Here is a 55,097-nt window from a genome sequence, read left to right as displayed (position 1 = left end):
TGTATCAAGTGTATGGTATTTGAACATGAATGAACCCGTAAGTGATTATAAATTAACAATTTAAGAAACATAACAATAAATGACAAAAATATAAGAATTACTTTTTGCACAATATAAGTGCTAATAGCCGCACATGTGGGTTTGATGCTTTCGTTTAAAGCATCTCTTTGAAGCGTTCGCTTGAAGCCTTTGTTGGGTCCATGCATACCCTATAATTTGCCATAACCATTTGCTGTACACTCGGGTTGCTCAGGGTTTCCGTTCCCAAATTCGAGGAGGTGTACCAAAATTTGTAGTCTATTTCGTTTTGAACTTTTTTTTGAGTTTTTGTGAAATTTTCAAATTTTAGAGTTTTGATTTCATTTGTGTTGGACTGATGGCCCATGCTTCTAATCAAAAGAAGTAGCGCCAACACTGCTTTCAATTTTCCGATAAAGTCTTATTATCTTTGCAATTCTAGATGTTTTCTCTGAATTCAAGTTTTATCCAATAGGAAACTGTCTAATTGGCTACAGCGAGAATTAAGGCAAGTAGTCATCCTTAAGCTTGGAGAAAAACCTTGTTTCTAAAACCTTTACGAAACTTAATGTTTTTTCATTATTATTAATTTTACTATTATTAATTCTAATATTCTTTATTATTACTACTTCTATTATTAGCATTGGTATTTTAATTATCAACCTTTTTAATATAAGTTCCCACACAAAAATGACTGACTGCCGCACAAAACAAATGACATATATGAATCATCCAAATTTTGATTTAGTAAACTTTTTCTTTGTTTGGAGATCTAATGTGTTTCCAAAAAACTATCAAAGATAATTAATGTGGAAAACAAACTTCGATTTGAAATGTTTGATGGGGTAAAGCTACAATACTTTGAAGTTCATTCATTAATTGCGAACGGCTGAAACAAATTTGCTTTCTTTTGATGCTGTCTGCTCTGAAAGAATTGCAATAAAAAATTTTGCAGTAATTTTTGATTTCAGGCAATATAATAAAAAAAAAACAACCTTTGCGTCAGTTGAATTAACTTTTTCGAATTCAAGCAATTTAATTAAAAACGATCGCTTTTGCACAAAACTATTGAGTTTGCTGATAGTGATTGCAGGAAAACTACTTTTTAATTTCGATTGCGTGGAAAACTCTGTTAGCTGGATTTAGTAGCGGAGAGGTGTAAACTTCAAGGATCCTTCTTCTTTTCACAAAATATGGCTTTGGTGGATTGTTTTTGATTTTTTCCTTGTGGAGTTTGATCACATTTCAGACTTTTATTCCTCATAGCAGTTAAATTTGTATTTTAATATTGTGGCGCCAACAATGCCTTCAATTTTCCGCTAAAGACCTGTTATTTTTGCAAATCTAGAAGTTTCTTTATAAATTCAAGTATTCCCCACAAGGAAACCCTCTAATTGGTTTAAGCGAGAGTCAATGCAAGTAATCATCTTGAAGCATGGAGAAAAACCTTGTTTCTAAGACCTTTATGAAATTTGTAGTTTTTTACATTATTTTTAAAATTACTATTATTAATTTTATTATTTTTTTTATAAATATTACTATTTTTATATTTGGTATTTTGATTATTTATAGTATAAATATTAGTTCCCTCAGAAAAATGACAGACTGTGGAACAAAAAATGACATATATTAATCATCCAAATTTTGATTTGGTAATTTTTTGTCATATGGAGACCTAATTTTTCTCCAAAAACCTATCAAAGATGTGTAATATGGAAATATGGAAAACAAACTTCGATTTGAAATGTTGAGTTTTAAGAGTTGCATCTGCTGGTGTCTGTTTTCTTCCAAATCATCGTATGATTCCTTGTTAGATATATCGATATGCTCTTTCGGATGACATTGTTTTCTCCAGGGATTCGTCTGACATATTTCAATCAGTCGTTATTCAATGTCTATTGGGGCTCTTTCCAGCTATCGTACCGGTTTCTCTGGTCCCCAACAAAATTTAAGAGTCGCGGCTGTTTTTTTGTAGTCTGGGTTGACAGATCAAATGTTGCGGCTGGTCAAGCAACTCAGCCTAACCTAAATAAAAACACCGATTCTCAAGCTGTACGCTTGTCTGGTTCGTCACTGGCTTTCAATTGAATAACAATCTCGTTGAATGTTTTTATCGCTCGGTTTTATCAATTGACTGTAACGATCGTTTTGATTGAAGTTAGGGATATTCTGAGTGATAATATATATTCAACATCGCGCTGAAATTTTTAAGGCTTCAGGCAAATGCTAGTATTATTGCTCACTTCTTCTCAAAAAAACTCAATTAGCTTAGAGCTCAGAAGATCTTAAGATCTAACAAAACTTAGCATATAAGACTAAAGTTGAGGAAAAACCAAACTTCAGTGTAATCTGGTAGTTGAAGTAATTAATCATTTAAATATCATTCATAACATCATTGCTACTTGTTTATGGTTTGCTGATCAAATAAAAAGATTTAGTCCAATATTTACATAGTAAAGGTGAAACTACTGCTTTTTTTGCTTTTTTTGACATAAGAAAGCCTGATACGTACTTAAATCTAAATGTCTCAAGTGTATGGTATTTGACCATGAATGAACCCGTAAGTGATTATAAATTAACAATTTAAGAAACATAACAATAAATGACAAAAATATAAGAATTAGTTTTTGCACAATATAAGTGCTAATAGCCGCACATGTGGGTTTGATGCTTTCGTTTAAAGCATCTCTTTGAAGCGTTCGCTTGAAGCCTTGGTTGGGTCCATGCATTCCCTATAGTTTGCCAAAACTGTTTGCTGTACACTCGGGTTGCTCAGGGTTTCCGTTCCAAAATTCGGGGAGGTGTTCCAAAATTGTAGTCTATCTGATTTTTTTATTTTTTTTTTGAGTTTTGGTCAAATTTTCAAATTTGAGAGTTTTGATTTCATTTGTGTTGGTCTGATGGCTCATGCTTCTAATCAAAAGAAGTAGCGCCAACACTGCTTTCAATTTTCCGATAAAGTCTTATTATCTTTGCAATTCTAGATGTTTTCTCTGAATTCAAGTTTTATCCAATAGGAAACTGTCTAATTGGCTACAGCGAGAATTAAGGCAAGTAGTCATCCTTAAGCTTGGAGAAAAACCTTGTTTCTAAAACCTTTACGAAACTTAATGTTTTTTCATTATTATTAATTTTACTATTATTAATTCTAATATTCTTTATTATTACTACTTCTATTATTAGCATTGGTATTTTAATTATCAACCTTTTTAATATAAGTTCCCACACAAAAATGACTGACTGCCGCACAAAACAAATGACATATATGAATCATCCAAATTTTGATTTAGTAAACTTTTTCTTTGTTTGGAGATCTAATGTGTTTCCAAAAAACTATCAAAGATAATTAATGTGGAAAACAAGATTCGATTTGAAAAGTTTGATGGGGTAACGCTACAATACTTTGAAGTTCATTCATTAATTGCGAACGGCTGAAACAAATTTGCTTTTTTTGATGCTGTCTGCTCTGAAAGAATTGCAATAAAAAATTTTGCAGTGATTTTTGATCTCAGGCAATATAATAAAAAAACCACCTTTGCGTCAGTTGAATTAACTTTTTCGAATTCAAGCAATTTAATTAAAAACGATCGCCTTTGCACAAAACTATTGAGTCTGCTGATAGTGATTGCAGGAAAACCACTTTTTAATTTCGATTGCGTGGAAAACTCTAATAGCAAGATTTAGTTGCGGAGAGGTGTAAACTTCAAGGATCCTTCTTCTTTTCACAAAAAATGGCTTTGACGTGTTGTTATGGATTTTTTCCTTGTGGATTTTGATCACATTTCAGGTTATTATTCCTTATAGCAGTTAAATTTGTCTTTAAGATTGTGGCGCCAACAATGCTTTCAATTTTCCGATAAAGACCTATTATTTTTGCAAATTTAGTTGTTTTTTTTATAAAATCAAGTATTCCCCACAAGACAAGGAAACTCTCTAACTGGTTTCAGCGAGAATCAATGCAAGTAATCATCTTTAAGCATGGAGAAAAACCTTGTTTCAAAAACCTGCATGAAATTTGTAATTTCATACATTATTATTAATATTACTTTTATTAGTTTTATTATTTTTTTATTATTACTACTACTATTATTATCAATCGTATTTTAATTATTTATAACAATAATATAAGTTCCCTCAGAAAAATGATTGACTGTTGCACAAAAAAATGACATATATGAATCATCCAAATTTTGATTTAGTAAACTTTTCTTCGTTTGGAGACCCAATTTTTATCCAAAAACCTATCAAAGATGTATAATGTGGAAAACAAACTTCGATTTGAAATGTATAATCGCCATAATCAGTAGTTGAAACGTTTTTAGCTAGTATTTACGCAAGTGCATAAATAGAGAATACGTTAAAAATCATTTTGATAAGTTTTCTGTTTTTGAAATTTCAATGATAGACATTTGTTTCTGTAAGCAAGTTGAATTTGTGGACATGGTAATTCTAATAATTTAGGCAGCACATGTTTTCTGCTCATATGCTCTGGCACCTACTAATGTGCAGAGCTTCATTGTAAGATGTTTTTCTACATCCCGACACTGATCCAATATCGGATAAAAACAGACTGTCAGTGCTTCAAAGCAAACCACAACACGTTGACCAGCCGGTGAATCAATTTTTTGATGCCCCACATTTTGCGCGGTCAAATGTGATCTACATGAAGTGTATCTACAAGAATTATGTTCTTAGAGCACATGAATTTTCCGAGTGCTATCAAGACTTGTTTTCCTGGATGGTAACAATGTTCGAAGTTTGAGTAGTGTCAAAATCCTCGACTTTCCACAATTTTTTATCATCTGCGAACATGAGCGGTTTAGAGAAGACAGGAGAATCAGGCAAATGTTTTACGAATTCGCAGAACAGGAGTGGACCTCCAGTAATCATTGTGACAACCACTCGTGACGTTCAATTCTTTAGAACTAACGTTTTCGACACGCAAAAACTGTTTCTCATTTCTCAAATTGCCTAAAAATGCCTCGAGCATGCCTCTACCAACCAATATACCAACAATTTTTTGGATAAATTTGGAGTGATTTACTTAATCAAAGTCCTTCGATAAGTCAGCATAAGAAACCTTTATTTTCTAATGAAGGTCTTTTTCAAGCGCTTAGAATGTGTTTTTTGAGAAATAAAAACATGTTGGTATGAACATATCTGTTCTGAAAAGAACCGTGCTAACATTGCTAAAATGATTTTACAGAATTTTGTAGAAAATTTTTCAAACGATTTGCTGACGATATCTATTAGCGACAGTAGTCGATGATTTTCAACAATTTGTCGATTGTCTTTGCAACAAACGTTCGATCGTACAGCATTCTTCCATCTGTCCAGTATTCTAGGCCGTCGCGTTAGTTTTTGAAAAGAATTTGTTATAAGACAAACAGAAAATATAAGAAGTGTTTCGATAGTAAATTAGAGGTAGACCATTTAGTCCATGAGATTTCGTAATGTCCAGCATGGAAATAGTCTCATGTTTTTATTTTTGCGGAACCCCGAAAATTGTTCCATTGGGAATTTTCAATATTGATGTCGTTAATACTAGAGTATTTTTTGCATTGAAAACTGAGTGAAAATTTCATTGAGTTTTTTAATTTTTTGATAGGTCCAAACTTCTTCTCTGTTGGCTTGTTAACGTGGGACGTAAATTTGGAGCTTTTGTTAGGTTTTTGAGATGCTCTAAGATTGTATTAAAATTTTTTTGCAAGCAGGGACTCTTAGCACTCAATTCAGCTCTTTTTGGAGGATTCAAATACCTAATATGTGATCGCATACCTTCAGTATTCCATAAGATCTTCTGGTTTGATTAAAAACAGTTTTTTCTGATTTGTCAGTTTTCTCATAAGTTTTGAGGTATGAGATTTTATCCACGGTGGTAGAGATTGTCGATAAAAAGTCCGCCTTTGTTCATTCATGTGGACAATTTAAGCAACATATCCGTGGAATTCATCGTATTTTTTATTAATGTTTGTTCATATTACAGCAGATTGGTTGGAAGGGTTTTAAGCAGTGCATAGCATTAATGCTATCGCATTCTGTAATTCCTAATTTCCCGGAACCTACGATTGGTTCTTTCGGTGTTGTATGAGGGCATTATAACGTCAAGTGAATCATCGAGCTGTAATTTGCTATATACTTGAACGATTTTCTTGTCTTTCTGTTTTCTGTGTAATATTAAGTCTTTTCTTATAAATGAAGATGATATTCCTGTACTTTTCAAGTCAATACAAAAGCTGAAGATCCTTCTTGGACATTAAAAACCATACCGACATCTCACGTTTAGCGATAGAATTTCTTTTAATTATTCCTCCGTATTTTGTGGGCTACACCTGTTCAAGGGATTAGTTTAAGTTTTCATTAAGTTTTTTATGACGTCGTACGAGAAGATAATTTTTTGGAGACTTGGTTACTTTTTTCAAATAATCTGTAAACAAATTTGACTTACCTGAACGAGATGAATCCAAGTTGCAACCAGACTTTGTGACAATTTGTTTTGCGAATTGAAAGTGTTTTGATGTTTTTCCATTTCTCCAAGGAACGATGGCGAGACTTTGCACCAGTCACAAACATATGGGTCCCGATTTTATCTCATTATATTTGAACCCAGTTAGAAAAATTTAAAAACGAAGGCCCCAGGAGAGGCGGGGATTTTCCACTGATGATGATGAAGAAGCCTTCCACGTTCAAATTACCATATTTTTCAGAAAATGCTCTTTGTTTTGCGCAACCAACAAAACTGCTCACTGTAGTTTATGTTGTTATAATAGGGAAGAGTCTGCATTAGTCCACACGCGGAGTCCATCATCAGGAGTTGAACCATTTTTAGCTGGTACTTACGCAAGTGCAAGACTAGAGAATACGGTACCCTGTATTGATTGTATATTTGTATTATTGAATCTTACTAAAATTCTTATAGGTTCTCGCGTAATATTTTTGTTTGAAAGAATAGCATTGATGTAAAATCATTTTATAAGTTTTCTGTTATTGAAATTTCAATGGTAGACATTTGTTTTTGCAATCAATTTGAATTTGTTGACATGCTATTTCTAAATTTTTAGGCAGCACATGTTTTCTTCTCCTATGCTCTGGCGCCTACTAATGTGTAGAGCTTCATTGTAAGATGTTTTTCTACATCCCGACACTGATCCAATATCGGATAAACACAGACTGTCAGTGCTTCAAAGCAATCCACAACACGTTGGCCAAACTTTTTGATGCCCCACATTTTGCGTGGTCAAATGTCATCTACATGAAGTGTATCTACAAGAATTAAGTTCTTAGAGCACATGAATTTTCTGATTGCTACTAAGACTTGTTCTCTTGGATGGTTACCGTGTTCAAAGTTTGTGTTTTGTCAATATCCACTTCTTTCCACATTTTATTTATTTTACGCTTTCATTGCTGTGGTATGCTTATGATTTTTGTTAGGCATCATTGATGATTCCAGAAGTCCAGACATCTGGGCATTAGTTTTTTGATCAAAATTTCGTTTTTCTCGACAGCCCTTTCAACAATTTCTTATTGCAGGTGCTTCTAAAAATGGTTGAACAGTCCTTCACAATTATGTTTATTTCTTAAATTGCTAAATTACCATTCTCTTATGTCCTCTCAACGATGAATTCTAATTTACGGTGGAAATTGTTGGCGATGCACTAAATTGACATCAGAAAACCTGGCTTTCAATGGAAGTTCATTAATGCATTTTAGATGTTTCTCTCTGCAATGTATCATATGTTCAAATTTATTGGACTTCAGTTAGAGGTTAGTGCCACTGAACCACTTTTGAAATTTTGGAATTATAAAATCAAAAGTAGTGTCATCAACAAAAAGATATATTCTGCAGAGAAGAAGGAATGTCAATGAAATTTTAATTTTTGTTAAAACTACGAGTGTTTTTGAACATTGCGTTCATCGTCAGGTATAACAATCGAAAAAATTATTTGAAGAATTATTTAATTAAAGAGAAACCAATTGTCATGGAAATTTAATTTTCATATTGAACAAAAACGCTTTCAAATTTCACGTTCATCGTCAAATTAAAACTGTTTCACAAATTGTTGAAGTATAAAATGAATATATTTTTACAATTGTCTAAGACCATAATTTAACAAATTCTAGGAGCTATCTTAAAAAATTAAATTGCAAGATTTTTATTCAACAAAATTTATCTTTTTCACAACTCATATATACAGTTGTTATCAATTTCTTTCAAAAACAATTCTATTCTGAATTAATCAATTTTGGCCAAGTCTTTATATTTCTAGGTTCTAGGGTAATTCCGCATTTGCCCCTGCCATGATTATCACTCTTGTGGAGGTTTTTAAAATTTCGCTTTGTGATGTACAAAATATTTTTGCCCTAATTATGTATACCAAGTCTAAATTATGTTTTGATTTAATGTTTTAGCGTGATTTCCCTCTCCCTGTGTTCATCGCGTGTGTTTAGTCCCGGCTTTAACTTGCTGATGTAGATAGCTTCGATAGTCGTGAGTTTATCTACTGTGGGACAGACATCCAGATTTTTCAATTCATTATCATTCTCTCTGTTGTACTTTTTGCCACATTCCTTCAGTTCTGGTTCACTTATGATTTTTGATAGAAATCATTGATGATTCCAGACGTCCAGATTTCTGGGTGCAAACTTTTTGATCAAATTGTTGCTTTCCTCTATAGTTTTTTCAAAAATTTACCAAGGCAGGTGTTTTTAATAGTGGTTGAACTGTCCCTGGCATTTATATTCATGTCTCAAAATGCTAAAATACCATTTTCTTAAGTCCTATCATTTTTGAGTTCTAGTTTACAAAGAAAATTGTTGGTGACGCACTAAATTAACATCAGAAAAAATGGCATTCAATGAAAATTCAGTACTGCATTTTAGATGTTTCTCTCTGTATACTACCATATATTCACTTTTACTGGACTTCAGTTAGAGCGTAGAGCCAACTAACCACTTTTGAAATTGTGGATTTATGAAATCAAAAACAGTGTCATCAAGATAAGGATATACTATGCAGAAAAGGATGAAATATCACAGAAAATTTAAACTGAGTTAAAATTACGAAAGTTTCCGAGCATTGCGTTCATCGTCAAGTATAACAATTGAATGAAATTTTTTGAGAAAGTACTTAATTAAAAAGAAACCAATTGTCAAAGGAGAGTTAATTCTCATATTTAACACAAACGCTTTCAAAATTCACGTTGATCGTCAAATTAAAACTGTTTCACAAATTGTTGAAGTAAAAAATGAATATATATTTACATTTGTCTAAGACCACAATTTAACAAATTCTAGGAGCAATTTTAAAAAATGAAATTGAAAGATTTTTATTTTCACAAAAATTAGTCTTTTCACAACTCAAATATACAGTCGTTATCAATTTCTTTCAGAAACAATCCTATTCTGAAATCATCAATTTTGGCAAAGTTCTTATATTTCTAGGGTAATTCCGAATTTGCCCCAGCCATAGGTATTACTCTTGTGGAGGTTTTGAAAACTTCGCTTCGTGATGTACAAATTGTTTTTGCCCTAATTATGTATCTCAAGTCTAAATTATGTTTTGATTTATTATTTTAGCGTGATTTCCCTCTCCCTGTGTTCATCGCGTGTGTTTAGTCCCGGCTTTAACTTGCTGATGTAGATAGCTTTGATAGTCGTGAGTTTATCTACTGTGGGACAGACATCCAGATTTTTCAATTCTTTATCATTCTCTCTGTTGTACTTTTTGCCACATTCCTTCAGTTCTGGTTCACTTATGATTTTTGATAGAAATCATTGATGATTCCAGACGTCCAGATTTCTGGGTACAAATTTTTGATCAAAATTTTGCTTTCTTCTATAGTTTTTTCAAAAATTTACCAATGCAGGTGTTTCGAAAAGTGGTTGAACTGTCCCTCACATTTATATTCATATCTCAAAATGCTAAAATACCATTTTCGTATGTCCTCTCAATTGTGAGTTCTAGTTTACAAAGAAAATTGTTGGTGACGCACTAAATTAACATCAGAAAAACTGGCAATCAATGGATATTCATTAATGCATTTTAGATGTTTTTCTCTGTATACTACCATATATTCACTTTTACTGGACTTCAGTTAGAGCGTAGAGCCACCTAACCACTTTTGAAATTGTGGAATTAAGAAATCAAAAACAGTGTCATCAAGATAATGATATACTATGCAGAAAAGAAGGAAATATCACAAAAAATTTAATTTGAGTTAAAAATACGAACGTTTCCGAGCATTGCGTTCATCGTCAAGTATAACAATTAAATAAAATTATTTGAGAAAATATTTAATTAAAGAGAAACCAATTGTCAAAGGAGAGTTAATTCTCCTATTTAACACAATCGCTTTCAAACTTCACGTTCATCGTCAAATTAACACTGTTTCACAAAATGTTGAAGTATAAAATGAATATATATTTACATTTGTCTAAGACCCCAATTTAACAAACTCTAGGAGCTATTTTAAAAAATTAAATTGCAAGATTTTTATTTAACAAAATTTATCTTGTTCACAACTCATATATACAGTTGTTATCAACTTCTTTCAATAACCATCCTATTCTGAAATCATCAATTTTGGCCAAGTTCTTATATTTCTAGGGTAATTCCGAAATTGCCCCAGCCATAGGTATCACTCTTGTGGAGGTTTTGAAAATTTCGCTTTGTGATGTACAAATTATTTTTGCCCTAATTATGTATCCCAAGTCTAAATTATGTTTTGACTTAATGTTTTAGAGCGTGATTTTCCTCCCCCTGTGTTCGTCGCGTGTGTTTAGTCGCGGCTTTAACTTGCTGATGTAGATAGCTTCGATAGTCGTGAGTTTCTCTATTTTGGGACAGACATCCAGATTTTTCAATTCACTATCATTCTCTCTGTTGTACTTTTTGCCACATTCCTTCAGCTGTGGTTCACTTATGATTTTTGATGGAAATCGTTGATGATTCCAGACGTCCAGATTTCTGGGGACGAACATTTTTATCAAATTGTTGCTTTCCTTTAGAGTTTTTTCAAAAATTTACCAATGCAAGTGTTTCTAAAAGTGGTTGAACTGTCCCTCACATTTATATTCATTTCTCAAATGTTAAATACCTTTTTCGTATGTCCTCTCAATTGTGAGTTCTAGTTTACAAAGAAAATTGTTGATGACGCACTAAACTAACATCAGACAAATTGGCATTCAATGGAAATTTAGTATTGCACTTTAGATGTTTCTCTCTGTATACTACCATATATTCACTTTTACAGGACTTCAGTTAGAACACAGAGCCACCTAACCACTTTTGAAATTGTGGATTTATGAAATCAAAAACAGTGTCATCAAGATAAGGATATACTATGCAGAAAAGAAGAAAATATCACAGAAAATTTAAATTGAGTTAAATTACGAACGTTTCCGAGCATTGCGTTCATCGTCAAGTATAACAATTGAATGAAATTATTTGAGAAAGTATTTAATTATAGAGAAACCAATTGCCAAAGGAGAGTTAATTCTCATATTTAACACAAACGCTTTCAATCTTCACGTTCATCGTCAAATTAAAACTGTTTCACAAATTGTTGAATTATAAAATGAATATGTATTTATATTTGTCTAAGACCACAATTTAGCAAATTCTAGGAGTTATCTGAAATAATTAAATCGCAAGATTTTTATTTACACAAATTTTAGCCTATTCACAACTTCTATTTACAGTTGCTATCAATTTCTTTCAAAAACAATCCTATTCAGGATTTATCCATTTCGGCCAAGTTCTTGTATTTCTAGGGTAATTCCGAATTTAACCCAACCATAAAAATTACTCTTGTGGAGGTTTTGAAAATTTCGCTTTGTGACGCACAAAATATTTTTGCCCTTATTATGTCTCTGAAGTCAAATTTGTGTTTTGATTTTCTATTTTGGCGTGATTTCTCGCCCACCATGTTCATCGCGTGTGTTTATTCCCGGCTTTATTTTGCCGATGTGGATAGCTTCGATAGTCGTAAGTTTCTCTACTGTGGGCCAGACATCCATTTTCAATTCATTATCAATCTCTCTGTCGTACTTTTTTGCCACATTTCTTCGGTTGTGGTTTACTTATGATTTTTGATAGACATCATTGATGATTCCAGAAGTCCAGCCTTCTGGGTACAAATTTTTTTTGATCAAGATTTCGCTTTCCTCTATAGTTTTTTCAAAAAAACTACCAATGCCGGTGATTTTAAAAGTGGTTGAACTGTCCCTCACATTTATATTCATGTCTCAAAATGCTAAATTACCATTTTCGTATCTCCTCTCAATTGTGAGTTCTAGTTTACAAAGAAAATTTTTGGTGGCGCACTTAATTAACATCGGAATAACTGGCATGAAATGGAAATTCAATATTTCATTTTAGATGTTTCTCTCTGTATACTACCATATATTCACTTTTACTGGACTTCAGTTAGAGCTTAGAGCCACCTAACCACTTTTGAAATTGTGGAGTTAAGAAATCAAAAACAGTGTCATCAAGATAATGATATACTATGCAGAAAAGAAGGAAATATCACAAAAAATTTAATTTGAGTTAAAAATACGAACGTTTCCGAGCATTGCGTTCATCGTCAAGTATAACAATTAAATGAAATTATTTGATAAATTATTTAATTAAAGAGAAACCAATTGTCAAAGGAGAGTTAATTCTCCTATTTAACACAATCGCTTTCAAACTTCACGTTCATCGTCTAATAAACACTGTTTCACAAAATGTTGAAGTATAAAATGAATATATATTTACATTTGTCTAAGACCCCAATTTAACAAACTCTAGGAGCTATTTTAAAAAATTAAATTGCAAGATTTTTATTTAACAAAATTTATCTTTTTCACAACTCATATATACAGTTGTTATCAACTTCTTTCAATAACCATCCTATTCTGAAATCATCATTTTTGGCCAAGTTCTTATATATCTAGGGTAATTCCGAAATTGCCCCAGCCATAGGTATCACTCTTGTGGAGGTTTTGAAAATTTCGCTTTGTGATGTACAAATAATTTTTGCCCTAATTATGTATCCCAAGTCTAAATTATGTTTTGACTTAATGTTTTAGAGCGTGATTTTCCTCCCCCTGTGTTCGTCGCGTGTGTTTAGTCCCGGCTTTAACTTTCTGATGTAGATAGCTTCGATAGTCGTGAGTTTCTCTACTTTGGGACAGACATCCAGATTTTTCAATTCACTATCATTCTCTCTGTTGTACTTTTTGGCACATTCCTTCAGTTGTGGTTCACTTATGATTTTTGATGGAAATTGTTGATGATTCCAGACGTCCAGATTTCTGGGGACAAACTTTTTTATCAAATTGTTGCTTTCCTTTAGAGTTTTTTCAAAAATTTACCAATGCAAGTGTTTCTAAAAGTGGTTGAACTGTCCCTCACATTTATATTCATGTCTCAAATGTTAAATACCTTTTTCGTATGTCCTCTCAATTGGGAGTTCTAGTTTACAAAGAAAATTGTTGATGACGCACTAAATTAACATCAGACAAATTGGCATTCAATGGAAATTTAGTATTGCATTTTAGATGTTTCTCTCTGCATACTACCATATATTCACTTTTACAGGACTTCAGTTAGAGCACAGAGCCACATAACCACTTTTGAAATTGTGGATTTATGAAATCAAAAACAGTGTCATCAAGATAAGGATATACTATGCAGAAAAGAAGGAAATATCACAGAAAATTTAAATTGAGTTAAAATTACGAACGTTTCCGAGCATTGCATTCATCGTCAAGTATAACAATTGAATGAAATTATTTGAGAAAGTATTTAATTATAGAGAAACCAATTGCCAAAGGAGAGTTAATTCTCATATTTAACACAAACGCTTTCAATCTTCACGTTCATCGTCAAATTAAAACTGTTTCACAAATTGTTGAATTATAAAATGAATATGTATTTACATTCGTCTAAGACCACAATTTAGTAAATTCTAGGAGTTATCTTAAATAATTAAATCGCAAGATTTTCATTTACACAAATTTTAGCCTATTCACAACTTCTATTTACAGTTGCTATCAATTTCTTTCAAAAACAATCCTATTCAGGATTTATCCAATTCGGCCAAGTTCTTGTATTTCTAGGGTAATTCCGAATTTAACCCAACCATAAAAATTACTCTTGTGGAGGTTTTGAAAATTTCGCTTTGTGACGCACAAAATATTTTTGCCCTTATTATGTCTCTGAAGTCAAATTTGTGTTTTGATTTTCTATTTTGGCGTGATTTCTCGCCCACCATGTTCATCGCGTGTGTTTAGTCCCGGCTTTATTTTGCCGATGTGGATAGCTTCGATAGTCGTAAGTTTCTCTACTGTGGGCCAGACATCCATTTTCAATTCATTATCAATCTCTCTGTCGTACTTTTTTGCCACATTTCTTCGGTTGTGGTTTACTTATGATTTTTGATAGACACCATTGATGATTCCAGAAGTCCAGACTTCTGGGTACAATTTTTTTGTTGATCAAGTTTTCGCTTTCCTCTATAATTTTTTCGAAAAAACTACCAATGCCGGTGATTTTAAAAGTGGTTGAACTGTCCCTCACGTTTATATTCATGTCTCAAAATGCTAAATTACCATTTTCGTATCTCCTCTCAATTGTGAGTTCTAGTTTACAAAGAAAATTTTTGGTGGCGCACTTAATTAACATCGGAATAACTGGCATGAAATGGAAATTCAATATTTCATTTTAGATGTTTCTCTCTGTCTATTACCATATATTCACTTTTATTAGACTTCATTTGGAGCTTAGTGCCACTTAACTACTTTTGAAAAGTTGGAATTATAATATCAAAAACAGTGTTATCGCCATAAGGGTATATTGTGCAGAGAAGAAGGAAATGTCAATCAAAATTTAAAATGATGTAAAAAAACGAACGTTTTCGAACATTGCGTTAATCGTCAGGTATAACAATCGAATGAAGATATTTAAAAATATATTAAATTAATGAGAAAACAATTGTCAAAGGAAAATAAATTCTTATATTTAAAACAATCGTTTTCAAAATTTTCGTTCACAAAATCTTAATGTATAAAATGAATAATCATCTACATTTGTATAAGACAACAATTTTACCATATTCCGAACAAAAACAGTCAAACTCCGGATTTTTCGACTTTGGTCAAATTTTTGTACTTCTAGGGTAATTCCCAATTTTTCCCAACTCTACGCATCCCTCTTTTGTAGGTCTTGAAAATTTCGTTTGGTCATGCACATAGTGTTTTTTTGCTCTAATTCTTTCTCCCAAGTCAAAATTATGATAGGATCTAATATTTTAGCGAGAGTTCCAGCCCCATATTTTCATCGCGTGTGTTTATTCCCCTCTTCAACTTGCTGATCTAGGTACATTCAATAGTCTTGAGTTTGTCTACTGTGTGACAATCATCAAGAATTTTCCATTCAATATCATTAGTGAAGCCATTACATTCAAAAAGATGATGACCAACTTGTTAATCATTATTTCGATGATCTGATTTCCTAGTGGTTACACTCTCATCCATTACATATTATCTCATTTACCACGTCGGAATTCAGGTCTCTTTTGAAAGATGATTCTAGGGTGAGGCGACATGACCTTAATTTTTGCGTTATGAAAACCACTTGGAAGTCGCATCGTTTTTTCAATTTGCTTGTACATTTCTCAGTAAGGTTGCTTCTGTATTATAGAAAAATTGTTGGTCTATCGTGAGATCTAGTCTTGCTTTTTTGATGCTCTCTTCATGTTGTTTTCAATGGATCTTTAATACAAATTAATATCTTTTCTAAAGTCTGGTTCTCTATTTTTTAAGACCATTCATCTGGATACTGATTCTTGGTCCCGCATGTTGTGTTCTTTTCAAACGCTTGATTGACGGCCAACCTATTAGATGTTGCAGTAAAAACCTTGTGAACCGTCCCTTGAATCGCCCTTTTTTCAAGCGGAAGCGTTGCATAGCTGAGAAAATTCACTTTTATTCCAGTGTCAGTTGGTTATTGATTCCAATGACGAGTGATAGTACTTTTGCTGCTCTCAATTACGTAGATAACAATAAAAGCCAAACGCTCTTTCATGTTCACTTTTTCTAAGTTAAATTTCAGGCTTTTGTGTAATGAACTTGCAATGTTTAGGTATTTGTCCGGGTCACCACGAACCGTGCAGATAATGTCATGCGCATACCTTTGAACAGTTTCATCCCCTAAAACCGCGCCTCTGTCTGTTGATTGCTGCAATACGTACAGATCCAAGTAAGATCCTGCATGTTGGCGTATTCCTCATTTGTTATTGTTGTTGTTGTTGTTGTTGGGGATTTACAGCTGTGCTGAAGGGTCTAAAGTCCCCGTCATCAAATTAAAATAATATCCAATAGTTTCTACAGTTTTGACAATCGCAGAACAACAACAACATTTGTTATCTTCTGGCATTTTGCTTGAAACCAGTTTTTGCATGACACACATTCTACTCCTTTTCCTCGAAAAGTCACTCTCGTCTTGTAGTGTTTGCAATTCCCGTTTTGGTCAGATCAAGAGCTAATTTCACCAAGCTTTGGTTTTTGCAGTAATGCCTCAAACGATTTCATCCTCACTTTTGCTAGTATTACAGCCAGTGATGCACCCATAGCTAGACCGTCTGATTTTAGACAAAGTTATAACTGTTCTGTGTAACCTTTTCCTGTTTCTGAATAAGATAGTCTTTTAAAAAGCTTAATCATTTGATCGCTTAGGTCACGTGACCGACGAAAATATTCTCATGATTTTCCGAATTATTTGACCCTGCAGGTCTTTTAAATCAAAAAAGGCGTATCATGCTGCTAAGTTGGGTCACGTGACGTATCTGCAAACTTGGTGGTTCATTTTCCTAGTTGAATGGATAAATTTTTGGGTTTGCCTCAGTTTTCATTTGGTACTTGTTAACTCACTCCCAGTCTAGAAAATAGATCAGATGAGATCCTATTTTTGGATAGTTTTGTTTTGTGTGAATACAATTTCGACTCACTCCCAGTCTAGGAGACAGACTAGATCGTATTTTTTGCATTTTTTTCTGCGTGCGGATACAATTTTTTCCCCCGTTTCTCGTATTAACAATAGTGGAGTGAACCTTTCTCGTATTTGGACATCGCAACGTCAGAGTTCCTGCAGCTTGGACTGTTATTAAGTTTTATTTAGCCGTAGATCTGTCAGCAAAAACCTAGAGGTCAATATTGAGTACAGGGTTCCCTTGAATGAAATTTGATTTTGAAATGTGCGCTGTTACCCTACTATACGCTGATTACGTCTCTGAAATTTGAATTGCAAGTAGAATTCAGGGGATAAAGTAGATAAGGTACCCTTCAGTATCAGACTCAGAAATCCTCAACAAGTATTGAGTATTACATTTCTCCTCGTGATTTCAAGGTTAAATGGCGGAGCTGCATATCATTGGTGAAATTGTTGGAGGTGATGGATTCCCGGAAAACAGTTTATTCTGCAAATGGAGTTTTCAAGCTGGTGGTGCTTGGAAATTATTGGCGGGTGATCGAGAAGGTCAAACACAAGCCGATACCCCAATGGACGAAGAGTTTGCTTGCTGGAATCATCCACTGGATCTGCATTACGCAACAAAAGGAATACAAGGTTTACTTAAATATTCGGAAAAAAAGTAAATCGCTTGCGGAAAATATTTAAGCCCTCCACTTATTTGCCTTCAATCGTGCAGTTAGGCTAGTCTCTGTAAGTTTAAGTTGTTGTGCTATGATTGAATTTTCTGCTTCTGTGTAAGAATTTAGTCGGCCTTAATGAGTGCAAAATGTTTTTTAACATAGAATTGAGAGGATCATAGATTGGTAATGTTCACGCCATGTTTTTGGTTAAAGTTATCAGCCATTCCAAAATCGTATAGAAGGAACTTTTTAGGGTGGCCAAAAATTAGCGTCCAAGTATATCACCAGGATGAATATGGCAGGAACGAGCTTTACGGTTATGGCTTTGTTCACGTCCCAACCTCGCCTGGTGTTCATGATGTGGAATGTGTAACTTGGAGACCAGTGGGTTCATTTACCGATCAATTGGCCGAGTATTTCTTGGGTGGGTCTGCACAATTAAGAAAAACAGATGTCGTTTACACTGGACCGGATAGGTACAATTTACAAACGGTGGCAATGGGAAAAGTCCATTTTAAATTAGGAATTATTCTCAGAAACTTTGACAAATTTGGAGTCGAATGCTGATATCAGGTTGTGTAAATAATCCAATTATATGTTCATTTGTAAATTGTAAATATAGATCTAGAAGAGCTGCTAAGTAATAAAATTTCGCGTTTGTCACTTAGTCTTTTGAATAAATGTCCTGTACTTACATTCGTGTTTTTGAAGTTACGCGTCTTTCAAATATCTGAATTGTTTTCAGATTGGCGTATGTCGATTGAAATATCGGCCGTTGCTTGCAGCTCGTGCAACATTGGCTGTTGCCGAGAAGAGGGCGAGTTACTCTATGTGCCGGTACCAATGTCAGTTGTCCAAGAAGCAATAGACAAAGCACAAAATGACAAGTTCTCGCTCATCGTCAACATCTCAATGACTCCAGAACCTGGATCACCTGAACTCAGTACCAGTCCCTGTTCTATAACGGATGTCGGTACTATCGATGAAAGGAAGAATAAGTTATGCCGGCAACTTGAAACTCGACGGACGCCTGGTGAATTGAAAGAACTGGGTATCTTGAAGTCATCGTCAGCGTACCAATCGGGTTCGATTCTGAGAAAGACTCATGATCTAGAGCGAGCAAGAGTAGGCAACGTTCTGTCTAAGAAGCTGAAAATGCGGCCGAACAAAGAAGATCTAGTGCTTCAGAACATTCTGAAAGAAAGTTCCGTGGAACCATTTGTAAATTTTGCACATAAGAAATTAAAGAGGCGGCGACTGGAAAATCAGATAGATCATTTCATAGCAAACCGGCCTTCGCCTGGCAGTATTCCTGAAAATATAATGCACAATGCAATTTCTCCGACCTTACTATCCGAGTTATCTATGAACGATCAGCCAAGGAGTGATATGAATGCACAACAATTAGGTGGACTAGATGTTTGTGTTGATCGATCTTCCCAAAAAGTTCCGTCACCGCCACCTCTGCCAGCTACTATTAGCATTGACAACAAAATCCGAAGAGCCGTCACTACCACAGAATCTATTGTAAAATCTGGAGGGTTTATTTTTCATGAAACACAACCGAGCACTCAGCCCTCAACGACCCAAGTGGCGAACGATGATATACGTAATAAACAGCAAGCTGTTTTGGACAAAATAAAGCCCGCTAGCATATCTCTTGATGAAGAAGTATCATCAATTTATCAAAAAATGACAGTGCCTGATTTGAAGGCTATTTGCAGACAAGCTGGTTTCCAAGTACGCCAGAAAGCAACTAAGACTGAACTCATTGGTTTTCTGATGAATTCCGAAAAGCAAAAGAAAAGCCCGAAAGCATCCCAGTCAAAGGTGACTAATAACAGCAACAGTTTGAGGTCGACGACGTTTACATCGAAGCCACCAGCCATCAAAACCTTGCCTAAAATTTCGCACAAAGAGATCGAGGAAATCATGAGTCGAACTCCATCACTCTCAATCAACTCACCAATCACTTCCCCCATGCCCAGAGTTGCCCAGCAAAGCTACTTCCAATCTGCAGAGTCCACGCCCACACCTACCACTTCTATTGAAGGTATGAACACACATCAACAATTGATTGCCTGGAATTATTCCACGGACAATATACTCGAACAGCCTCGAAATCAAAGCACGATTGCTGTTGTTAATCAGAGCCAGGGTTATCAACAACAACAACCTTCAATGCAGCTCAATGTCAATTCTCAAAGAATGCATGTTGATCAAAGACAACTGAAACGATCGACAACTTCTGAAAGTTGGCAACCAGTTGCACGGAACCCGTTGATGTCCAGTTCTATGAGTCCAGAACCGAGCAGTGTTATTTATTCAGATACCAACAGTGTTTTTACCACTAACGATTTGGAACACGTTGCGGTCAGTGGACAACCGTATTCAGTACAGTCTCAAGGCGAAGTATTGAATCATAACCATAATGTCTGGGACAAGCAAGAAGTCGAAGATTTTGAAGTCAGATTCTCTCAATGTTTGCAAAGTGTTGCAGCTGAAAGCTGTAATAGTCCTGGACTGTCGATAACTGGACTTGACGTTGATGATTTCCTGTCATGTAATTCGCCCTTTGGAAGCACATTAGAAACGTGCAATTATTGACTGAGCTAATTTAGATTAAATCACTGTAATTTATCGAAGTAATTCTGTTTAGATTGAACGCGCTATGAATTATTGGGGTCTTTACCATTATAGCCTCCCATCAAATTATAACCCCCCATTATGGCATGATTACCATGAGGGGGGGGGGGGGGCTTTAGGTTACCTAACCACTAAGCTGGGGGGGGCATAATAGGGAAGACCCAATTATTGTTGTCTCACCGCTTTCTCAAAGATCACAATTTTCAGCAGTTGATTTTTGTTGTACATAAATCCGTTTAAATATTTTCATTCCAGATGTCCCTAAATGTAGATCACTAACTCATTTTAGTGAGTAGATATTTATACATAAATTCAACGAAACTAACACGCTCTTTTGTCAATAGAATAAAATTGTTGAGAACTGCCGTTGTTGATGTTTTTTGTGCATTGCGCTCAAGAGAATTTTGAACCAGAAATTTGAAGAACCGTTAGAGGAGTTAAAAACTTGGCCAAAAATCACGGTTCATACTTGTACCTGTAGAAAATATAATGTGTTGGTGTTAGGGTAATTTGCCCAATGCCATCATGTCCAATGCTATTATACCCAACCTGCAATTTTCAGAACGACTATTTAGACGATTATACAATAAAATGGCATGTGGAACTTGTATGAAACTATCAATACCGAACATGGGATTATATTGTCCCCTTAAGTATGTTCAAACACCCTTGTAATAACGGCTGCTTATTTGTATTCTGATTATTGAACGAAAAGGTCAAAGGGCATTGGGTAAATTGGTATTGGGTAAAGTGGAATTGGGTAAATTGTCATGTAACCAATGTGTTTACGCTACACGTACGTTTCAGATTTTAAATGGAGGCCAAAGTTTACGTCGGCAACCTCGACAGAGACACGAGTGAAGACCACTTGAGACGAGCTTTCGAGAGATTCGGAGAAGTGGATGAAGTCATTCTCAAAGATGGCTTCGGATTTGTACGAATGAGAGAAAGCCGAGACGCCGAGGATGCTATTCGAGAGCTAAACGGACAGTTAGTACACGTGATTTTCTAATAGGAGCAATAGTCATAGTTGCCATTGCTGGCCGTATCTTTTGACCATTATAATGTGAATAGCAGGCGCTCCTTGTGAAATGGAGAGCTTTTTAACAATTTTCATAGGATCTTTTCTCAAATTTGCGAGCCAAATGGGAAGGTTGATTCTAATGCCGAAACAATAAGCAGAAAATTTATAGTAAAACTGCGATTCTGCATATTTTCAAAGAATAGTTTTCATAAACTCATTTTTTCTTGGATAATTTAATTTGGTTTTTCTATTTCTAGTTTTTTACGCTCTTCCTGCACTGCAAACAAAACCTATTCTCGTTCCAAATCGCAGGCTCTGTTGTGTCACTCTCAATTTCACTCTTTCTGGATAATGAGTGGCTATTAATTTGGATTGTATTGGTGCGCTGTTTTTTTAAATATGTATGCACACATTTTTCAATGACTTTGATCTTTCAGAACGGGGTAAACAGGTAAAGCCCAGCGGACATTAAGTTTCATTAGAGGCCCAAAGTGGGACTATAAACACGCAAAATGATACATAATTTTTGCAATTTTTTTCAAGTTTTTTGAAAATTTTTGTCATATTTTATATGACAAAAGTTTTTCCATCCTCAGTTTATAAATAAGTTTTTCCATCCTCAGGGGAGGGGCCAGAGAATCTCCTTTGAGGTTTGATAATTGGCACCGCGTAGTTTCTAGTAACAATGGAATGGTTTTATATATTTTAATGTCTCGAGTTTTATCATTTTTTTAAAATAAAATCTGCTTTTTCAAGTTTTCCTAAAATTTTTTGTCAATTTAAGATTTTTGTCCAGCCTCAAGGGCCAGAAAACCTATTCCAAGGTCTGATAAAAAATTTACTGCATGGTTGTTGGTGTCAATGGAATTTTTTCCGACAATTTAACATTTCGAATTTTAGATGTTTTTGATAAAATTAGCAATTTTCAAGTTTTTTAAAACATTTGTCTTTTATTCAATTTTTCCTACCTCAGTAGCAAGGTAACCGCCTGCAGGGTTTGATGTTACTAAATAGTTGCTTGGACAATGGAATGTCTTCAACATTTTAATAGAACGAATATCTATTTGATAAAATTTGAAATTTTGTCTAAAATTCATTGGCTTTTACCTAGTTTATCGATCTTTATGAGCAAATGAGTTTTTTGAGGCTTGGAGTTGGGCTACTCGATAGCCCCTGGAGACACAGAAATGGTTCTGAAGATATTAATATCACAATTTTCGGCAACATGAAATCAAAAAAGTTGAAATCAATTTTGCAATTGATTTCAACTTTTTTGATTTTTTCATTTCCTGAGTTAATCGATCTTAAAAGGCCGATGATTTTTTGTCAGGTCTTGCAGATATAATACTGGTCCGATTTCAGAGGCAAAATAGTTTTTTTTAAATATTTTTGAAATAGGTATATTTAAAGAGATCAAATTTTGCCTTCGGGTTAAAAGCTTCAAGAGTTTTAAAAATGAGTAGCAATTGATCTGCTGGTCAGGTAGAGTATTTCTATGTTTTTCATTCAATTCTTTGGATTGTATTTCAGGACTTGTAAATCGTCGTCTCCATCGATGACTCTTGCGACCTGACTTCTTGGCAATTACTTTTTCAGTATCTTTTCCGTTTGCGCCCCCCAGCTTAGTGGGCGCATATTATTTGCACCCCCAGACGCATGTGCCATATTAATACAAAATGATTTACTATATAATGGCACGTGTTCTGTAACGGGGGGGGGGACGCATAACGTACTGGGGGGCACAAACGGAAATGATCCCTTCTTCAATTTCAGTAATTTTTAATGCTTTGCAATTAAAATCTGTGTGCGTGCTGTCGTTTGTTCTATTTTTAGGTCAATTGCGTGACTTACTTCATTAAAAAAAAATGACGGCTGAACTCGCATAATGAACTTTAAATTTTATGAACATTTACTAGTTAAAGGTCAATGGTGTGCATCTAAGTAGTGCCAAACATATATGCCTTAATTCTTGAGTATTAGAGTCTTGAGGTTTTGATTCGATTTTAAACTTTGAAAAAGCTCCATGAGGGTTTTTCCTTATAGAGCGTGTGTCATAAAAATGACAGTCCGAATCTATCCACAATGTCTAGTGGTCTATTAAAGGACTGTTAGTCAATCTGTCTATCCTATTTCTTTAGTTGTTTCAATTCATGGAAGGCTACAAGCGTCTATCGCGGCTATTTTCCGGCAATCTGCAGACTGTTTGAAAAAAAATGAGAATGAACATGAAATTATTTTATATTGAATCAATTAAACCTTAACAAGAATCTCTTTGCCAAAGTTACTTTTTATGACTGTTTCCTATTTTTAGCTATCACATTTGATTAATTGATCTCCAACGAAGTTTGAAACAATTATCGTAAATGTGTTGGTCTTTTGTCATGCAATGTTTTTGCTTGGCCTATTTGATTTTTCGAGTGACATTTGCGCACTTGACTTTTTTGTTTTGCGTGATTTGAAATTCTCTCATTCGCAATTTTAAGCAGCTGAATTGAAGTGGCGGCAGTTGACTACTAAATGCCGTGTAAATGTGCCGAAATTTCTGTAGTTTTTTTAAAATTTATTTTTGACTAAAGGGGTATATATTAACCTCTAACGACGTCATTGGAAGCACCCATAGTAATTTTAGTTACACTCCCACCGACTGAATCAGGCTGCAATAAGTTAGAGCTCACACTAGTCGTTCGAGAGCAGTTCTTCTGACGTTAGTCGGCTATGTTCATCTTCGGAAAGTGAATGTATTTACTCCCGAGAAAAAATTTTCTTCCAATCCAATTTTCAAGAAACTTGCCCTAAGGCTTCTAAGAAATTTTTCCACGAATTTTGCTCAGTTAATTGCGAGTTTTATACCATTTTGTGAGCTTGATTTCTACAAGAAGTGTGAAAAATGACCGCAAAAATGATTTGGATCGAAATCTAGTGTGATATCAAACATGCAATCTTGGAAAAAGTGGGATGACTGAGAAAATATGAAGTAGAGATAAATTGCTTGATACTTTTTTAAATTGGCAATCAAGCCAAATTTTTTTGTTGCTTGTTTATTTACAGTAAAATTGAGGTCTGAAATTGTTAGGCACGAAGGCATTGAGTAGCTGAACGGCTCTCCTACAGCGTCAATAAGCTGTCTTTCAATGAAGCTGCTGAACATGCAGAACTTTCAATGCTCAGCAGCTTCATTGAAAGATAGCTTATTGACGCTGTAGGAGAGCCGCTCAGCTACTCAATGCCTTCGTGCCTAACAATTTCAGACCTCAATTTTACTGTAAATAAACAAGCAACAAAAAAATTGGCATGATGGGGTGTTTTTGAATTAAAACACCTTTGCGACTTCTCTTTTTGCCGCCTACGCACTGGGGCTTAGCCTAGGCTCATCTTTCTGCTCCCCAGCATATGGGGTGTTTTTGAATTAATACACCTTTGCGATTTCTTTTTGCCGCCTACGCACTTGGGCTGAGCCTAGGCTCATCTTTCTGCTCCCCAGCATTTCTACTACGCCCCTTGGAGTTTTTTGTCTCTTGGTAAATTTTATTTTAAATTTGATGTTTGAAATAAACAGGATTACTGCATAAAGCAGTGATTTAGATGCCCCTTTGCTTAACTTTTTTCGTGTTATTTGTTCACCAGATCCATTGCCAAATGGAAGTAGTATATATTTTTTACGCTCACTTTAATAAGCAGGATTAAGCCTAACTACAATTTCACATCATTTCACATTTTTGGAAATTTCACGGTTCATTTTTGATGAAAACCGTCAATTACATCTTCGCCTTCTTTCTGTCTTTGTCAAATAAGCCCGTGATAATTAATCGTGTCTGGGTTTAGAGGCAAAATAGAACCCAGATGGAGATGTGACGATTGTGAAGTAAAAATTGTGATTAAATTGTTTATTTTGATCCTCACATTTTCAGGCTGTTCTGTTGTTATCATTTTTGATGTGGGATTACAAAGCTGTCACACCTTTTCGATACCCTTAGCTGTTGAAAGCTATGTCAGCAGGAGTGACAAAAATCGTTGTTTTTAGTGAATTTTTGTCATGTAAAGAATAGAATTTTTTTATAAATGACAAATTTGTTGAATTTTTTTGAAAAAAACTTCCGTTTTTCTCTTTTGACCGTCCTTTTTGAGATTTTGAATTAACAAAATAAGAGGTGAGAGGTTTTTTTCAAGATGAGAATTTTGATGAGTGAGAACTTCATGGCTGCATGCGATTTCCAGCATTGTTCTTCAGCTGTTGTCAAATTATGAGCTGCAAAAAGGCTAAATAAAATGGGATTTTTACGTTTTTGATATCACTCCCTTGTTTTCAGAGACATTGGCACCAGTACAAAAGTGAGAGTTGAACAGCCGAGGGAAAGGAGGGGAGGTCCTGGTGGCCGTGGCGGATTTTACAGGGGACGCCCGGGTGGAGACGGAGGGTATTCTAGGTAATGTTCAACAGCTTCTTTATTTGGAGTAAACTAATGCATGCCAATTATAAGTTAGCTGGCAACTATGTACTGATGAGTTAAAACAGACAAAGCAAACAGTTGGAATTTCTTAAATAAAGCAAAAAATTTCTTTCAGAAAAAAAAATCGAATAAACTTCCAATGGAAAGAAGATTCATAAAATCATCCACAAATTTCACTAATATTAAACCAAAATCTACTCGAACAATTTAAACCTAGTCCAATAGAAAGAAATATAGGAACCTTGAAGTTTAGTTTTAACTTAAGATAAAGTTTGTAAATATTTACTGTTTAACCCTAGGGTTATAGAATAGATTTAAATTTACTTGTTGAAAACTGTCATGTGTGATGATGATGTATAGTATTGTCCTTTAGGGTGATGATTATAAAGCGGGAAGGGAATGTTGGGTTTGAAGGTGTACTACAGAATAGGGTGTGAAGTGCTATGTGAAGTTGACAGGTGGACTTGGTCTTTTTAGATCAGCTTCTGCTGCAGAGGATTGAATGGAGCAGCATACCACTGCACATCGATTCGTCTTCCATTTGTTACCACTGGTTGTCTAACTCAAACCATTCTGAGCTCTGGCTTCATCTTGTTTAGCTCCCATGCCTCCCATTAACTCCTCCATGAGTGTGCCCAAGTGCCCACTTTAAAGTTGTTCTTAAGTAGTCGTCTTGAACGAAAGGTTGCGTCTGTCGTTGTTCAAGACAGCCAAAAAGTTGATCGAAGACGCACTCTGTGACTCGGTCACCAAGATGATGTTGAAGACGTCAGAAGCAGGATTGACATGTGGTCTTCGGAAAGGGTGATTTATGATCTGGGAGCGAGTGGGGGTCATAACGGTCTCATCAGTGATGGGAGAGAGAGGACTAACAGATGTTTCCTTTAAATTGCTATAAGATGTTGGTTGCCTTCAGGCCTTGTACCACATGTACCTACTACATAAAATCACTTGGGTGAGTGAAATGTTGGAGTTGCTATTTGTAAACAGCAATTGTTTGATGATCAAACTCTTAACTTATTCTGAACCCCCTCCCAAATGTTTCATTTTCAGGATGCTAATTTAGTTATGTTTCAGAGGCCGAGGTGGTGGATTTGGTGGTGGCGGCGGCGGATACGGTGGAAGAGACGGAGGCTACGGTGGTGGTGGCCGAGGTGGAGGAGGATTTGGTCGCGGCCGGGACGGTGGTGGATATGGCGGTGGAAATCGTGATGGAGGCGGTGGATACGGCGGAAGACGAGACAGTGGTGGATATGGTGGCGGACGAGACGGTGGATATTCGGGTGGAGGCGGACGTGACGGAGGCTACAGCGGCGGAGGTGGGCGAGGATATGGAAGTGGAGGCGGATACAGTGGTGGCCGCGATTCAAATTACGGTGGCGGTGGTGGTCGTGATGGTGGTTACAGTGGAGGTGGTGGTGGAGGCGGCGGATACAGATCACGAAGCCCTGTTCAAGGCGGAGCGAGATATTAGCCCGTGTAGCAGCTATCGACGCTGATGTATTCTAAATTGCGCAGGCGATAGCGACCATTTAACTTGTCCTAGCGGCCGTTTTAATTCTTTTGTCATCTCAAGAATTTGCATGAGTACCTTAACGTCTGCAGAAGAAATTCAAATCAAGTTTTGTTTTGTTGATTATTTCATTTTTTCCCGAAGATCAGGTGCAATAAGTAATTAGAGATGTTCTGATTTTTGGGCTATTTGGTTTTCTCTTTGAATGCGACGTAATTTTACTGGATCTGATAGATTGAATAATGTTGGCTATATATTTCTTGTGTTCTATATCTGTGTATGGTCGTAGTAAGTTGAGACCTTGCGATCTAATGTATTGAACTCTTTCTTGTCCTACTTCTGCAGTAAATTACCATAGACTCTAGATCGATTTGTAATGTCAGTCAAAGTTCCTTCTGTTTAATTTAATTCTCTCAACTCAAGTCAATGAGCTCTAAAAGCAGAATCGTTTTGGTGATTTACTCAAGTTATGTTTCAAAGTGTAAGCTTTTATACTGTCAAGATTTCTGAAGCGTTAAAACGTTTGTTGAGTGTCACAAAAATTATTGAATGCCGGAACTTTCATCAAGTTTTACTCTTTCGCTAAATTCAGTCGTTTTTTTGCTGCTTAAGTTGTCGGACAATCTGATGGTTATTATTGTTCATACCAAAAAATTTTAAAGACGCGATTTTCAAATGGTGTTAAGCTCAGATTTTTCAAACCTCAAATACGTTGTCTCGTCAAACAACATTTAATCTATTTGGTAATTTAAGTCAGTTTGTTGAACTTTTGAAGCGACTTCAATTTTTCCTGCATTAAATAGTTTTTAGCCTATAAAAAGTGCGAAGGTTGTCAGCAAATATTCCTATGAAGTTAATCTGAGTTGATTTCCATTTCTGACATCGTGATCAAATTTCTAAGAAAAAGAACACTCAAATCGGTTCACAAGAATTCGACGAAAATGATAGGGAAGCGGTTTGTTCATTTTTTTCAAAGCATATTTTTATGAAACGTTTTAGTCCGCGCTTTATTGAGTTAAAACTACAGCAGAATTTTTTGAGGCACTGTGTCGTCATTAGAGCATGTGCCATTGAAAGGTTTCAGTTGGAAGAATGTCGGCGAAAGTGTGGGTTGGAAACATCAACAGGGAAACAACCGGGGATCATTTGAGAGATGCCTTCTCGCCATATGGGGATATCGAGGAGGTGATTATGAAGGGCAACTATGCCTTCGTCATCATGGCCGACGAGAAATCTGCCGCCGATGCGATTAAAAATCTCCACGAGACGTAAGCTGATATCTTCTCTTACAAGTATTGCCCGTTACCCCCCAGCCCCCCCCCCCCCCCCAACCCTTCACCCCACGTTTGTGGGGCTGTGGCATCAATCTTTCACCCCATATACCAAGGAAGGCTTTTTCACAAGGAAGGCTTCATTTCGATGGACTATAACGAGAAAGATCCAAAATCATTTAAAAATGTATATTCTTTGTCAGTGAGTTAAAGAAAAGGAAAGCTTTTCCATCAACAGGTCAATTTTATTCTTGTCTTTGTTAATTTTTTGTGACTTGTATTTTAGTGACATCGGCAACAGCACGCAAGTCAAAGTAGAGGCTCCTCTGGAGAGAGATAGACGACGAACTGACGGTGGCGGATTTCCACAAAGGTAGGCGGATATATATTTGCATGAGTTGAGAATTTAAGTTTTGTGATTCTCTACAGTATAAGAATGTATCAATCATTATGATCGAATGACGAAAGAACACCTGAATTTATAAAAAAATATTCAACAAACATAGAGGTGCTGGCATCCAGAAAATTAAAAAAAGAACGTGTTGATTTTGTTACTTTTTTAAAATGTTTTTTTTTTATAGCTGCGAAGCTGTCAGCTGAGCGGAGCTATATTGCGGTGCTCTTGGTTTTTTACAATTCAAAGAATTTGAATTGTATTGGGGTGCTGTCTTTTTTACGACTTGAAGAGGAGTATTGGAGAAGTCCTTTTTACAATTCAAAGAATTTGAATTGTATTGGGGCGCTGTCTTTTTTTTAAGATCTGTTCACACATTTTCATGATTTTTGATGTCAAATTGGAGTGGTGATTTTGGTCACGCCGAAACAGGAAATGGAGCGAAAAAGCGAGTGGTTTTGCGGCGTGAAATTTATGCTCTCTAACTTTAATGTAGAGTGAGAAAACAGTGTTTGAACAAAAATTCGTTTTCTCGCTAGTGGTTTTTTGTTCACATGCGGCAATTTCACTTCGTTTTTTACTGTTTTTTCAATTTTTTGGATCGGATTTTTTCCTAAATGGTGTTTCCAATCCATTCATAGTCCGTTCTAGGTCTAGTTTTCTGTTTAGTCAACGAAAATTCTTTGAATTATACGCCAGGACTTGTATTGCTATGTTTTTTGTTTAGTCGTCTGACGCTCTTTGTTTTGTTTTACATTTGTTCACACGTTCACTTAGCAAAGCTGAAAAAATTCAAATTTTCTGACTGACTTCTTCCTCTCACTAACGGCATTTGCGTGCGTGACGTCATTTCTCACTCTCTAGCAAAAGTTTTTTGTGTGATTAGATTTTGATCATATGTGACTAACCTGACTCAATAAAATGACTTTTGCACTTCAAAATTAAAATTTATTTTGAATAAGTTTAAGGTTAAAGGAACTCATATGTGTAATAAAGGTCCCTAATGAAAAGGCTTCTGCGCAATGAATTTTAACAAGCCTTGTTAATTTATCGCTGAATTTTTTAACATAGCTTTTTGAGCGGCGTCGATAACTTTTTCAACTTATATCTGTATCTGTTTCTATACGGTACGCAAGTCTATTCTTTCGCAGCTATTCCGCCAATCTGCCGGCTATGTTTTAATAACGAGATTAAGTCATTTTGAGTAATGAAGTGTTCTACACGCGTTAACAAAGGTAAACGTTTAAATAGCTTAATTAAATAGTAAACTCGGCTTTTGAAGAAAGATGAACAGCTTTCATTTGGAGCTGAACTCCAAAAACATGGATTCGCTCTTTGAAAACAGGAAGTTCACTATGTAGTTTTGCTTTCTTCAACGTTTAGTGTTGTTAACTAGTATACATGGTAGCTAGTATTAATGGTGTGCTCGGTAACTAGTATAAATGGTGACCAATGAGAGAGGACCTTCGTTTTTGTAAGTATTGTCTCACCCAACGAGCGGGGAGAACATAAATAATTTTCAAGAGTTCAATGAGGATTGAAAAGAGAAGAATTCTGATATTTAAGGAGAACGAGACTGATGTTATAGAGAGCGATTGAGAAGAATGAAGAATTCTTCAACAAAACAAACACTTCCTTATTTGAACTTTTATTGAGCAAAAACTTTTGATTCCGAATCAAAGTTTGATAACAAAGATTTGTATTTTAATTAATACTGGAAAACTAAAATAAAATAAATGGTATGCTCAGTAACTAGTATATATGCGTGTAACTAGTTTATATGGGTGTGTTCAGGTCGCAGAATTTCACAAGGAAAGTGTGGGTGGGGAACCTGCAGGGAGGAGTGACTGAAGATGACCTGCAGAGGGCATTCGAGAAACATGGGGTGGTGGAGGAGGTCATTCTCAGGGATGACTACGCTTTCATTATCATGCAGGATGAAGACAGTGCAGCCAAGGCCATTCAATCACTCAATGACTCGTTAGTACTCAACACGACCGTGCACTCCTTTTGCAGTCTCCAGTTTTTTTTGCACCTATTGAATAACGAATTGAAATCGGGGTGAAATGATAGGGGGCGAAATTAACAGGAGTGAAAAGGCGGTATAACAACATAAACGTAACTCGAGGTATTACTCAGTCGTGAAATGAACACGAGGCTTGGCAATGTGTGTTTGCATATAATGTCCAAACCACCGTTATCCACAAACACCTGAAACTAAAAAATGTTCTGCTCGACGTTTTAATTTTAAAATTGATAGCATTTTCAAATTTCTAAGTCATTTCAGTAGAAAATAATGAAGTCAACTTCAATGAAATGCCCTCAACACATTCCCGCCAATTTGTTAAACATTTTGCATGATTGGTGGGAAAAAATAAAAAGGGTAATATATCTTAGGGACGAAAGTACCAATAATCAGATTTTTACATTTTGTGAAAAATCTCAATCCGCAAATTTGAGGTTCTATTTGAAAATATACATAAATTAATGAAGTTGCTGAGGTGTTTAATTAATGCTCTCAAACAAAGTTTGTAGCAATTATATTAGTCCTGTGGTCTTTTATATGCAATTTTTTGCTTGAACAATTTTTCGTCTGACCCTTTTTGACTTTTCGTCATCAGAAACGACATAAAAAGGTAAAACCCAGAGGGCATTAAGGGCTCTTAGAGACTTTCAGTTTAGGGTCTAAGTATGGTATTCACCTAGACTGTTTTGGAGACATTATTTATTGGTGTGAAGGGCGCTTCTTCGAGTTTGACCCCCTCACCCCATTTAATGCCCCCCCCCCCCCCCCCACTTAATCTCCCCTACATCATTCCCCCAATTACCACCCCTGCACATCGTTCCACCCGTTACTCAGCGCGCTCGGTCACGAGTTGATGGTACATAGCCGATGTAGCGTAGTGGACTCTCAACAGAGAGGTCAAGGGTTTGAACCCCTCACTAAATATGTTTTGGCCACAAAATATTGTTCTTCACCTTATGACACCTTCTAAAATGTTTGCCTCGCCAGTCGGTCAAGAGCAATTCATCTGACGTTAGTCGGTTTATGTTTTTGTATTTTATATGGAATCCATTTTATGTGCGGAATTAGTAACCATCAAAAGCATAGGTGGTTAATTTATGATCGATTTTGTGTATACAGTTACAATTATGGTTGGATTGTTCGTGCAGAAACAATAAACTGAATTTAATAATTTTTTCAAAATATTTTTGCTAATTTGTTTGATCTATCTTCTAAGGGACCAATAAATGTGCCTTTTTATCAGTTTATATATATCAGTTTATATGATGCTGATATCTTTCCAGGTAAAAAACCGCTGGTTGAATATATGGTTCCTCACTCACTGAAGTGGCTCACAACAATTGGTTCTGGGCTGCTGTTGATTTGTATTTTTCAACAAATGTGAGACCCAATTTGACCATTATTTGCCCTTCGTCATGGTACTGTGGCCACTAATTACGGATCTGAACGTTACTAATAGCCGAAAATCAATAGCTGAGGTGATTATTGGCCTTCTGGTTTTTACGAGTCGAAGAGGAGTATTGGTTTTCTTGAGGTTTTTTTTTCCACCGGAAGTAGTATTCGTTCAGACGCAGTTTTGACATAAAAGCGAAAGGTAGCAAAATTTCCGTGTGCACTAACTGTTTCTGAGCGAGACAAATTTTTTGATCATGCGCGGCGCTCAGTGAATGACTTTTCGGCTTTCAAAAGTGTTTTTGACAGATTGGCGCATATACATGACCTTTTATGCTTTTTTCAGCCAATTGGCCCAGGTTTTTTGCTAATTTGTCTTTTTTGAGGAAATAAATGTTGTTCGATGCTTTTTAAATATCTAAACATATGAAATTGATACCACAGTGTTCTTGAGAGCCTAATAATGTGTTTCAAGTTCAAAATTCGCACATAATTCACAATTTCGTAGTTAATTTTTTTGGCTTTTTTCAATAACTTCTTCCTTTTTAGACCTTTAAGCGCACTTTTTATTGAAAAATCAGTGCATTGGGCAACGAATTTTTTAATAGCCGCACAGCGATAGCTGGGGCTATTATTGGCGTTCTCTTGGTTTTTTTATTTCGTCGTCATGATTTTTGTTACGACCATATGACGTCACAGCCACTTCTTGTTCATTCGTTCATGCCATTTCAAATGAATTGCATGTGTGACGTCATTTTTCGCTCTTAGTGGCGCGAGTTTTTTTTTGTTCATGCGCGTGATTAAATTTTTGGTCACACTTGACTTACCTCACTCAAAAATGACTTCCTCACTTTAAAATTGACTTTTATTTACTTTAATTCAAAGAGATAAGGTCAATTGGGTGTGTGTCACTCTAAATGAAGGTAATTTGAGCTCAGCTAATAGAGGCAGCAATAAATTATACAAATTTTTAATCAAAATATAACAGATCAGCCTTCAATGAAAAGACGAATTTTTTTGGTCTATCTTTTTTACTGTTTTTTTAGACTGCCGATCTACGAATCTACTGCGGCTATTTTCTGGCAATCTGCCAGCTATGTTGTTAATTTATGACTTTATTGCCTTGTTTTAACCTGAAGTATTTTTACTCTTAAATCCTACTCATGATAATCCGACTTTGGCAGTTTTTGTCCAATTTTTGTTAGATATTTGTTTGTGTTTTGGTTAGATTCACCAGAAAAATTCTTTTTTTTTGCATACTCAGAGGTTTTAATTTTGTTTAATTGTTAGTTGATAACTTTTTCGAGTCTTTTTAAAATCAGTAAGTTTTTAATATGAGTACAAGTTTTATTTTGAAAATGATTCGAATCTTTGAACTGTTTTCCTGATCAATAGAAAAAGGTTTTTTTAATGTACAGCCAGGGATTTAAATTTCAGTTTTTTTTTATTAAATTACAGTAACATTTAATAAATTTTAACAGTAATGTGGCGTAAGTCTTCAAAATTCAGTCAAGATTTCATAATTGCGATTTTGAAAATTTGCATTTTTTTAAACGTTTTGAAACTGCGGACGGTTTTTACTCATTTTATCTGGACGAGAGGATGGGTATTTAATTTTTCTCAGCTGCGAATGCTAAATAATTAAATGCATTGTTTTCTACTTCAGTTTTTTTATATTGGTTTTAATATTTCTAACTTTCAAAAATTATAAGTGTCAGCGTTCTGCACATTCTAGTGAGTATCGTTCTATCCGTCGGGTAAGACCTATAGATGTACGTTTTCCCGACTGCCTTTACAGCTGTTTAAAAATAATTTAAAATTAAGCATTTTTCTTACTTTTTTGAAAAAGTTCTCTTTTGGTGTGCAATTGATTTCATTTATTAAGATTAATCACTGAGAGTTTGCTAGAATTCAGTTTCAATGTTTGTCTGTTTTTCGTTTTCTGTGAAAATTGTTAGGTCCCAGGTTTTAAATTTTAAAATGATTTTTTGCTTTTGAATATTCTGTTTCTTCTGTCTTTTTGTTGATTGTATTAATTTATGCAATAGTTTGAATTCAATTTGTCTACGAACAAAAGAGATTTGTATATCTTAGTTTTTCTTATTTGCAGCAACTGCAGAACAAAAAATTTGAGCTCGAAGTTTTCTGTTTTTTTTCAAGAATGCAGTTTAATTTCTCTACCTAAAAATGTCATCTACCTTATGCTTTCGCGATGTTTTTATTGCCTCGCACAGTTGGTTGGGACGTCTATTTTTAAGTCGAGTATCATGAGTTATTTCAGGACAGTTTAGACCTGTCTGTTTTTTCAGCCTATCAGTGTTTGACCAACCTAAAAAATTTGGCCATTTTTCAACGATGCCAAATGTTTTAATGATATTTTGCTGCATCAAGATTTCAGTAATTTTTTGGTAAAATTATATCTTTTCTTATATGTCTGGTTAGTTTTTGTGTTTTTACCGAGTGGTTTTTTAAATAAAATTTTGACGTGCACTTATGATGACAGTGCTCAAATGTTTTACCTGGTGACAGCGGTGTAAGTTATACCACTTTTTATAAAAATCAATTTTGGTGAGGTAAAGAGTTAATGTTTCGAGACAAAAGTTCATGATGTCTGTTGAATTTACGGTTTTCCTTTTAAAATTCCGACATTTAGGGGAGCTCCCGGAATTGCTCTGGCTATGTTTTTTGTCCACAGGATTTTTGTTACGACCATATGATGTCACAATCACTTCAAATCTGCTTTTCAAGTCTGCTTTTCAACCATATGTCACAATCACTTCCTGCAATTTCAACATCACTCTCGAAAATGACTTCCTCTCATGAAATTGACTTTTCTTTAGTTTATATCAAAGAGATGAGGTCAAGAGAGTTTGTGTCACTCTAATTGAGGGATTTGTGTCGCTCAAATACATATTAATATATATATATATATATATATATATATATATATATATATATGTATATATATATATATATATATATATATATATATATACATTTTTGGAAAAAAGTAGTGATAATCAGCCGCTATGTCCACAAAATTCTAAACCTTAGTAACTAACATCGAAAATTTCAAAATTCCAAAAATCCTCCATTTAAAACATTATACAATGGGCGCTGATGTTGATGCTGATATCTTTCCAGGTAAAAAAACCGCTGGTTGAATATATGGTTCCTCACTCACTGAAGTGGCTCACAACAATTGGTTCTGGGCTGCTGTTGATTTGTATTTTTCAACAAATGTGAGAACCAATTTGACCATTATTTGCCCTTCGTCATGGTACTGTGGCCACTAATTACGGATCTGAACGTTATTAATAGCCGAAAATCAATAGCTGAGGTGATTATTGGCCTTCTGGTTTTTACGAGTCGAAGAGGAGTATTGGTTTTCTTGAGGTTTTTTTCCACCGGAAGTAGTATTCGTTCAGACGCAGTTTTGACATAAAAGCGAAAGGTAGCAAAATTTCCGTGTGCACTAACTGTTTCTGAGCGAGACAAATTTTTTGATCATGCGCGGCGCTCAGTGAATGACTTTTCGGCTTTCAAAAGTGTTTTTGACAGATTGGCGCATATACATGACCTTTTATGCTTTTTTCAGCCAATTGGCCCAGGTTTTTTGCTAATTTGTCTTTTTTGAGGAAATAAATGTTGTTAGATGCTTTTTAAATATCTAAACATATGAAATTGATACCACAGTGTTCTTGAGAGCCTAATAATGTGTTTCAAGTTCAAAATTCGCACATAATTCACAATTTCGTAGTTAATTTTTTTGGCTTTTTTCAATAACTTCTTCCTTTTTAGACCTTTAAGCGCACTTTTTATTGAAAAATCAGTGCATTGGGCAACGAATTTTTTAATAGCCGCAAAGCGATAGCTGGGGCTATTATTGGCGTTCTCTTGGTTTTTTTATTTCGTCGTCATGATTTTTGTTACGACCATATGACGTCACAGCCACTTTTTGTTCATTCGTTCATGCAATTTCAAATGAATTGCATGTGTGACGTCATTTTTCGCTCTTAGTGGCGCGAGTTTTTTTGTTCATGCGCGTGATTAAATTTTTGGTCACACTTGACTTACCTCACTCAAAAATGACTTCCTCACTTTAAAATTGACTTTTATTTACTTTAATTCAAAGAGATAAGGTCGATTGGGTGTGTGTCACTCTAAATGAAGGTTATTTGAGCTCAGCTAATAGAGGCAGCAATAAATTATACAAATTTTTAATCAAAATATAACAGATCAGCCTTCAATGAAAAGACGAATTTTTTTGGTCTATCTTTTTTACTGTTTTTTTAGACTACCGATCTACGAATCTACTGCGGCTATTTTCTGGCAATCTGCCAGCTATGTTGTTAATTTATGACTTTATTGCCTTGTTTTAACCTGAAGTATTTTTACTCTTAAATCCTACTCATGATAATCCGACTTTGGCAGTTTTTGTCCAATTTTTGTTAGATATTTGTTTGTGTTTTGGTTAGATTCACCAGAAAAATTCTTTTTTTTTGCATACTCAGAGGTTTTAATTTTGTTTAATTGTTAGTTGATAACTTTTTCGAGTCTTTTTAAAATCAGTAAGTTTTTAATATGAGTACAAGTTTTATTTTGAAAATGATTCGAATCTTTGAACTGTTTTCCTGATCAATAGAAAAAGATTTTTTTAATGTACAGCCAGGGATTAAATTTCAGTTTTTTTTATTAAATTACAGTAACATTTAATAAATTTTAACAGTAATGTGGCGTAAGTCTTCAAAATTCAGTCAAGATTTCATAATTGCGATTTTAAAAATTTGCATTTTTTTAAACGTTTTGAAACTGCGGACGGTTTTTACTCATTTTATCTGGACGAGAGGATGGGTATTTAATTTTTCTCAGCTGCGAATGCTAAATAATTAAATGCATTGTTTTCTACTTCAGTTTTTTTATATTGGTTTTAATATTTCTAACTTTCAAAAATTATAAGTGTCAGCGTTCTGCACATTCTAGTGAGTATGGTTCTATCCGTCGGGTAAGACCTATAGATGTACGTTTTCCCGACTGCCTTTACAGCTGTTTAAAAACAATTTAAAATTAAGCATTTTTACTTTTTTTAAAAAAGTTCTCTTTTGGTGTGCAATTGATTTCATTTATTAAGATTAATCACTGAGAGTTTGCTAGAATTCAGTTTCAATGTTTGTCTGTTTTTCGTTTTCTGTGAAAATTGTTAGGTCCCAGGTTTTAAATTTTAAAATGATTTTTTGCTTTTGAATATTCTGTTTCTTCTGTCTTTTTGTTGATTGAATTAATTTATGCAATAGTTTGAATTCAATTTGTCTACGAACAAAAGAGATTTTTATATCTTAGTTTTTCTTATTTGCAGCAACTGCAGAACAAAAAATTTGAGTCCTAAGTTTTCTGTTTTTTTTTCAAGAATGCAGTTTAATTTCTCTACCTAAAAATGTCATCTACCTTATGCTTTCGCGATGTTTTTATTGCCTCGCACAGTTGGTTGGGACGTCTATTTTTAAGTCGAGTATCATGAGTTATTTCAGGACAGTTTAGACCTGTCTGTTTTTTCAGCCTATCAGTGTTTGACCAACCTAAAAAATTTGGCCATTTTTCAACGATGCCAAATGTTTTAATGATATTTTGCTGCATCAAGATTTCAGTAATTTTTTGGTAAAATTATATCTTTTCTTATATGTCTGGTTAGTTTTTGTGTTTTTACCGAGTGGTTTTTTAAATAAAATTTTGACGTGCACTTATGATGACAGTGCTCAAATGTTTTACCTGGTGACAGCGGTGTAAGTTATACCACTTTTTATAAAAATCAATTTTGGTGAGGTAAAGAGTTAATGTTTCGAGACAAAAGTTCATGATGTCTGTTGAATTTACGGTTTTCCTTTTAAAATTCCGACATTTAGGGGAGCTCCCGGAATTGCTCTGGCTATGTTTTTTGTCCACAGGATTTTTGTTACGACCATATGATGTCACAATCACTTCAAATCTGCTTTTCAAGTCTGCTTTTCAACCATATGTCACAATCACTTCCTGCAATTTCAACATCACTCTCGAAAATGACTTCCTCTCATGAAATTGACTTTTCTTTAGTTTATATCAAAGAGATGAGGTCAAGAGAGTTTGTGTCACTCTAATTGAGGGATTTGTGTCGCTCAAATACATATTAATATATATATATATATATATATATATATATATATATGTATATATATATATATATATATATATATATATATATATATATATACATACATTTTTGGAAAAAAGTAGTGATAATCAGCCGCTATGTCCACAAAATTCTAAACCTTAGTAACTAACATCGAAAACTTCAAAATTCCAAAAATCCTCCATTTAAAACATTATACAATGGGCGCTGATGTTGATGCTGATATCTTTCCAGGTAAAAAACCGCTGGTTGAATATATGGTTCCTCACTCACTGAAGTGGCTCACAACAATTGGTTCTGGGCTGCTGTTGATTTGTATTTTTCAACAAATGTGAGACCCAATTTGACCATTATTTGCCCTTCGTCATGGTACTGTGGCCACTAATTACGGATCTGAACGTTATTAATAGCCGAAAATCAATAGCTGAGGTGATTATTGGCCTTCTGGTTTTTACGAGTCGAAGAGGAGTATTGGTTTTCTTGAGGTTTTTTTTCCACCGGAAGTAGTATTCGTTCAGACGCAGTTTTGACATAAAAGCGAAAGGTAGCAAAATTTCCGTGTGCACTAACTGTTTCTGAGCGAGACAAATTTTTTGATCATGCGCGGCGCTCAGTGAATGGCTTTTCGGCTTTCAAAAGTGTTTTTGACAGATTGGCGCATATACATGACCTTTTATGCTTTTTTCAGCCAATTGGCCCAGGTTTTTTGCTAATTTGTCTTTTTTGAGGAAATAAATGTTGTTCGATGCTTTTTAAATATCTAAACATATGAAATTGATACCACAGTGTTCTTGAGAGCCTAATAATGTGTTTCAAGTTCAAAATTCGCACATAATTCACAATTTCGTAGTTAATTTTTTTGGCTTTTTTCAATAACTTCTTCCTTTTTAGACCTTTAAGCGCACTTTTTATTGAAAAATCAGTGCATTGGGCAACGAATTTTTTAATAGCCGCACAGCGATAGCTGGGGCTATTATTGGCGTTCTCTTGGTTTTTTTTATTTCGTCGTCATGATTTTTGTTACGACCATATGACGTCACAGCCACTTTTTGTTCATTCGTTCATGCAATTTCAAATGAATTGCATGTGTGACGTCATTTTTCGCTCTTACTGGCGCGAGTTTTTTTTGTTCATGCGCGTGATTAAATTTTTGGTCACACTTGACTTACCTCACTCAAAAATGACTTCCTCACTTTAAAATTGACTTTTATTTACTTTAATTCAAAGAGATAAGGTCAATTGGGTGTGTGTCACTCTAAATGAAGGTTATTTGAGCTCAGCTAATAGAGGCAGCAATAAATTATACAAATTTTTAATCAAAATATAACAGATCACCCTTCAATGAAAAGACGAATTTTTTTGGTCTATCTTTTTTACTGTTTGTTTAGACTGCCGATCTACGAATCTACTGCGGCTATTTTCTGGCAATCTGCCAGCTATGTTGTTAATTTATGACTTTATTGCCTTGTTTTAACCTGAAGTATTTTTACTCTTAAATCCTACTCATGATAATCCGACTTTGGCAGTTTTTGTCCAATTTTTGTTAGATGTTTGTTTGTGTTTTGGTTAGATTCAACAGAAAAATTCTTTTTTTTGCGTACTCAGACGTTTTAATTTTGTTTAATTGTTAGTTGATAACTTTTTCGAGTCTTTTTAAAATCAGTAAGTTTTTAATATGAGTACAAGTTTTATTTTGAAAATGATTCGAATCTTTGAACTGTTTTTTCTGATCAATAGAAAAAGGTTTTTTTTAATTTACAGCCAGGGATTTAAATTTCAGTTTTTTTAAATAAATTACAGTAACATTTAATAAATTTTAACAGTAATGTGGCGTAAGTCTTCAAAATTCAGTCAAGATTTCATAATTGCGATTTTGAAAATTTGCATTTTTTTAAACGTTTTGAAACTGCGGACGGTTTTTACTCATTTTATCTGGACGAGAAGATGGGTATTTAATTTTTCTCAGCTGCGAATGCTAAATAATTAAATGCATTGTTTTCTACTTCAGTTTTTTTATTTTGGTTTTAATTTTTCTAACTTTCAAAAATTATAAGTGTCAGCGTTCTGCACATTCTAGTGAGTATCGTTCTATCCGTCGGGTAAGACCTATAGATGTACGTTTTCCCGACTGCCTTTACAGCTGTTTAAAAATAATTAAAAATTAAGCATTTTTCTTACTTTTTTAAAAAAGTTCTCTTTTGGTGTGCAATTGATTTCATTTATTAAGATTAATCACTGAGAGTTTGCTAGAATTCAGTTTCAATGTTTGTCTGTTTTTTGTTTTCTCTGAAAATTGTTAGGTCCCAGGTTTTAGATTTTAAAATGATTTTTTGCTTTTGAATATTCTGTTTCTTCTGTCTTTTTGTTGATTGAATTAATTTATGCAATAGTTTGAATTCAATTTGTCTACGAACAAAAGAGATTTTTATATCTTAGTTTTTCTTATTTGCAGCAACTGCAGAACAAAAAATTTGAGTCCTAAGTTTTCTGTTTTTTTTTTCAAGAATGCAGTTTAATTTCTCTACCTAAAAATGTCATCTACCTTGTGCTTTCGCGATGTTTTTGTTGCCTCGCACAGTTGGTTGGGACGTCTATTTTTAAGTCGAGTATCATGAGTTATTTCAGGACAGTTTAGACCTGTCTGTTTATTCAGCCTATCAGTGTTTGACCAACCTAAAAAATTTGGCCATTTTTCAACGATGCCAAATGTTTTAATGATATTTTGCTGCATCAAGATTTCAGTAATTTTTTGGTAAAATTATATCTTTTCTTATATGTCTGGTTAGTTTTTGTGTTTTTACCGAGTGGTTTTTTAAATAAATTTTTGACGTGCACTTATGATGGCAGTGCTCAAATGTTTTACCTGGTGACAGCGGTGTAAGTTATACCACTTTTTATAAAAATCAATTTTGGTGAGGTAAAGAGTTAATGTTTCGAGACAAAAGTTCATGATGTCTGTTGAATTTACGGTTTTCCTTTTAAAATTCCGACATTTAGGGGAGCTCCCGGAATTGCTCTGGCTATGTTTTTTGTCCACAGGATTTTTGTTACGACCATATGATGTCACAATCACTTCAAATCTGCTTTTCAAGTCTGCTTTTCAACCATATGTCACAATCACTTCCTGCAATTTCAACATCACTCTCGAAAATGACTTCCTCTCATGAAATTGACTTTTCTCTAGTTTATATCAAAGAGATGAGGTCAAGAGAGTTTGTGTCACTCTAATTGAAGGATTTTTGAGGACAGCTATTAGAAGCAGCAATAATTTAAACTTATTCGTAATCAAAATATACTGAACGTCAAAAGTAAGTTAGCACTCCTATTTTTACGAAAAATTCAAATTTTGAGTCAATATTACTTCAACTTAAAATCATTTTTCGAAAACGATTTCTGCACCATTGATGCCCTTCACTTATCCTCTCGTCTACCTATGAAATTCAAGTAAAACTTAACGATCACGTACCGGAAATACCAAAAAGAAAGTTGCGACTAAATCATATTTTAATCACATTTTTTTCTCTAATTTCTAACGCAAATACAAACTCAATCATTGCTGAAAAAACCTGAAAACATATCACATTTTGAGACAAATTTTTTAACCGTGAAACTTGGATGAAGTTCATCAACTTTACAGTGGGATTCCTGGTAAGTGAAAGTTGTTTTGTCTGAATGTCATAGGTAGACTAGAAGATTAGTGTACGGCATCAATGGTGCAGAAATTGTTTTCGAAAATTGATTTTAAGTTGAAGTAATGTTGACTAAAAAATTGAATTTTTGCTTGGTAAAAATAGGGCGTGCTAACTCATTTTTGCCTTTCAGTATATAACATCTCAACATTTAAAAAAGTTCTATTTTGTTCTGTGTCATTTACTATCTTCGGCTATTTTCTGACACTCTGTTATTTTTTACAAGGGGGTATACTTTGAGAAAACCCCATTTTCAACAGGCTTTTTTGAACAATAGATTGTGACTGTTTGGCGACTTAAAAGACAGGTTTAGTTGTACAATTGAGCTGTAAATGTTTTAGAACAATTGGTTCAAGTTCAAATGTCAAAGTTGAACCTCCGAGGGAGAGACGGAACCGAGGTGGATTCAGAGGAGGATATAACGATGGCGGATACAGCAGGGGTGGTTACGGAGGAGGTTACGACAGGTACGCTATCATCATTCTATCATATGATGATGTCTTTGGTTTAGATATTGCCCTATGAATCTATAATGATATACACAGTACTATGTAATTAATATTTCTGGACGCTCACGTGAAGACAGTTATATATCTGAATTGAATCTTAGAGCTGAAGAAAAAGGAAATGCTTTATTGTAATTTTTTCACAGCACCATATAAATGATCAAAAATAACGCCCCATAAGTGTAACGAACGAATATCTTACCGACTAAAAATACTAACAAATCGAAAGAATCGAATATTAGCTGATTGGATTTTATAATTGGATACAGGTAAAGCTAGACTTTTTCAGTTTCTTCATGTTCATACATTGCCACTAATCTGATATTGAAGTCATAACAGTCTGATTCTACTTTATCTTAATCTTATATTCATTTGTCTCAAATCCGGACGTTTGAATCCAGTGGAATAAAACCACTGTGAATGACCTTGACTATATTCTGTGAAGCAGAAATTATCCGGAAAAGTTCACTCGAGTCGATTGGAACCTCTCGCTTTATTGATCTACTATACTTAGGCTGCGTAATAACAAGACATATTTAATGCCTAATAAATATTTGCATTCTAAATTTATATGGGGAAATTTTGCTCTTTTTTTGGATTGGTTAAAATTCATTCGAAATGACTGCATTTAATATTATAGCCCATTTCCAAAAGGAATTGTTGAATAGAACCCAAGCGGAACTAATTTCTCAACGCATGCAGCCGCTGTTATTGCAAAATAGAGCAGTGAATTATGTGTTGGGGTCCAGCACGCATGCGATAGACATAGAACATGTATTAAAAGGGATTGGTCGCAAGTAAATAGGTATGTGCATTTTCAGGCCACCTCGCGGCGGATTCCGCGGAGGTCGCGGTGATGGCGGCTATGGGGGCGGTTACGGAGGTGGATATGGTGGCGATCGAGGTTACGGTGGCGGAGGATATGGAGGCGGATACGGCGGACGAGGTGGATATGGGGGCGGACGAGGAGGCGGAGGCGGTGGATTCCGAGGCAATAGAGACGGTGGATACGGCGGTGGCCGCGGAGGATATGGCGGTGGATCGTTTAACAATCGGTATTAAGAGGACTGTACGCTCTGTGAGAGTTGTGCGCTCTTGAACTCACTCAGCTCGAAGAGCAAGACAGCGATAATTGACTGTTTCGTGTAAAGCAAACGTTAAAAAGTTCCTTAAGTCTCGTCATTAACAATTTTGTACCTTCAATGCTCTTTCAGTGGTTAGACTTTGAAGTTTCTCTCGTTCAATTTAACGATGTTCATTTATTGGAAAGATATTTGTAACTGCTTGAATTGTTCCCAGAAACTAAATCTCGATCGGCCACTTGACGATTATGATATATGTTATAATTTATAGCTCAACTTGTTGCAGTTTGTTTGGTTTCTTCAATTGAATGCTTACTTGAGCTGCAATTATTTTTTCACTTGTTTAAACAATTCACTAATCCTTTTTGGACTAAATCGCACCTTAGCTAAATGAGAAAAGCGACTAAAAAATAAACGATAGCCAGTTAGAAGTTTACAGGACAAAAAGATACCTCAATGGACTGTAACTTATTTTAAACCCAACAGTTGCCATTGTGGAAACTCCTGAGTTTCGTATGTGTATTGAGGGTTTTTAAATTATTTCTGAGCGCGGGTTAGCTAACAACAATACATTGGTTCCGATGGCCCGTGAACTAAATAAAAATGATCGTAATCGTGTTAATTGCTCTTAAAGAAGTTTGCAGCAATTATTTAATTAAGTTTGTCTTTTTATGACTTGACATCTGACGGATTTAGCCTCTGAGTGTACGGTTTCCTCACCCTCGGCCAGTGAGACTAGCCTTCTCGAGTTTTTCGGACAATTTTTTTGTGCGCTTTTAACAAATGTTAATTGCTCTATTATTAATCTTGACAGATTGCTATGAAATATTTAATTGCTCTCAAACGAAGTTTATAGCAATTATAATGTTGGTGTCGTCTTTGTTACAGGATTTTTTGCTTGACCGATTTTCTCTGACACTTTTAACTTTTCGTCCTCCAAAACGGGTTAAACACCTCAGCCCCCGCACTTAATCTCCCTCTATCAACCCCCCCCCCCCCCCCAATCACCACTTCCTGCACATCGTTCCACTTGTAACTCAGCGAGCTCGAGCAAGAGATGATGGAACATTTTCTATGTAGCATAGTGGACTCTTAACAGGGATGTCACGGAATCGAACTCCTCTCTAGGAACGCAAATTCTATGAACCGCGCTTTTAGAGCAAGAACAACACCGACACAGATGTAATGCCCACGGGCTTTAAAATTTTATTATAGCTGCGAAGCTGTAAGCTGAGCGGAGCTATATTGCGGTGCTCTTGGTTTTTTTAATTGCTCTTGAACGAAGTTCATAGCAATTATTGTAAACGTGTGTGTCTTTTTTATGCAAAATTTTTGCTTGACAATTTTGCGCTTTTCTTCTAGAACATTCTTTGACTTCTCAGTGGTTCGAATCCCGGTGGGGTCGAAGTTTATCGCAGCAATAAAGAAAAATTGATCTAGACTAATAGACCATGAATTAAATTGCCTCGCCTGTCGTTCAAGAGCAATTCTTCCGACATTTGTCGGTTTATATTTTTGTTTCGTCGTCTGACGCTCTTTTTTCTTTTTACATTTGTTCACACCTCAAAGCTGAAAAGTCAAATTTTCTGAATTACTTCTTCCTCTCACTAACTGCTTTTGCGCCCGTGACGTCATTTCTCACTCTCTCTAGTAATAGTCTTTTGCGTGATTAGATTTTCATTAAAAGTGACTTACCTCACTCAATAAAATGACTTTGCACTTTATAATTTAAATTTAATTTTGAATTAGTTTTAAGGTCAAAGCAACTTATATGTGCAATAAGGGTCTCTAGTGAAAAGACTTCTGCGCAATGAATTATTTAACAAAGTTTGATAACAAAGATTTGTATTAATTCACGATTATTAATTTTTTTTTTTAAAAAAATTATCGTTTAATTTTTTTACAGCTTTTTGAGCGGCGTCGATAACTTTTTCAACTTATATCTGTATCTGTTTCTATCTCTATCATACGGTACGCAAGTCTATTCTCTCGCAGCTATTCCGGCAATCTGCCGGCTATGTTTTTATATTAGGAAATAGATGGAAACAATTAAAAAAGCATTTGTGCAGTAGAAAGCAGATAGCATCAGATACAATGACGTCACTTGCATAAAAGTGTAGGTAATCGAGTAGTTCATTATTGAGATCTGACTCGATTCTGGAGTCTTCCGGCTGTTTTTGGAGGCTGCCGGTCATTTAACGATCATTTTTGGTTTACATTATGGCTAACCTTAAGTCGAAAAAAAAAACAAAGTTTTTGACATATCCAGGCCATTGTTTTGCTCCCCTTTTACTGCTTTTATGTATGTGACGTCATTTAATTGCATTTTAATTTAATTGGAAGTCATTTTTGAGCTAAATTGCGTGATATAAGATGTTCTTTAAATAATAATTAGTTTACCTCAACTTCTAAATGACTTTCAACACTAAGGACTTGAAAGGGTAATCTAAACCCTTTCAAGCCAATAAAAGAGTACTATATAATGTTCAATAGCAAAGCATGGCGATCAAATTAAAATAAGAAAAGTTTTTAAAAAAATTTAAAATTTATTAAGTAGGGTTAATTTAGTGCATGAGCAACTGAATCAACGGAATTTTGTATCTGATACTATCTGCTTTCTACTTCACGTATATGTTTTCCATCTATTTCCTAATAGAAAATAAACTTTTAAAGCCCGAGGCCATTACGTCTGTGTCGGTGTTGTTCTTTTTGAGCCTTTGAAAGCTCGAAAGGTGGGGTTCACAGAATTTGCGTTCGAAGGAACCTAATTGTTTGAACAGTAATTTTGGATTTGCTCGCTAGGGTATCCATCTTCCTCCTCCCCTCTTACCCAGATCGGCTGGCGTCACTAAGCCAAATTAACTAAATCAAAGCCAACACCTGACATGTCGTTCGAGAGAAATTCGTTTAACGGTAGTTGTTTTTTAATAGCCGAACAGCGATAGCTGGGCCTATTATTGGCCTTCTCTTGGTTTTTACAATTCAAAGAATTTGAATTGTATTGGGGCGCTGTCTTTTTTTTAAGATCTGTTCACACATTTTCATGATTTTTGATGTCAAATTGGAGTAGTGATTTTGGTCACGCCGAAACAGGAAATGGAGCAAAAAAGCGAGTGGTTTTGCGGCGTGAATTTTTTTCGCTCTAATTTTAAAGTAGAGTGAGAAAACGGTGTTTGAACAAAAATTCGGTTTCTCGGTAGTGGTTTTTTGTTCACATGCGGCAATTTCACTCTGATTTTTACTGTTGTTTCGATTTTTCGAATCGGATTTTTTCTAAATGGTTTTCCCAATCCATTCACAGCCATTCTAGGCCTAGTGTTTTGTTTGAATTAAATTTTCATTTCTCGCTAGTGGTTTTTTGTGTTCACATGCTGCATTTTGACATTGTTTTTCTGTTTTTCTTCTTATTTTTTTATCTGATTTTAAAAAAAATTATTTTCTCAATTAATTCATGGTCCATTCTAGGTCTAGTTTTTTCTGTTTAGTCAATGAAAATTCTTTGAATTGTACGTCAGGACTTGTCCTGCTATGTTTTTTTTATTTCGTCGTCATGATTTTTGTTACGACCATATGACGTCACAGCCACTTTTTGTTCATTCGTTCATGCAATTTCAACTGAATTGCATGTGTGACGTCATTTTTCGCTCTTAATGGAGCGAGTTTTTTGTTCATGCATGTGATTAAATTTTTGGTCACAATTGACTTACCTCACTCTCAAAAATGACTTCCTCACTTTGAAATTGACTTTTATTTACTTTAATTCAGAGAGATAAGGTCAAATGGGTGTGTGTCACTCTAAATGAAGGTTATTTGAGATCAGCTAATAGAGGCAGCAATGACTTATACAGATTTTTAATCAAAATATAACAGATCAGCCTTCAATGAAAAGACGAATTTTTTTGGTCTGTCTTTTTTAATGTTTTTTTAGACGGCCGATCTACGAATCTATTGCGGCTATTTTCTGGCAATCTGCCAGCTATGTTTTACTTCGTTCATTTGTACCATTTGACAATTTCCTAAATTGTTAGGTCAATTTTGATTCAGTTGTTGTTTTTTCTGTAATTTGGACGTCAGCATAATATCTATAGCTAAACAAATTTGTGTTCCTGTTATCTTGGTTTTTAATAGCCGCACAGCGATAGCTGGGGCTATTATTGGCCTTCTCTTGGTTTTTAAAATTCAAAGATCTTGAATTGTATTGGGGCGCTGTCTTTTTACGACTCGAAGAGGGAGTATTGGAGAAGTCCTTTTTTAATCAATTTTATTGGAGTGATTTTTGAAGCGGGAAATGAAAAGCGTGAAAAAATTTGGAGTGATTTTGGCGCTGAACAAAAGTTAAGAGCGGAGCGAAAAGAGAGTGGTTTTTGTTCATACCGCTGTTTTTGAGAGAGCGAGAAGTTGATGTGTGAAAAAATTTTCTCTAAGCGAGCGAAATTTTTTTGTTCACGTGCGGCATTTTAAAACAGTTTTTTCAGTTATTTTGGTTAGAGGTTTGGTTATGATTTTGTTATAACTTTAGGCTCGTTTCGGTAGTGGTTTAAAGGTTTCTAGAAATTAATTTGAATTTTATGATAATTCGGAAGTTTTTAATGTATTTGCTGATTTTCGGTCTAATTTTTGCGTTTTTTGACGATTATTTTATTTTACTGGCTCAAATGAGCATTGAAGAAACCCCTTCTACTTGAGCAAATTTTTGATAACAATTGGTTACAGTTTTGTGGGTAAGAATCATTTTTTGTTGAGAAATATGACAAAAAAATGGCGAAAATTGGAACTATTTTTCTTAATTTTTTAAAGATTTTTGTTTTTTCTGTTTTTAGCTTATTTTATTTGCCTATTGTGACTTGCCTATTGTTTTGTGAGCATCTGGATACCCTGTTGGCTGAAAGGATTTTTTCTTTTGATTTATATGTTTTTGAAATATTAAAAAATTTAGTAACCTTTTCCCGTTTTTCAGTGAAAGTTGTTTTTAAGAGCTTTTTTCATATTTTCAGCCTAAAGTTTTTCTTCAAACTTCACATAAGTTGTTTATGTAAGTACAAGTTGTTTTGAAGAAGTTATTTTGAAAGAGATATTTTTTTCGGGATCTCTATTTATAACAAAATTTAACAGATTTTTTATCATATTTTAACAGATTTGGTTTTATTGTTTTTACTTTGTTTCATGACTTTGTTTCAAGGTAATCATAAATTAGTGAAGGCACGTTTTAGTTGATGAGCAGTTAGATGGCGTGCAAATGGATTTCCACTTGAGTCGTTTCCGGAATTCTTCCGGCTATGTTTTTTTTTAGGACTGTTCACACATTTTCATGATTTTTGAAGTCAAATTGGAGCAGTGATTTTGGTCACGCCGAAACAGGAAATGGAGCGAAAAAGCGAGTGGTTTTGCGGCGTGAATTTTTTGCTCTATTTTTCGAGTATAGTGAGAAAACGGTGTTTGGACAAAAGTTCGCTTTCTCGCTAGTGGTTTTTTTGTTCACATGCGGCAATTTCACTCTGATTTTTACTGTTTTTTGGATTTTTCGAATCGGATTTTTTCTAAATGGTTTTCCCAATCCATTCACAGCCATTCTAGGCCTAGTGTTTTGTTTGAATTAAATTTTCATTTCTCGCTAGTGGTTTTTTGTGTTCACATGCTGCATTTTGACATTGATTTTCTGTTTTTATTCGTATTTTTTGATCTGATTTTTTGAAAAATGTTTTTTCTCAATTCACTCATAGTCAATTCTAAGTCTAGTTTTTCTGTTTAGTCAATGAAAATTCTTTGAATTGTACGTCAGGACTTGTCCTGCTATGTTTTTTGTTTCGTCTTCTGACGCTCTTTTTTCGTTTTACATTTGTTCACACAGCAAAGCTGAAAAAGTCAAATATTCTGAATGACTTCTTCCTCTCACTAACAACATTTGCGCGCGTGACGTCATTTTTCACTCGCTTTAGCGGAAGTTTTTTGGTTATTTGCGTGATTAGATTTTGATCATACGTGACTTACCTCACTCAATAAAATGACTTTTGCACTTTTGGAGCGAAGAGTGGTTTTTCTTCATTCCGCTGTGTCTGAGAGAGCGAGAAATTGATGTGTGAAAAAAGTTTCTCTAAGCGAGCGAAGTTTTTTTGTTCATGTGCGGCTTTTAATAAAAGCATTTTTTTGCAACTTTTGTTTTTTATACTTTTTTAAGCTTTTTGTTCATTCGTTTATGCAATTTCAACTGAAGTGCGTTCGTGACGTCATTTTTTGCTCTTATTGGAGCGAGTTTTTTTTGTTCATTCGCGTGATTATATTTTTGGTCACACTTGACTTACCTCACTCTCAAAAATGACCTTAATTTGAAATTGACCTTTATTTACTTTAATTCAAAGAGATAAGATCAAGTGAATGGATTGTGTCAAGTGAAGGTCAAGTGAATGGATGGTAGATGCAAGAACGAGATTGTGTTAATTTTGAGATAAATTCCCTCATTTAAGGTTTCTTCAAATCGTGGTACTTACTGAAGTCAATCACAGTGCAAATAGGTGTATACTTGTGTATTTTCGGGTTTTCTACTTATTTAATTCAAACACTTATCAATTATTTCGTCCTGTGGCTATTCATGCATTTTCTGTTGGATCGTTTTTTGTCACCGATTTCACTTTTATGGGGAAAATGGATATATTTGTGAAGTCTGAGATCATTAAGCTGCGTTGCGGTTCAGTTAGATTAGCGATTTAGTTTGGTTTCAAGTGGTCAGAAGGGTTATGCTTTGCTTGAAGCTCTGCTCTTTTGTTGCTTTCGACTAGAAACGGAAATGGTTTGAAGCCTAACGTCAAGAATTTTGGTTTTGGCAGCAATGATGTCTTGCCTTTTATTTACAATTTATGAATTTTAGTCCAAAGTAATTCAAACTTAAATAATGAGAGATACAAAACCATTAATTTTCTAGTAAAAGTCACAAATAAATAAAATTTCAGACATTCTGGCTGTCAAAACCAAATTTCTTGACGTTAGAGTTCAGAACCTTTCTGCTTCGAGTCGAAAGCAACAAATTAGCAGAGGTTCATGCAAAGCATAACTTTTCTGACCATTTGAAATCAAGCTAAGTCACTTTGCTTAGGGAAATTGGACAGATTTATGCATTCTGAGAGCATTAGGTTGAGGTTTAGTTAGACTAGCGACTTAGTTCTCTTTCAAATGACGAGATAGGTTATGCTTTGCTTGAAGCTCTGTTCTTTTGTTCTTTTCTACTAGAAGTGGAAAAGTTTTGAAGTCTAACGTCAAGAATTTTGGTTTTGGCAGCGAAAATGTCTGAGTTTTATTGACGGTTTGTAAACTTTACTCCAAATTACTTCAAACTTCAACAATAAGAGGTACAAAACCATAAATTTTCTAGTAAATGTCACAAATTTTAAATGAAATTTCAGACATTTCCGCTGCCAAAACTAAATTTGTTGACGTTAGACTTGAAAACTTTTCCGATTCTAGCCGAATGCAAGAAAAGTAGAGTTTAGAGCCAGCCATTATTTCTCGTCATTTGAAAAAGAAATGAGTCGCTAATCTAACTGAACCTCATTGCAGCCGAATGCTCTCAGAATTACTATATCTATCCAATTTCCCTAGGCAAGAAGTGACTTAGCTTGATATTTCAAAATGGTCAGAAAAGTTATGCTTTGCGTGAACCTCTGCTATTTTGTTGCTTTCGATTTGAAGCGGAAAGGTTCTGAACTCTGATGTCAAGAAATTTTGGTTTTGACAGCAAAATTGTCTGAAATTTTATTCAAAATGTGACATTTACTAGAAACTCTATGGTTTTGTATCTCTCGTTATTGAACTTTGAAGTACACCGAAGTAAATTTCACACAATATAAATAAAAGTCAGACATCCTTGCTGCCGAAACCAAAATTCTTGACGCTAGACTTCAAAACTGTTCGGTGGGCTTCTAGTCGAAAAGTACAAAAGAGCAGAGCTTCAAGCAAACATAACCTTTATCGTCCTTTGAAACTGAACTAAGCTCTTAATCTCTAACTGAACCTCAGCGCAGCTTACTGGTCTCAGACTTCATAAAACTATCCAATTTCCCTAGGCAAAAAGTGACTTAACTTGATTTCAATTGGTCAGAAAGGTTATGCTTTGCTTGAACCTCTGCTATCTTGTTGGCTTCGACTAGCATTGGAAAGGTTGTGAACTCATTTGTTTGTTACATTTACTACAAAATTGATGGTTTTGTGTCTCTCATTATTGAAGTTTGGAGTAATTTGGAGTAAAGTTCACAAACCATAAATAAAACTCAAGACATCTTTGCTGCGAAAACCAAAATTCTTGACGTTAGACTTCAAAACTTTTCCGCTTCTAATCGAAAGAAATAAAATAGCAGAGTTTCAAGCAAACACTAAACTTTCTCGTCATTTGAAACCGAACTATTTCGCTAATCTCTAACTGAACCTCAAAGTAGCTTAACGCTCTCAGACTTCATAGATGTATCCAGTTTCCCTAGGCAAAAAGTGACTTAGCTTGATTTCAATTGGTCAGAAAAGTTATGCTATGATTGAAGCTCTGCATTTTTGTTGCTTTCGACGAAGCGGAAAGGTTTTGAAGTCTAACGTTGAAAACTTTTTGCTTTTGGCAGCAAAATTATCTCTCAAGTTTGTTAACTGTACTAGAATGTTTTTTGTATTGTATCTCTCGTTATCGAAGTACTTTCTGCGGCCATATGCGTCTTTTTATGCAAGAATTTTGAGTATTAAATTGAAACAAGGATGCTCGTTGATGCGCGTTTGCACATGATGTTCCGGCCGGAGCTCATCGACATTTTTGACTTAATTGTCAACCTGATGAGATTATCAAAAATAGATATTTGAGTTTAAAAAATCGTAAAACAATCGAACTACTAATTGATTTACATAATACCACGCCCCGATGCAGCGCTCACAAAATCTGCCACTAGAAGGACAACGAGAAAAAACAAAGGACAAAATAAGCAAAAACATAATTTTTTTAGCGAATGTGCTAACAGAAGAGAAAAAGAAACACAAATATTGACCACTCACAAAACTTTTATGAAAACGCATATTGTCGAACAAACAAAACATCAGTTATGATATGATCTCATTGGATAAATGGTTTTTAAATTACAAGGAATGGAACCCCTCATTGATGAGTATAAGTTACAAGTTGACAAAAAGAACAAAAACTGAAAAATATAAAAAAAGTCTTTGAAATCGAACAATACCATAAACTTTAATAATTTTCGCTATAAACTGACTGCTTTGACAAAAAGCAAAAACAGCAAGTTCAGAAAAAATTGAGCGAAAGTTGTCCAACCGAAGAAAAGAGAAGTTTTTGGAAAAATTTTTTCTAATTTCATATACTTTTTAACAGCATTGGGGTTGTTCTTTTCTTAACAATATGACTTTAAAAGTATGAAAAAAATGTAAAAACACAAAATTTTTGAATAAAACAGTTCTATCATTGCCATTGATTTCAATAGCTTTCAACGGAAGTCAAAAATACGCTAAGTTATTCCTCAATGAGAAAGAAATTATATTTGTCAATTATAAGTCATCAAATGGACATCACAATAAGTCTAATGATTATGAAAACAACAACAAATACATGCAAAAACCAAAAACTCATTAGAAAGGCGCGAGAAGCACTTGTCGAAGCCATTGAAACCATAAGGTTTTCTCTGAAAACTTTATCTGTGAACCATTGCACGTATTCTCTAAGCTAATGAGAACTATCAATGTTGAGTTAATGAGATAACACTTCAAAAGGAACCAAAATTACGAAAAAGCCAATTTTTGAAATTATGAAAACTCGTGACATCGAAGTCATAAAACCAAAAGTTAATAGTTAAAACCGCTACCAGATTAATTTTGTATGCAAAAAAAGGAGAGGGGTTCTGTCTTTAGAGATTGACTTACAGTTCATGGAATTAGGTTTAATAAAGGTTGGTGTTCAAAAAAGTTCGATTATTAAAAGTCTTAACAGCCACTAAATTCAATAGCTGTCAGCGGAAGTCAATAAATACGCAAAATGTTTCCTCAATGGGAATATAACGATCTTAAATCATCAATAAGACATCACAATAAGTCTTATGATTATGAAAAGAACAACAAAAGCAGTCAAAACCAAAAATTTGAAGAAAGTTCATGAAAGTGTCGGAGCCATTTAAACCTTCAACCTTTCTCTGAAAACTTATCTTTGATCTGTTTAAAGACTCCTCCAAGCCACTGGAAACTACAAATATTATGATACTGTGATAAAAATTGAAGAGTAGTCAAGATTACAATAAAAAATGTTCAAAAATTAAAGTTATAAGGACTCGTGTTATTGAAGTCATAAAACCAATTGCTTGAAAATAAAACCGCTTACCAGATTAGTTTCAAGTAGAATAGATGGAGGTCTTGTCATTACTGAGACTGACCAACAGTTCACGAGTTTAGATTTAGTCATAAAACACATAGTTAGCAGATAAAACCACTTCTAATTTCGATGCTTTAAAAGGAGCGTGGTTCTGTAATTACTGAGACTGGCTTACTGTTCATGAAAATAAATTAATATCGGTTTATGTTCAAAAAAATTCGAAAAATTGTTTTTTAAAGTCTTAGCAGCCATTGGCTGTCCACTCACAGAACCATATAGGTTTACCTAATGCACATTAGGTCAATCGCCCTTGTAGTTAGTGAGTCTATGCCATACGACTCTCAAAATTTATTAAGATCTCAAAAAGAAAATAGAAATTTCATTAAAAATGTCAAAAACCCGGAGTTGAATACAAAAAAAACACATGAGTGATCCCTTGAGAACGAATATTTTGTTCATTGGGTATCAATTTACTGTAAATGAGGTTTGTCATTAACAGAATCTCGATATGAAATGTGACTAGTCTCTAAATGACTAAAATGACAATGATGAATAGGAAAATTTTTCTAATAAAACAGCTCTCAAATTGAACTGGACTTTTTTATAGTAAACTTCCCCATGAGACCAGAACTAGCCTTTTTATCGGTCTATTGGTAGCAGAAAATTGATTCATTTTGTAGCGTGAAATATAATTTTGAAATAATATTTTTATAGAAAGGCCTTAATTTGAATAAAAAATTCGCTAAAAGTGAACAAATATCACATGTTCACACAAAACTTTAAACTTCGATAACTTCTCGAAAAATACGAAATTCAAACAAAATGATGCCAAATATCCCGTGTTCACGCAAAATTTCAATCTTCGATAACTCAAAAAACGAAATTCAAAAAAATCTTTTTAATTTTGAATTCTACGCTGGACGAGCTTTTTAATGATACCACTCACATTTCT

At 34.6% G+C, this 55,097-nt stretch overlaps 3 protein-coding genes across 3 annotated transcripts; all 3 read left to right on the top strand.

The window, feature by feature from the left end:
• Positions 1–17,376: 17,376 nt before the first annotated feature.
• On the top strand, positions 17,377–18,318 carry LOC142337304 (B9 domain-containing protein 2-like). Its single transcript, XM_075386497.1, has 2 exons — positions 17,377–17,629; positions 17,909–18,318. Exons 1-2 carry the CDS (start codon positions 17,416–17,418, stop codon positions 18,220–18,222), a joined length of 528 nt encoding a protein of 175 aa, XP_075242612.1. The 5' UTR covers positions 17,377–17,415; the 3' UTR covers positions 18,223–18,318.
• Positions 18,319–21,088: 2,770 nt separating this feature from the next.
• On the top strand, positions 21,089–27,708 carry LOC142336490 (uncharacterized). The gene is made up of 3 exons (XM_075385372.1): positions 21,089–21,291; positions 25,633–25,749; positions 26,851–27,708. The coding sequence occupies exons 1-3, from the start codon at positions 21,116–21,118 to the stop codon at positions 27,245–27,247; spliced, it is 690 nt and encodes a 229-aa protein (XP_075241487.1). The 5' UTR covers positions 21,089–21,115; the 3' UTR covers positions 27,248–27,708.
• A 620-nt stretch (positions 27,709–28,328) lies between these two features.
• LOC142336489 (RNA-binding protein 4B-like) lies at positions 28,329–44,136 on the top strand. The gene is made up of 5 exons (XM_075385371.1): positions 28,329–28,554; positions 28,844–28,930; positions 30,746–30,931; positions 42,563–42,688; positions 43,549–44,136. The coding sequence occupies exons 1-5, from the start codon at positions 28,379–28,381 to the stop codon at positions 43,787–43,789; spliced, it is 816 nt and encodes a 271-aa protein (XP_075241486.1). The 5' UTR covers positions 28,329–28,378; the 3' UTR covers positions 43,790–44,136.
• The last annotated feature ends 10,961 nt before the right edge of the window (positions 44,137–55,097 follow it).

Source organism: Convolutriloba macropyga, chromosome 3, assembly GCF_964194025.1.
Source record: "Convolutriloba macropyga chromosome 3, txConMacr16.3, whole genome shotgun sequence".
In the NCBI taxonomy this organism is placed as follows: Eukaryota; Metazoa; Xenacoelomorpha; order Acoela; family Convolutidae; genus Convolutriloba; species Convolutriloba macropyga.
This window is presented reverse-complemented; position numbering and strand designations above follow the sequence as displayed.

What these genes read in the sequence shown, in the direction of transcription:
- LOC142336489 (XM_075385371.1), top strand. Translation starts at nt 28,379, where the DNA reads ATGTCGGCGAAAGTGTGGGTTGGAAACATCAACAGGGAAACAACCGGG. An exon ending in GGTGGCGGATTTCCACAAAG is followed by an intron (nt 28,931 to 30,745) that starts GTAGGCGGATAT and finishes GGGTGTGTTCAG; the next exon opens with GTCGCAGAATTTCACAAGGA. An exon ending in ATTCAATCACTCAATGACTC is followed by an intron (nt 30,932 to 42,562) that starts GTTAGTACTCAA and finishes TAAATGTTTTAG; the next exon opens with AACAATTGGTTCAAGTTCAA.
- LOC142337304 (XM_075386497.1), top strand. Translation starts at nt 17,416, where the DNA reads ATGGCGGAGCTGCATATCATTGGTGAAATTGTTGGAGGTGATGGATTC. An exon ending in CGCAACAAAAGGAATACAAG is followed by an intron (nt 17,630 to 17,908) that starts GTTTACTTAAAT and finishes GGAACTTTTTAG; the next exon opens with GGTGGCCAAAAATTAGCGTC.
- LOC142336490 (XM_075385372.1), top strand. Translation starts at nt 21,116, where the DNA reads ATGGAGGCCAAAGTTTACGTCGGCAACCTCGACAGAGACACGAGTGAA. An exon ending in ATTCGAGAGCTAAACGGACA is followed by an intron (nt 21,292 to 25,632) that starts GTTAGTACACGT and finishes CCTTGTTTTCAG; the next exon opens with AGACATTGGCACCAGTACAA. An exon ending in GGAGACGGAGGGTATTCTAG is followed by an intron (nt 25,750 to 26,850) that starts GTAATGTTCAAC and finishes GTTATGTTTCAG; the next exon opens with AGGCCGAGGTGGTGGATTTG.